This window comes from Nyctereutes procyonoides, unplaced genomic scaffold (genome assembly GCF_905146905.1).
Source record: "Nyctereutes procyonoides isolate TBG_1078 unplaced genomic scaffold, NYPRO_anot_genome, whole genome shotgun sequence".
Taxonomy (NCBI): Eukaryota; Metazoa; Chordata; class Mammalia; order Carnivora; family Canidae; genus Nyctereutes; species Nyctereutes procyonoides.
The window spans coordinates 46,986,302-47,053,449 of record NW_026575043.1 but is presented as its reverse complement, the minus strand read 5'-3'; the positions used below and the strand labels follow the sequence as shown (position 1 = coordinate 47,053,449).

General features: G+C 44.2%; 1 protein-coding gene across 1 annotated transcript; it reads right to left on the bottom strand.

Annotated features, from left to right (window-relative positions):
- Positions 1 to 6,821: 6,821 nt before the first annotated feature.
- On the bottom strand, positions 6,822 to 33,575 carry LOC129508316 (piwi-like protein 1). The gene is made up of 21 exons (XM_055323271.1): positions 33,382 to 33,575; positions 32,214 to 32,349; positions 31,817 to 31,838; positions 24,953 to 25,081; positions 24,143 to 24,357; positions 23,249 to 23,367; positions 22,539 to 22,619; positions 22,031 to 22,228; positions 20,046 to 20,157; positions 17,095 to 17,221; positions 16,765 to 16,882; positions 16,276 to 16,390; positions 15,614 to 15,801; positions 14,998 to 15,070; positions 12,074 to 12,274; positions 11,831 to 11,934; positions 9,669 to 9,739; positions 9,115 to 9,271; positions 8,320 to 8,445; positions 7,093 to 7,240; positions 6,822 to 6,938 (listed from the first exon to the last, which is right to left on the bottom strand). The coding sequence occupies exons 1-21, from the start codon at positions 33,573 to 33,575 to the stop codon at positions 6,822 to 6,824; spliced, it is 2,751 nt and encodes a 916-aa protein (XP_055179246.1).
- Positions 33,576 to 67,148: the final 33,573 nt, after the last annotated feature.

Here is a 67,148-nt window from a genome sequence, read left to right as displayed (position 1 = left end):
ATTCATGTAAGGTCCGTGGAGTGTGTCGCGTTACTGTCCACTAAATTTGCGTGGCGGCCTGCTGGTGGCCTGCCCCACGTAACTGGGTCCTCTGTGCAAACCCTGCTTGCTCAGCAGGCCTGAGCCTCTGAACAGCTCAGAGGTGCCACGCGCATCAGAGCTGCTGCCCCCATGGTCCCAGCCAGCCCCAGCCAACCTCTGCCATGGGCATTCTTTTCTCAGTTCTATGTTGTGTGCCTGCCATTTCTTCTTAAAACATAGATGTCTAGGGGCTGGCTGTCTCTACCAGAATCTAGGGCATGTGGGATATACAGCAGTGTTGCCGTGTCACTGCCCTCCTGGCACACTCATTGTACAGCCTCACAGGTCCTTCCAAAGAACCCCCCACCCTCCACACTCCCCCACGTATCCCAAGCACTTAACCAGCCTTTGTCCATTTGGCCCAAACGTATAAAGTGAGTTTAGTCACCTCTGCATGCAGCTGCCTTCAGAGGGGTTAGGTTACTTGTCCGAAGCCAGGCAGAAAATCATGACTAAGTCCTACAGTCACTGAAGACATGGGATGAGTCATCAAGACAACTTCCCAAGGAATAGAAATCACACGGAACCCTTAGAGGTCACTTCCTGCATCTGTTCAGTGAACAGATCATTCTAAATAGACTCAAAAGTTTTCCATTGAATAGAAGACGGTTGGTTCATTCCACAACTAATTAAAGAGGCAAATATAACCATAATAGTGGAATGAGGTGGGCGCCGAGAACTTCTGGGCATCACAGTTTTGGGGGCAGCTCCAGGGAGCTGTTGATACCAGCCTGGACCTCCTGATCCAAAAGTGCTGACCTGCCCAGTGCAAGGCAGGTACCTCTCTGTCCAGGATACCCCAACCCTGAGATTCCCGAGACAGTACACACTGTGCCGGGCGTCCTGAAATAAAGGGAGAGAGACACAAAAGTGGGGAGTCTGAGTCACTGTCATGTGATGCCCCTCCTATAAGAAGGAAATGGCAAGGCCTCCCCTGATGCCTTGACAGCAGATTACCTGAGCAGAGAGGGAGGAGGTGGGGGAGGGGTCGAGGCTGTGATGGACAAACCCCTGGAGCTCCGCTTCCCACTTGCTCCACTCAGTGGGAGAGTGGGGGAGTCAGCACATCTCTCTTGTCCTGCACTTGAACTCCAAGGTGGGGGGAGGCGGCCGAGAACCAGTAGAAGCTGTGCCCCAGGAGGGTGCTCCCCCTGCTTCCTGAGGGCCAGAGGCTCTTACAGAAAGGGGACCCTGGAGAGAGAGAACTGCACCCCATGCTCCCTTCCGCTGCTCCCTCCTCCCAGACGGGGGTCTCCTTTCTGCCCAGGAGCCTCCCTATCAGGATGCAACCTCTTTTCCACAGTGAAGCCCTGAGCTCAATGAAGTGGCCTCCATAGCCCAGTGATCCCCATAGAGGTCCTCAGAGGGATCCCAAGCTCAGAGAACATTCTGATGCAGATTCAGATTCACAATGTCCCAAGGACAAAGAGCAGGGACAGGTGACAGACCAGCCAAACCTACCAGCTTCCCATTGTGGTGGGGGGCGGGTCTTCACCTCACCCCGTGGTTCCTTCCTCTCTGGGGGGCAGAGAGACAATGCACAGAAGTCCTCTCACCAGGGAGGGAAAGCGGAGGGAGGGGGGGACTCGGCAAGTCCAGTGGATGTTCCACAGGAGCCCTCCTTGGAACAAGCCCATTACTCTCAGCCTAAGATTGGACCCAGGGAACCAGGGAGTGATGAGTCTATAGTTTGGGGAGGGGTGCAAGTATAGAATCCGGAGCCTGGGGATGAGCAAGGGGAGAGGGGGTCCTTTCCATGAGAGAAGCTGGTTTCAGGAACTAACATCATAATCCACACCAATGCTTCCAGGGCTGGAAGGAGGGATCCTCTGAGCAAGAGCCCCAGGCGGTGAGGACCGCTGAGTCAGCAGATCATACTCAGGACCTTAGGAAAGGGGGTGCAGCAACAAACCCCGTGCCAGGGGACCAGAAGGCCAAGCATGACACGCCCCCCCCCAGGACACTTCCCCTGAACTCAGCAGCCACCACTTGCCCACTGAGCGATGGGGATGAGATAGGCTGTGGGCAGTAAGTACGAGCAGCCCACAGGTTTTTTGTCTTTTTCTCCCGTGGGCCTCAAGCAAAACACAGACACCAAGCAGCTGTCCGGACACGAGAGGTAACAACCAACCTCATGGCCAGACTAGAACCCAAAGAGCCCAGGCTGCATGACCTGGAACCCAAGAATCATTCTGAGATCCCTAGGAGTCCGTTGCAATTCTGTGGATCAGCAATTTGGGAACACTGCCCCGGGGGGTGGCTGCAGCCAAGGTGCTCCCTGATTGCCCATGCCGTTGCTGTTTCCAGTGCCAGCGATGGTGGCCATTTGTCCTGGGCTCTTGGACACCGGGGGTGGCTGAGTCAGCCCTTGCCTGGGCCACAGACCCCAGCAGGGGAAGGAACGGCTGGAACAGACACCTGGGTGAGTGAGGGAGTGGGGCAGAGCTGAGGGGTCTCCCACAAAACTTCCACCCTGGGGCAGCTCAGCTGTCACCAGTGCAGAGTGAGGGTGACAAGGCGGGAAGGAGCTCTGGACCCAGTGCAGGCACTTAAGGGTTCTGTCCTCTGAGCCTCCAGCAGGGGGCTCCCCCAAGTCGCTCTTCTCTCCCTAGATCCCTATGGAGGGAGGGGTTCCTACATTCAAATATGTCCTTGCACCCTGACACTCCTGGGCAAGGTCTCAGAGGCAGAATAATGCCTCTGCCCCTCCCCACCTTCCCAAAAAGATGCTCCTGTTCTAATCCTTAGAATCTGCCCAGATGTTGCCTTACATGAGGAAGGATAATTAAAGTTGCAGATTTGGGGGTGGTGGGGGGCACTGGGGTGGCCAACCAGGTGGCTAACCAACTGGTTAGGCTGACTTCGGCTCAGGTCATGATCCCAGGGTCCTGGGACTGAGCCCCACATTGGGCTCCCTGCTTAGCGGGAAGCCTGATTCTTCCTCTGCCTACTTGTGCTCTCTTTGTGTCAAAATCTTTCTAAAAAATAAATAAATAAATAAAGTTGCAGATTGGGCTGTGAGGGCAATCTGGCTGGGACCTCTGTCACCCATTGATCACCAAGGTTGATGATTCCACGGATCTGGCTGGCTAGGCAGGTGCCCCCTTCCAGCCGCACTGCTCCATATGCATCCCTAGGGAAGCTGTGCGCTTGGTGGGAGAGGACGACCTTCCCCCATGGAGGACTGTTCTTTCAGCAAGGCTACAGGAGTAGAAAAAAAAAAAAAAGAGGGTATAGGAGTAGCTGTGCTCCCCCGCTAGAACCTCCAAACAAGATCACAAGGTCCCTCTGCACGAGAACACAGGGTAGTCCTTCCTGTGTTCTTCCGAGACTCCAGACACGTCCAAATGAAGCACTTCGTGTGGCACTCTGCCTTTCTTAGAAAGGAAAACTGCGGACGGACCTAAGGTTGCGCATCACCTAACAAAATAGGGACATGATCCTGGCTTATCCAATGGTCCCACCATCATCACAAGGGTCATTAAAAGAAGTGGGGAAGGGGACACCTGGGTGGCTCACTCGTTAAGTGTCTGCCTTCAGCTCAGGGCGTGATCCCGGAGCCCCGGGATCGAGTCCCACATCGGGCTCCCTGCGTGGAGCCTGCTTCTCCGTCTGCCTGCGTCTCCGCCTTACTCTCTCTCTCGAATAAATAAATAAAATCTTTAAAGAAAAAAAAGAAAAAGTGGGGAAGAAGGGCCAGTGTTAGAAAGGACAGGGGAATTCATCAGCCACTGCCGGCTTTGAAGGTGGAAGGGGTCACGGGGCAAGGAATACAGCCAGCCTCTAGAAGGTGGAAAATGCAAGGAGATGCCTTCTCTCCCGGCACCTCCAGAAAGAAACACACTGCTGACCTGTTTATTTTAGCCCACGCCAGACCTCTAACCTACAAAACTAAGATATTACATTTGTGAGGTCCGCAGGTGCTAGGTTTATGGTAATCAGTTACAGCAGCAAAGAAAACTGATACAGGCATTGCCATAGTGATAGACTTGAATTATCACCATCATTTCAACAGATAGAGAAAAAGCATTTGGCAAAATTCAACATCCATTCATGATAAAGACTCTCAGTAAAATAAAAATTAAGACTGTCAACCCAATGATGGACTCTTAGAATCTGCAGGTAACATGACAGTGATGAAAGCCAACATGATTTCCAACAGCAGTTGGTAAAGATCGTAACAAACAGGGTCATCGCTCTAGATTTCCTTACACTAGATATTGGTGCTATGTTCTTCTGTGCCTCGCCCTATCTTCAAAGCTGTTCAACATCCTTTTCTGGAATTTTGTCCTGGTCTCTGAACTGTGCTCAGTAGGAGGTTTGATACATATATATATATCTGTTCACAACTCTGGCAGTTCATTTTTCTTATATAATCCATTGCTAGTTGGCCAAATCCATTCCTGAAAGATCTTTAATTAGTTCCTCAACAGGGCAGCCCAGGTGGCTGTGGCTCTCTCTCTGTCATGAATAAATTAAAATCTTGAAAAAAATGTTTCTCAACCTACTCAAGCAATGTGAAACTAGGCACTAGGATACATTATAGAAATATAGTTTATAAACCTTTGGGACGATCAGGCTCTCTCCTAGAAATGTTGACTATCAGCCACCTTCCCCTAATTTATAAAGTGCTAGTAAGGGGGGAATAAATTCAGATAGTGCTTTAGTCACAAAAATATTTCCATGTATCTTAGAAAACCAAGTGTTTTTTTTCCTAGTCTGTAGATTAAGGAGACTGAAGACCAGAATAGGTTTTTAAAATAACAAGACCTGATTCAATGATTTTCTTTTTATAATTTTTTTTTATTATTCATGATAGGCACACAGGGAGAGAGAGAGAGGCAGAGACATAGGCAGAGGGAGAAGCAGGCCCCATGCAGGGAGCCCGACGTGGGATTCGATCCCGGGTCTCCAGGATCGCGCCCTGGGCCAAAGGCAGGCGCTAAACCGCTGCACCACCCAGGGATCCCTGATTCAATGATTTTAACATGAAGACCTTCATTAAATCACATCATCATTATAAATGTGTAAATCTAGAAGTTTTTCTATCGTGTTAATGATTTATATTGTACATATGGGAAACATTCAGAAAGTTTTAGTAACCATTTTAATTTGTTCTTTCTTTCTTTCTTTCTTTCTCTTTCTTTCTTTCTTTCTTTCTTTCTCTTTCTTTCTCTTTTCTTTCTTTCTTTCTTTATGACAGAGAGAGAGGCAGAGACATAGGCAGAGGGAGAAGCAGGCTCCATGCAGGGAGCCCGATGTGGGACTCGTTCCCAGGACCCCGGGATTACACCCTGAGCCAACGGCAGACGCTCAACCACTGAGCCACTCAGGTATCCCGAATTTGTTCCTTCCTATATCTTTATAGATCTCTAGGAATATATTATCACAAGTTAAATTCTACCATCAGAAAAGAACATGTTGCCTTATCTTTAATTACGGATCCATCAGTATTCCATTTATCATTATGAGGCCAGTTCTGGTAGTTAAGAAGTTACCTGGATTACATTATGTTTTTAAATGACTTGTTTTTATTTCTCATAAGGCTAGTTCAAATTGCAAACCTAAATTGACTGACTTATCAAAGCAATTATACTGTTTATAAACATACCCTTTTTGGGATCCCTGAAGCTGATCTACTCCCTGCCAGTCACCAAAATACTATTTTATTTGGGAGTGTAAGAAAACAAAGGTTTACATCTTGTTTCCTGAATCTATTTAAAGATAGTTTTAAAAAGCGAGGGGGGGGGGGAAGTATCAGTTTTCAGAAGACATAACAGCTGCATTTTAACAAATTATTCAAGACTCTTCTGATTATGGCACTACTTACAGTAATGTCACATTTGGAACACAGACAAGAGAATGAATGAAACAGAAGTGCTAATAGAACTCTACATTTCCCTTCTTTGTAGAAAAAGTGAAATTTCAGTGTTCCAAGAACTGCCAATTCTTAAACTGCAAGGCTCTCCTTATTACAGCTCCACCAAAGATAACATTCAAATTTCCACCCTACCCTGAAGAATAAACAATACTACATACATAGGTTATTCCTTTCCTACAAAGTTTTAGGTAGCAAATAAATCATTTCATTTTGCCTTTTAGAGCGTTCCTGTCCCTTTAAACATGAAGGTTTCATAAAGATGTCATTTAAAAAAAATGTCATTTTTCCAGTCTACTTGTTCATGAGACTAATGCCCAATCTCAACGATGAGTGGAGTAGCTTGCTTAAAGTACCACATGGTCAAGTGTGGTCAATCATAGTCATGGTAACACATTTCAAAGGTTGAGTTGAAAGACACAGCCCCCGTGGTCCATTTTCCTGCTTGGAAACTAGAAGGGTTATGTTAAGTCAGTGGTAGTAGTGACAAAAGCACACACCACTCTGAATCTCCATGTGCTATCAAGAATGATTAGAATTTAAAACTATGCATCTTGGGGCACCTGGGTGGCTCAGTCAGTTGAGCGTCCAACTCTTGATTTCCGCTCGGGTCATGATCATGGGGTTATAAGATCAAGCCGCATATTGGGCTCCAGGCTAAGAGTGGGAGCCTGCTTGGGATTCTATCTGATCCCCCCTCACTCTCTGCCCCTCCCAGTTTGTTCATTCTCTCTCTCAAAAAAAATTTTATATATACATATATATAACTATGCATCTAGGAAGGCATTTCAGAAGTACAGCTTAAAAAGAAAAAATTTACAAATGCTGGTTTTCAACATGTCATCAGGCTTTCTTCTCTTAGTCACAGGTAAAAGAGACGGCTTGCCAGGGAATGGTGTGGTTCTTGATGAATACTCTGGCCCACAAGGTAAGCCAGTTTGTGGGCATAGTGACAAGGAGCAGGAACTCGAATGACACCCTTCAGCAGAAAGAAGAAGAACAAAGATTTTTTTTAAAACTTTCTATCTAAATTTAATGTTTCAGAGATATCAATTCAGAAGGCTCAAAAAGTATAGATTTAATGTTGAACAATCTTTTGAGATCTAAAGGGAAATCCATATAAAAATACTTACCGGCAAATTATAATACATGTGGCATAGTCTGTAAGTGAGATACTGTATCCTATCTGGGGTGAAGCAAACCGTGTCGTGGATGACATTATAATGAGTGGGAGTGACAGTACCGTCTTTCACAGACTGACTCACGATAAAGAAATCATACCTGGAATCACAGAACACATGAATATAGACTATAGATTATTTTCAGAAGAAAAAGAATATTGCAAACCTACTATCTGATGTGACACAAATGGACAGAAATCCATTGTACAGAGTTTCCTTTATACTTAGAAGCCTGCTTAACTGTGGGGGGAGGATTTGGGAAAGCAAGTCCATAAAGGGCAATGCAACCACTGACCCATGTAATAATGCTCATGAGATTTCTATAGAAGCATCTGCCCTGACGCCTTGATGCAGAAACTTGAAACTGACACATTGGATCTGGCCACAGGGAAACTCAACTCAGAGTTCTAGGGATGGATGCTTTATGCCCCTCCCCGAGGATCAACGGAACCCATTCAAACCCCCTAATAGAATTGGTAAGATCCACCAGGTTCTTGTATATACCGGATTTTTAAAAAATTTTTATTTATTTATGATAGTCACACACACACAGAGAGAGAGAGAGGCAGAGACATAGGCAGAGGGAGAAGCAGGCTCCATGCACCGGGAGCCCGACGTGGGATTCAATCCCGGGTCTCCAGGATCGCACCCTGGGCCAAAGGCAGGCGCTAAACCGCTGCGCCACCCAGGGTTCCCTAGATACCGGATTTCTTATGTGTATTAGGCTATTCTTTATGTTAATCTTACTTTCCCACCTGCTTTTTCCTTTATCCCTTTTCCTGTCTTCTACTAGATTGATCGATGCTTGTCTTTCCTTCCTTGCTCCCTGTCTGCTGGTATGAAGGTCCTGTTTCATTTCCCATCCAGGGTTCTACATTAATTCATTTGCACAATCGACAAATCTTTGCTTGACCAGAAGTTCTACCATTGCTCCTAACAACTGAAGAATCTCAGTATGTTTACAATATAGGCTTAAATTCTAAGAGAAGAAAAAGGATAGAAACCTCTAGAAAAAGATGGAAACCTCTAGAATCCCATGTGTATCTGTTCGTGTAATTTTTAAACCGTCTTTAGGTCAATCTATTCTCCACCAAACCATGCAAACCTTTAAAAAAAGTTTCTATTTCTATTTGAATAAAAGAGAATCTCTAAATAAATAAAGTGGGGGGGGGGGCTTACCATTGCCTCTTGGTCACCTCCACATCAATAACTGTTCCTGGAAGTGGGTTTTGAAGTCTTCCTTGAGACTCCACAAAAAATCTGGTGTTTATTCGTTTCTTCACCACAATGAAAGTTAGTTTGACCCTTAAAAGTAATGACAGGTGTCACCAGATGTACTGTTGTCCTAGAGGCATTCAGAGTATTGAAGCATCACACACACACAGGATTCCTTAAGAAGAATCTGCGGAAGGTATAGTCCCCCCACACACCAACTTTACTGTCCTAGCTCCATGAGCCTGACCTAAGCAGTAAGAGAGGTTTCTATTCACAGCCACTCACATCTTAGGGGGAGGAACTTCCTCACAAGGTTGGGGCTGCTCCTATCTGTGGTGGGAACCAGGCCCCAGTGACAAGCAGAGGAGGCAGAGGAGAGGCATTCCCCAGCCCCAGGACCTACAAAACTCCAGAATAAAGAAGTTTCCTAAACACAAACCATCACCAGGCTGTGTTTATGGATTTTAATAAGTACCTGAGCTTAACAAGCCCTCCTACATCAAGGCTTGCAGGGAGATTAGAAAAAAAGGAACAGGTTCTTAGGGGATTCCATGGGGAGAACACAATCAGGAATGTTCTAGTTCTGCTCTGTCCTCTGACTTGGGTGTGGACCAGAAAGTCAAAGAATGAATTCCCCATCCAGCAACTGATACCCTCTGTGCCATGCTCTCTCTCTTAATTCACAGATCATAACTGTGATATTCCTTTCAGAGACTGAAATGTAGAGTTTACACAATCCGCACTTTACAATTTATATACCCAGAGTCTTTAGGGTACACAGATCTTAAGGAGGACTCAATCTGTGGGACTTCATGATCCATCAGTGCTTGAAGCTGACCATCCCCAACTCCATCCCGATACACAATGATAGCTTGTGGTAGAAACTGATTATGTTTACACCAGAGCTTCAGGGCAGCTGGAAGGAAACCAGAAACACGGGTGAATAAGCCGTAACTCAGAACCAACTGGCCACTGCTATTTGTAACAGCTTCTAGGTTCATGTTCTTTCAATACTGTAGCCTCCAGGACACATTCACTGCTTTTTGGTCTTCACATGAGCTCAGCATTTCTCAACAGCACCACTACAGAAATTCTGAGCCAGATAATTCTTTGTGGGGGCAGAATGGGTGTTGCTGTCCTCTGTAGCATGCCTGGTCTCTACCCGCTAGTTGGAGGCCAGTAGCACCTCCATCCCAGCTGTTACAATAGAGCGCATCTCTAGGCATTGCCAGACATCTCTGGGGGCCAGTGTGTCCGCTGGCAGACAACTACCCAGATGGAGTCAGGCACACCAATCTTGATGGGACACTAACCTTCCAAGCAGGTTTTCAGCCCATTCACAAGCTCCTGCCCCGATTCCTGGAAAATGCACTGAGAGAACCACCTTGTTTGGAGAAAAATAAGCTGTCAGTTTGAGATATGAGTCTTAAAATTCCATTATTTTTCATCCTGAGTTAATCTAGGACCTCTGGTGGGGGGGAAGCGGGAGTCACTATGGGTAGCTGAAGATCCAATCAGGAATCCATTCTTTGATGCCTCTGCAGAGATCGAAGCATTGGTCTCTTCCAGTACCCTAGGCATTCATTAAAATTGTGAATGCACACAAATAGGAATATGGAAGCATTCACTAACATTGGTACAAATTACACGCACTTTCAATGTGCAGGACTACTGCCGTCTCATGGTGGACACCCAAAATAAATAACCAGTGTTCCTGGAGATTGCCACTTTCAGGCTGAGGTCTTAAACAATGGTTCATCCATAATCATGGTTTGAGGGAACCAGCTGCTTTGGAACAGTAGTTTTTACTTGACCACTTCCCAACAGATCAAACAATACTGGTCTCAAGTTTCTATCCCCTGTTTTTTTAATTGCTTCTAAGTATTACAATGACCTGACATGATATAATACATTTGTCTGCTTCTTTTCCAGAATTTACAGTCTACAAGATGAAATCATGGTATGTTCAAATGCTGAGAACAGAGCAGTGGAAATGTTGTGCCAAAAAGCAAGGTTTCGACATTATTCATGAACTGAATGAAATCATTTGGGGAATATAAAAATTAATGAAAGGGAATAAAGGGAAAGGAGAGAAAATGAGTGAAAATCTCAGTGAGGGTGACAAAACATGAGAGACACCTAACTCTGGGAAACAAGGGGTAGTGGAAAGGGAGGTGGGGGGGGTTGGGGTGACTGGGTGATGGGCACTGAGGGGACACTTGGCGGGATGAGCACTGGGTGTTATATGTTGGCAAACTGAACTCCAATTTAAATAATTAAAAATTAAAAAATGAACTGAATGAGAGCTTAATTTCTTCCCATGATTGAAACATTATTTTCCACATGCTCTCCCACCAAAAAAGCAAACCAATATTATATTAAACTAGAACTGGAACTAGACTGGAATAATTGATGCCATTCATGAAAATAAAAATGGACCCCCTTAAAGAATACTCTGTAATTATACCTAGGGGGCCACAATCCTCAGGAAGCATAACAGTGATTGGTGATGGTCATACACATGCTAATGCTCAAGAAACTAAACTGAAGAATGTGCAAACTCCTTTGAAGGTAGGTTCTACTCTAAGCACAGAAAACAAAAGTATCCCTGGAGCAAGGGAGAAACATGAGATATGGAAGCATATCTTCTTCAGCAGATCCATTACATATAGATCTGTGAAGAGCAGATCCTGTACCTATAGGCTTCTGATTGTATTCCTAGGTCTGTCTTCCCCATGTGGGGTCTGAGTCCTTCCCCATGTGTTAATGGGGAGACTCACTGATTGTCAGAGCCCCTAGTGAGCAGAAATCTAATGCTTGGAATCTGTGACTATTGTATCGCCCCTCTGATTATGTCCTATGTCACAGTTGGCTTTAGGGGAGATTTTCCAGATGGACCTTATCTAATTTCATAACCCCCTGAAAAAGCAAGATAGCAGAAGGGGGAAGAGAGATTTGAAGCAGAACAAGGACTGTGTGCTCTGGGGGAGCAGGGCATTTGAGAAGGAATATGGATGAAGTCCCAGGAGCTGAGACAGGCCTTAGCTGGCAGCCAGCACGGAAATGGGGGCCTCTGTCCTTCATCTACCAAAAACAAAAACAAAAACAAAAACAAAACAAAACAAAACAAAACAAAAAGATTCTGCCAAAAGTATGTGCACTTGCAATAGGACCTCAAGCCTCCAGAGGAGAATGTGGCTTGGCCAACATGGCCAACCTGATGGCTGCCTGACAGACCTACGCGCAGACACAGGAGTGTCCTCTTAAGCTGCCATGTTTGTCATCATCTGTTAAGCAGCAACAGAAAAATGATATAGATCCCTCCACATCAAATGTATTTGGAGCATAACTTTGCCAGAAGAGGGAGAGAATACCCTGTCCATGGCCCTTGTCAACAAACATTAGTTAGGCCCACCTCTCCTGTTTGGTCTACAGCTAGTTGCCATCTACACAATGTCTGCCTAAGCCCACTCACTGCGTCAATTCTTGATTGATGCTGGACACGAAGCCTGCAATTGACTTCCGCCGATTTACAATATCATGGAAACAGTCGATACCAATGAACATCGCATTCTGTAACTGAAATTTTTTAAGAAAGGTAAGACATTGAGTTAGAACACAATAGAAGCACAATTAAGCAATTGCGTTTAAGATGGTTGAGTCTTAAATTCCACTGAACACAAGTGAAATAAAGAGAAGGCAATGAAATCCAACGTACTCCTGTCTCCACCTTCCAGAGGGCTCCTCCCATCTTGCAGTTCATCTGCTGGGCAATCTTTGTCGCAATGGTCATCAGCGTCTGGGGTTTGTCTAAGGTCCGTGCCACGACACACTGGCTTGGGGTCGGACAATTGACACACAGGTATTGTTTTATGCCATCATACAGGTCTTTCTTTTCACTGGACAGCACGCAAAGGACCTTGAGAGAAAGCAACAACAAGACTACCTAGGACATGAAACCACAGTAATGGGAGAAGTGGATGTCACGTCAAGCAAACTACCTAGGTGGAGGAACAGAGTCTGTTCATTCAATCCACAGCTGGCCCAGGAGGGTAAAGGGTCTGGAATCCCATTCCATTCAATAATGGCGAAGGTGAGCATATGGAAGAAGAAAGAGCCTAGGAGCCAGGCACCGGCAATATGCATGAATCACTTGCACTTGCAAAGTCTTTACGTCCTGGCTATTCTGTTTCTAGGAGTTCATCATGAAGTTGTCACAGAGGGTTAACAAGCACAGACTGAAATGTACCATCATCAGGAAAGTCCCCACTTACATGATGGATGCTATGTGAGAGCACTTGCCAAGCATTGTACTTGACTCAGTTAATTCTTCAATAACCTACTGAGATCAAGACCAGTATCCCCATTTTACCCCTAAGCAAATAAGCTCAGGAGTTATGGAAACTGTCTGATGTACAGGCAGCAGGGCAAGATTTCTAACACGTGCTCAGACCTCCAACAGGACATGGGATCATAGAAAAGAGCAATTACTGTTTGGCTGCTTTCTAACTATAATGGAAGATCCTCAATGTATTATTTCTAACATGATGATGCTTCTAGGAAGATTTTTTGGGGATAATCCTCAATCAGACTAGGGAAATTCCTTTCTCATTTTAAAATTTTCTTTTCACATGAATGAATGTGGAATTCTATCAAATGCATTTTGTACCTTTTTTTTACATTTCATTTGCAATTATTTTTCCTATAATTCACCACACTGTTTCTTTTTCTAAAGATTGCACTTCAGCTTACTGTCAACCCTAGGCCCATTGTATTCTACTTTTTTTATGATTTTTAATTTACTTATCTGATAGAGAGTGAGAATGAGAGCTATCACAGGAGGAGAGGAAGAGAAAGAGGCAGGTTCCCCACTGAGCAGGGAGCCTGAAGTTGAACTCGATCCCAGGACCTGAGGATCATGACCTGAACTGAAGGCAGACACTTAATTGACTGAGCGAGCCATCCAGGTGCCCCATCTCCTAATATTTCTTTAACCTCTAGCAAATCTGTTAATCATGAACTCTCCTTGTTCTTAATGTTGCTAAGCTTCCCTCAGACTGTTTTCTTCAATCTTGACAACACCAAGTTTTAACATTTTTGCTTTGGATTTGCCATTCTGTTTAGTTTCTGCTTTTTGTTTATTTCATTCTACTTTGTTTTGGTTCACTGTGCTTAGTGCATTAAGATTCAGACCTCATGGGCAGCCCCGGTGGCGCAGTGGTTTGATACCGCCTGCAGCCTGGGGTATGATCCTGGAGACCCGGGATCGAGTCCCATGTCAGGCTCCCTACATGGAGCCTGCTTCTCCCTCTGCCTGTGTCTCTGCCTCTCAGTCTCTCTCTCTGATTAAAATAAATAAATTAAAAAAAAAAAAAAGATTCTCACCTCAGTCCCAATATATTCATCAAGGGCCAGAGGTCCTCTGTTTATTTGCTGTTACACAGGTTTTGATACATACTACCTCTAGGATCTAAGTTCTTTCAATTTCTTTTGATATTATTCTAATATCATTGCTACTTGCAAGTTATTCTTTGGTTTTTGAATGTATATGGTTTAATGATTTCTAATTGTAATAGACTGCAGTCGATGTGTGTGTTTGATAGGACACCAATCCATTATCGGCTTAGGATTTCTCCATGCCTGTTGGGATCACTTAAAGATGAAGGCTAAACTAACTTATAGATATGCTTTTCTTAAAACACATAATCTTTTGGGTACAGATTACACACACACACACACGCACCCACGCACACACGCACACACACCCCTCCACTCATATATAATTTTTTAATAGCTCAATAAGTCAAGCTTTTAAGTACAATTGCAAAATCTAGATTCTAATTTTTTTCTGTGATGATTTCTGAGCATTCAGAGAGTGGTCAGCTAATGTATCCTACAATTTCAGCTTCTGGATAGCAAGCAGTCTCCTCCTAAGAAGAGCTGTTCAAAGTGATGAAAACACAGGGACTGTGCCTGTTTGGGGCTCAGCCAGTCTAACAGGATCATAAAGAGTTATTAGCTTAAGACAGGAAAGAAGTAGGGACCCAGAAAGGTGAGCTCAGCAATTGAGGCCACTTTCTCCCAAGTGTCTGCCCACTTTCCAGTGAACATGGCTGAAAGGTCAGAGACCATGAACAGGCTGACAGACTCAGAGACAGGAAAGGACAGAAATTGAAGACCAGTCCCTGCCAAAGAAAGGGCGCTTGAGATTAATTTTGAGTGGTAGACACTCAAGATCTAACAGGTGAGATTTATAACACTACAAAGTAAGACAGGAAGCTGCTGTCAATGGGACGCCTGGGTGGCTCAGCGGTTTAGCACCTGCCTTTGGCCCAGGGCATGATCCTGGAGTCCCACATTGGTCTCCCTGCATGGAGCCTGCTTCTGTCTCTCCTGTCTCTTTCCTGAATAAATAAAATCTTTGTAAAAAAAAAAGGGGGGGGGGCAGCCCCGGTGGTGTAGCGGTTTAGCACCGCCTACAGCCCAGGGTGTGATCCTGGAGACGCTGGATCGAGTCCCATGTCGTGCTCTCTGCATGGAGCCTGCTTCTCCCTCTGTCTGTGTCTCTGCCTCTATCTGCATCTCTATGAATAAATAAAATCTTAAAAAAAAAAAAGGAAGTGCTATCAAATAGAAACTTACCATCTGTGTTTTGGAGGTAACATGATTTTCTAAGACGGTTGTATAGGACTGGACTGTATCACTTACTTCAAGCCTAGAAAATAAGTATATATCATCTGTATTCAAAAGGTAAATATGTAACAAACGTTTTATGCAGCCAATGGAGCACCACATAAAAACAAGGTACAATGTTTAAAAAATAACAAACTACTTTTAACTAATGGTCATGAAAGATTTACTTATTTGAGGGAGAGCTTGTGCACATGCACACATAAGGAGGATCACTCTGTGTGACTCCCTTAAGTATACTCTCCACTGAGCACCCAGCACGATCTGAGCCAAAACCAAGAGTCAGATGCTTAACTGACTGAGCCACCAGGTACCCTGATAGTTTGTTCTTAAAACAAAAATAAGTTCAATTTTTGGCTTCCTCAGCATGTATCCCAATAGCCACAAACTATATATCCCCAAAGCCTATTTTACAGTTAATTGGAATAGATTAGGCTTTTTTTTTTTGTTTACAAACCTCCAGGGTTTTAATACAGTGGCCAATTCCTATAATTTAATATCGTCTGACTCCACTTTACCTCCGATTTGAAGATCGGTTGTTATAGATCTTAATTTCAGCTCTACTTACATTTTTGCCTCTCTCATAGCTATGCCCATGGTGGGTGTGACTTTCCGTAGACTCTGTACTAAGGATGAGGCTGCTCCATAATTTCTCGTAGGATAGAGTATTAGCCAATGATCTAGTGACTTCACATTGAGTAAGGGTCCACTTCTGGTCTCTCTCGACCAATCTGCAAACTGTGGATGGGAGTCAAACTGGAAGACATAGTATAAGACTTCAGTTTTTAAAGAAATAACATTAAAGAGCCTTTCTATTGCAAATTCTTGCTACTTCCTACCAAAACATTACAATTTTAAACTTTGGTCATAACTGAATTACATATTCTTTCCTTAAGATAGTGGTAAGTAATACTGGGATTCTATCATGGGTTACTCTGGATTGTTTGGATTCTAGCTATTTGACTCTTAAGGATACACTTGGCATATTGTTTTGCCATGAGAGATGTCCACAACACCAACCAAGGTAAACTATAGAGTTTACTATATGCCAAGGATGTTACATGCATTCTAATTGAACACCTGCTCGCTCTCCCCTAGAGAAAGGACAAACAGCCCAAGAAGAGAGAGCAGTGAGTTACTGACCTGACTTAGTTCCTCTGCATTATTATTCATTTGGCCCCAAATGACTGCAAGAGTAACTAGAACATGACCATTTTGAAGCTGTCTTACCGCTCTTCTTCCTTGAAAAATTCTTACTTCTTTCAAGATCCTTCCCGAGAAGGACATGAAGTTGGTATCAAATTTCAAATCCCAGAGTTGAAGTTCCCGTTGTACCTCCCTATTTCTGAAAGTTAAAATATTTCCACAGAATAGAACCAAAGGAAATAAGCAAAAATGATCCATTTGCAAAATTCTCCTTTAATCTAAGATGCCTTGTTGTTTGTCTTCTGTATTGACATGTTGCAGAGAGAGGGTCTCTAGTACTCTGAATTCATGTCCTTACTCTCACATTTGTGCTTAGGGTCTTTCTATTTTGTTCTTCCCCTCCAGACCTCCTCTAACTTTGCATCGATGAAACAAATAGAGTCGTTCCCACAAGAGGCCGTTTTCTTCCAACCTGTTGTTTTTTAGTTGGAGAATCGGAGATATCAAGAGTTCTGCACGGGTCTCAACTTCCGGACACACACACAAACACACAGAGAGAAGAATAGGACTTACGTTTGTATAGTATTCATCAGTTTCCGTAATTCGTGCTGCCTTTTTTCTGGATCCAATCTCATATGAAGAGCCAAGTCTCTCATCACCCTGTAGTCTTTTCGCATTTTATCTGATAGACCTTTAAAAAGTTAAGAAGATATAGCTAAACAAGCAAGAATAGATATATATGTGAAGAAGTCTTGATGGTTTTATCTGGAAGAGGAAGAGCCGATGGAGAGAACACAGCTCTGGGTCATTATGGAGTACTGTGAGAAGCCTATACTTCTACATCATAACATCTGGGGCTTGAAAGGGGTGGTCTTCTATGAGGACTGCATAAATCTGAAGTACCTGTCAGGTAGCATAGCTCAGGAACCAGCATTATAGGCTTATGGGGTGTGTCCTGTTGACTCTTTTTCCATTTGCCTTTGCTGATCAACAGTGGCTGAGTTAGGTCGGTAACCTCTGTATTATACTGCTGCTCAAAAGAGGTGAGAAAGAACACTGGTGTGACTGTCAGCAAAGCCTAGTCAAGTCACCTAAATAGGTACAAAAAAGTCTGGATCACCAACAGAGGCCCAGGGGTGTGCGAGGAAGACTATTTCCCCAAGTTTAAGAACACGTTAAAGATACTCTTAATAGTCTCTTAATTTAGATGTCCCAGGGATGACCTCTTTTTTCCCTGTAAGCACACATGGCCCAGGAGAACAAGACTCTCATAAACATTGTGTTGGGGTCACTGCACCAGCCTTCTTTGACTTGCTATAGGTAAATGCAGGACCAAGCCTTGAATTATGTTATTTCTCACTACAGTACTGCCTTAAAAAATTAAGGATGTAATTAAGAACTTTGAAGAGGATTCCCACATTAATGGGGGACGACAAACCTGGTCACTCCGTGAAGCTGCAATACTACAGCTATTCCAAACATGCCTCCTGCATGATCGAAACTTTTCCGGCAGGAAAAGGCATTTGCCAAGACATCTATCCAGAAGCTCCTATCCCTAGGCTGCAATTCCTGTACAATAAAGTGCCTTTCCTCTCCCACATAAAGTGATGGTCTGTCATAGATCCTTCCATGCTGATCAGTGAGGTCCTCATCAGTCACCAGTTAGCCACATGAATTCTGGTGGGATTGGTTAAGTATCCTGAGAATGTCAAAGGAGTTCCAGAGACAAGACGACTTCAAATCCAGTGTTCATGGCGCTTTACCTCTGGAGCTGAACTACTACTTTTAATTCTCTGTAGTTATTTGAAAGGCAGCTGGGATTCACCTCCATTCCCCTGCTTCTAGAGTCTTAAGGCAGGAGCTTGTGCAAGTATATGTATATACATGTGTGCAGAATCATGGCATCATTTTAGGGCCTCAATCACCACTCCCACTCCTGAGACTAGCACAGCCTTTGTACAAGCTATTCTTTCTGTCGAGAACTTTGAGAAACACACTATTTAATTCTCATGGCTGTCCTGTGATATCCCAGATGGATCTCCTACAACACCAACTTCTGCGTCTCCACAGGAATTTCCTTGTCCCACTTTGCATTACTATGAAAGCTTTTCTGCAAGCCAGGATTGTGCTTTCCTTTTAAGGGCTCATCTATGGATTTCAGGATTTTTCTAGATCTCATGACAACACAACTAGATTGCCATCTGTTATTATCCTGAGTTCCCACCAGGACATCCCAAGACTACCCAAGTCATTTCAAAGGTCGTCTCAACCAATGACCTTTGAAGTAAAATCTGGAGAATGAGCAAGCAAATATCAGCCTGATATCCCTGTCTGCAACTCCATCAGAGGCTATGTCAACCCAACAATCCCCAAGCCAGCTCCTCACACAGAATCTCCCATTGCAATAAGTGATGCCAGCCTCCATTCACTTCCTCAGATAAAGTCAGAGACTCCTCTTACCATTACTCACTACATTTGAGCCATCAAAAGTCCTCCCATCTGCTCCTTCTACTCCCTTTCTAATCCAGGTCACCATTATCACTGATCTAAATGGACTTAAGCACCTCCCTACTGGTGTCCCTGCCTCCCTTTTTACCTGCATACAGTGCATTCCCTGTACATTAGACGCACATCTATAAAAGAAAGTACCCCATTTCATCTATCTGTATAGTGTCACTTAACGGTAAAATCCAATGTGTGTAGGTGGACAGAACTTTATACAATGTGGCTCCCACGTCCTCCTCTGACGTCATATCCTGCAACCCTGTACACGTCCCACCCACAACTGGGTTTATTTCTTGACAGGACACTCTAGCCTTGTTTGGGATCTGGATACATCACGCCCATCCTGAAAGTGGTGTAAGAGACAATTCTTCTCACCAATCTGCACACAGCTTGCTCCTTTCTGACAGTCACATACCAGCTACTCAGAGCTTTCTATGACCAGCAGTCTAAGCCACCAGACATTCTCCATAACACCTCTTGATTATCTGCATAGATTTCCCCCAATACATGCTTTCTTCTTGTCTGCCATCTCTCTTCCTACTACAAGGAGGCAAGTCCCTTAAGAACAGAGAACTCAGTAGTCTTACCAATGTATACCCAAGTTGTATAATGAGCACTCATTACATGCTTTCAGGTTAAACAAGTAAGTACTAAGCGTGGAGCACAAGTGGGGATGATGCCATAATAGCACCATCCCCTTGAATGGCTGTGTACCCTCAGTGCTTCCAAGTAGCTAGATTTTGGATTCCTAATATAATTTAGGAAAAAAACCCAGCTTATACTTTTCTAAGTTCTTTCCGTTTGCTATAAATATCTGTAACTCCTTGAATTCTCTCTTATCTGCCCAAGCTAGAAAACCAACCTCACCACCTAGTGCATCTTTGTTCACGAAGTTTACTTGTTTCTTTGTGAACAAAGATTGAGGAATTCATGAGTTATGAGATTTAGCACATAAGTGACATCATTTCTGATAGTAATTTTTCACCTTTTCATTTTGAACCAAGTCCTAGAGAGCTGAAACTTCTACGTAGGTGAAGTCTTCATATCTGAAATCTTGCCATATTTTATTTTCAACCCAACAATCCATCAACATGTTTAAAACTATCATAGCCACGTCCAAGACTCATGAAAGAGGTCTTATTGGAGCCATTCTAATTATGTAACATATACACAAGGTACCCAAATACATGGACAAATTCATGTAAGTTATAATATCCTCCAAGAGAAACCCTGTAATACATAGATTATGACTTATGATCTAACATATGTGACTATCAGTTATACATAGGAGACATATTTGATTAAATAAGAAAAAATATTTAGATATACTGAAATAAAAGATTGCATACCTCCCTGTAGTAGTCTACAAAGGTGATTTCAGCACCACCTGATTTCTTAAATTTGGTTCTGGGATTATCCTCCCAATTAATAGCATCCACCCTATAGGTTTTGTTGTTATACCTGTGGAATATTCACAATATGTGGTATTATTCCTAATGTATTCATAGCATGGGATCAGGCAAGAATTAATAGGCTTTAAATCCTACAGGTAATTGCAGGATATATCAGCTTTATCATATTTAATATATTCACCAAGTTGTACACTCTTCAACACAACCCAAAGAAACACCACAACCACGAGCAGTCACTCCTCATGTCCACTCAACTTCCCCAGTCCTTAGATAACTGCTAGTTTAAAGTCCATCCTATACGTTTGCCTATCTGTCCTGTTTCATAGGAATTGAGTCATACAATATGTGACCCTTCCTGACTGCCTTCTCCCACTCAGCATAATGTCTTTCGAGATTCATTCCTGCTATAGCATATACTTGTACTTAATTCCTACTTATTGCCAAATAAAAACATAGCATATCTATAATGGGATATATTATCTGTTTCAGCGGATGAACATTCACGTTGTTTACACTCTTGAGCTATTATGAATAATGATGTCAGGTCTACAAAATTGGTACATGAATGGCCATAAGTTTTCATTTTTCTTGGGTACATAACCAGGAATAGAACTGCTGGATCATATGGCCACACTATATTTAGCATGTTGAGGAAGTGCCATACTGTTTTCCAAGGAGATCATACCATTTCACATTTATACCAGCAAAGTTTGAGGGTTGGTTCCGATTTTTCACATCCTTGCCAACATTTAGTATCTGCTTTTTTAATTTTAGCCATCCTAGTGGGTACGAAGTGCTATTTCACTGTGGTTTTACTCTGCATTTCCCTCATGGCTAATAACATTGAATATCTTTTCATGTGATTATGGATCATTTTTATATTTTCTTCAGAGAAATGTCAATTCAGATCCTTACCCATTTTTTAAAAAAGTTATCTTTTGACTTGTACCTGTTCTTTACTTATATAGATGCAAGTTATGAGATTGAGAGAAAATATTTGCAAGTCACCTTTCTATCCATTGTTTTTCACTTTTGACTTTGAAGAACAAACGTGTTTAATTTGATGAAGTACAATTTATACTTTTCTTTTGTCATCCCTTCTCTGTTGGTGTCCTATAAGGGTTTTGCTCACCTAAAGAAGATTTACTCCTATAGTTTCTTCAAAGACTTTTATACTTTTAACACTTCCATGGAGGTCTATTTTGAGTTTATCTTGGAGTGGAATTGGAGTTAATTTTGTATATTGTGTCAGGAAGGGCCAGGTGGATACCCAGTGGTCACAGCAATATTTGCTGAAAGAGTATTCCTTCTCTAAACTGTCTTGACACTCTTGTTGAAAAAAAATAAACTGACTATAAACTGACTTTGGGACTCAATTCTATTCCATCAATCTTTTCATCTGTCCTTTTGCTACTGTCTTGATTACTAGCTTTATATGTTTTGAAATTAGGGAGCAAAAGTCCTCAACTTTACTCTTAAGATGATGTTGCTAAACAACTTTCAGTCCACACTCTTAAAAGTGTCTGGTTTAAAGGGAGAGGAAAAAACTAACTTCAAGTGGAAATTTGCCCATAGGTTCTATCTAATTAAGCCCTGATTTTTTTTAAAACTAGTTAGACACCAAGCAAAAGAAATTTGGAAGGAATATATTCTGTTATGTGCAGGACAGGCTTCCACAAGATGACTGGATCAGCATTAGGAATTAAGAACAGCGAAGTCTCCAAATGACACGTATCCCTCTCTCTTGCAATAGACCTAGATGAGAAAAGCACGAACTGACTTGGCCATTGCCGTGCCAGGTCAGCTTCTGAACTTTAACTACTGAGTGGTTTGAAAACCACTGGGAACATCTTCTCGGGGTGGGGGTGGTGATCAAAGTAATGGGATAGGTTTGTTGTTGTTGTTTTTTTAAGCAGACTTACAGTGTAAAAACAATTGACCCGATTAATTCTTTAGAAACTTGCTCAACATCTTCCTTTTTGGTTTGTGGATCACGAAGACCTGTTATTAAATCATAAGCTGTTTGCATTCGGAGCAGTTTATGGTTCACATCAGCACAGAGGGTAATGCTGGTTTCATACTCAAGAATAGAAGTAACGTATCCAGGCCAGATGACCAGCCTGCAAATAGAACACGTTAGATAGGATTATCAAACTCCAAGCTCTGAGTATAGAGCACGTGTCACAGGGCCCTAAAAAGTCACTTTGGAGTCAAGCCATTTCATCCCTTATTTTTAATAAGAAAGGGTCTTTTGAAGGACCTTTCCAATAGAGATTTACCTGCTGTGCTAGTTATACCTAATTTTTGTTAAACCACTTTTATTATTAACCACAGGCTTACACATATATACCTACATATGTTTGCATGTGAGAATCTATGGGACTTAGATGTATACATTACAAACATTACATGAAACTATTTTATACCAACTTGTGATCGAAGAACTCAGTGGCCTCTTGCTTGTTATAATAGTTGCGACCAACTTGCTTCAAATTCATCTGCTTCAAAATTCTAAAAATTGAAGAATAAGTTTTGTTGAAATAGTATGAATATTAAGCATTTGGTAATACACATGAGGATACATTAGGGGGAAAAATCTGCCAGCAACTTTGTATTACACATAATAAACAGATGTACCTGGTACAAGTAAATTATATTGTGAGGTAGATATTAAGGTCCATTTATCCTCTGTTTTCCCCTCCTTTCCCTTATATACAACAAACTGTCATGGAAAGACCATTAGGATGTCCTCCATTCCCAGAAATGAACCAAAACATCTTTTGCAGATTATGTGCCTCCAATTTGGGATATTTGTCCACCACTGTTACTACAAAATAAAAAACCAGTGCATTTGCTCTAAGGAGAAATATGCATAGGCATGCATACTCGATGTATGCTCCTCCTTCCAGGCAGGTCCAGGCACAGGATGTGGGGGTAGGCAGGGAGAATACTGAGGATAGGCCACAGAACTTAAGAATGTCTAGGTGAGGGTCAAGTCCCATTTCATCCCCAAGGTCCGTTGCCCTCTCAGGATGAGGAGGTGTCAAGAACATGAAATTCTAGGAGCAAATGTCTATGTTCAATGCCACTGACACATGAACACAGTCATATCTCAAGGAAACTAAAGCTTATAAACACACCTTCTAAAGAGAATGTTGTAATAGCGTAAGCAGTCTGGTGAGTTGGGTGAGAGTTCGCTGATGAATTCAATGGTCAGCTTCACAACCTGGTTTTTCAGTAGGCTGACCAATTCTGTTTTCTGAGATAAAGAAAAAACAAGAGGGTCTAGCAGTCCTTCCGAAGACAATAAGCTCATTATTGAACCACAAATCAATAGGTCACCTGGGTATGAAACACACCAGTGTGACACATGCAGGGACAATACAAGATTTATGAGGCTAAAGTGAGGAGTCAGAATTAAACATTTACAACTACTTTTTTAACTTAAACGAGCTCCTGTAGATTATTCTTTTGGTAAATAGATGTTTATTGGAAAAATATTGAGTCCTTCTAATGTTTTTGCTGAAAGATGAGAACAAGAGATAAAAACTATTCAATACTTCATCAGCACTTGACCCATATTTGCCATTGAAAATGTAAAACATGTATATATTTTGCTCTCAGATTCATTTTAAGCACTGACAAAAAAAAAAAAAGCACTGACATGAGGCAGGAGGGAACATCAGTGATAAGCACACATGGCATGTGGGTTTTGTTACAAATCCCATGGGCAAGAGATCTTCAGGTCTCCTCAAATCGTTGTACAAAAATGGTATTTGCTTTAAAACAGTGAAGATGTGAGAGGAAGAGAACAAAGGTCAAGAAAATGTCTAGGGTGCCTGGGTGGTTCAATTTGTTAAGCATCTGCCTTTGGCTCAGGTAGTGATCTCAGGTCCTGGGTTTGAGCCCCGAGTTGTGCTCCCTGCTCAATGGGGAGACTGCTTGTCCCTCTCCCTCTGCCCTCTTGCTCATTCTCTCTTGCTCTATCAAATAAATAAAATTTAAAAAGAAAACATCCAATAACAGTACTTAACCGGCAACAGTAGCTTGTGAGGTAATAATAAAGAGCTCCCATCAAATATATGGCACTCTCCAATAAATGCTTTATGCTGCAAAAGCAATTCTGAACGAACTTTTCCATCCTCGATGTCTGGCATGTAGTCAATGTTGTACTTATATGTGACCTGCTGGGGGCGGGACGTCACTCGGAAATGGTTTGTGAATAGCTTTACAGGTCTACCCAGCGTGCCTGCAAAAATGAATCCACGTGTCAATAATGAAACAAGCAGACTGACTGTACCTAAATAATGTGGACATCCCAATACCGAAAGCCAAAGTTAGGCCAAACAAGGATATTAACCACCAAACACATAAACATTTACATACAGCTGATGTCCAGAGTATGCATCATCCATTTAGAGGAGTCCTCACTCAAGCAGACATTTAGAGAGTTAAAATAGAAGATTAAAATATTTAACAAGAGATCAGAAGAAAAATCTCTAACACAAGGCTTGCAACAGGGGGAGCTGGGTGGGGAGCCAGAATAATGTAAATGTTGTAATTATGCTTAGGTTTCTTTTTTCTAAAGTCTCAGTGCATTCAAAGAGCTGGGTCATTCTGTCTTAGTGGCTACAAAAGGAATAGAAAAATGGAGAGTCCATCTAGGACTCTCTAATAGTCTCTGTTTCTGCAAAATCGGGTGCCATTACAACAACGTAAGCAGTTTGGGAGGTTACCTCCACTCACAGTGATGGGATGAAGCTTTACACACACTCTTAAACACAAACATGCACAGGTTTCACGTGAACAATTCCCTCAGGCTGGGTCGTTAATGGCCAGCATACCTGTCGTGGACTCTCTAACATGTTCCAAGTACTGTCGGGTATCCACCACATGGTCTCGAAAAATACCCCCAAAACGCTTTCTCTCCTTCAGTGAGGTTGCCTGCAGTCTAGTCGCCAGCTGAAGTTCCTCTACATGGAAATGGATATGAAAGCCATGAGTGGTATACAATTAAAAAAAAGGGGGGGGGGGTCGCTGGAGTTAGGAAAGTCAGGACTGTCCAACAATCCAAAGGGTATTTCAGTCATTGGTCAACAGAAAGGGGGAATGGGACCTGGAAACCCCTCTGAACAAGACCCCACCCCACATCAGTGGCCAGCCTGGCCCAGCCCCACATCCATCCCCATGGAATTTGCTTTTGTGCCAGACACTTGTTCGGAGTGCAAGCTTCAAAGCAGAAACTTTGTCCTTAGCCAGCGGCTTTATAGGCCAATCACTTGGCACCTCACTGCCCTCTCAGGAGCACTGGAAAATGCTGACTGAATAAGCGGTTTATAAAAAAAAGTGCATGAAATTGCCTTTGATACAAAATAACTGAGACGTTCTTTTTATTAACAGCTACTGGAAAAGGCTCTATTTTTTAATTACATTGAAATATGCATACAGATTTTACCAGGCACCATTTGGAGGACAAGACAAAGCAGTCTTTCAAATACCCTGGAGGAGGGGATTTATGAAGATGGAGGAGTAGGGTCCTCACCTCACCAGGTCCCCAACTTACCTACAGAACTTCCAAACCATCCTGAACACCTACGAATCTGACCTGAGATTTAAAGACAGAACAGCCGGAACTCTACAGAGGGAAAAGTTTTGACTTCTAACAAGATAAGACAGGAAGGGGGAAAGGTGGGGGGGGGGGGAAGAAGGGTGGAAAAAGAAGGGGTAAGGGGGGGAAGGGAAGGGGGGAAGGGGGGGAGGGAGGGGGGAGGAAGGGGGAGGGAAGGGGGGAAGGAAAGGGGGAAGGAAGGGGGGAAGGGAAAGGGGGGGAAGGGAAAGGGGGGGAAGGGAAAGGGGGGAAGGAAAGGGGAAGGAAAGGGGGGGAAGAAGCCTGGGGGCAGGTGGGGGGGTGGGGAGCTGCGGGCCAGAGGAGATGGCTCCAGCCTGGTGGGTAAGACTGGGAGCCCCTAGAGCCCAGCCCCGGAGAGGAGGAGCATTGGGCTGAACCCCAGGAGGGGCGGCGGAGCCCGCAGGCTCCCGGGGTCACTAGCAGACGAGGCGCGCCCGGGGCAGAGCACCCCACAGCCCGCGGGCCGAGCTCGGGACAGCGCTGGAGCCGCAGACGGCGGGGCGTCGGGGAGAAGCAGGGGGGCAGGCGGGGGCTCCGGGCGGGCGGGCGGGCAGGCGGGGCGGGGCGCTGCGCCTGCTGCCTTCGGGCGCCCGCCACGGACCCAGGAGCGTGATGCCGGCAGCACACGCCCCAGAGCCCAGGGCGCACGGGGGACACGGCCGGGGTCCCGCCTCCCCCCGGGGCAGGCGGGGGCGGCAGGGCCCAGGACGCGAGGGCTCCCCTGCGGCCGGCCCCCGAGCTGTGCAGGTCCGCGCCCCCGCCCCGGAGCACCCAGGCCCACGGGGACTGGGGATGGCGGGAGTTACTGGGGAGCTGACTCCAGGGCTGGAGAGCTGGCCGCCGCCACTGCTGTGTTCCTCCCTGTGTCACCTTGTGCCTGGGACAGGTGGCGTCGCCAGGGGACAGAGGCCTCACAGGACAAGCAGCTCCCCCTAAGCCCGGCACCTGGCGGGGGAGGGGGGGGCAGGTCCCCAGGTGCACACACCTGAGAATCAGCACAGCAGCCCCTCCCCGAAGACCAGCTGGAAGGACAGGGGAAGAGCAAGTTCTGGACCGAGCAGTGCTGGAAAGCCCCAGGGGAAGAAGAGGGACTTAGAGTTAGTAGAACTAGAGATTCCCCTCCTTCCCCCCCCCCCCCCCGCTTTTTCCAGTACAACTCCTTTTTATATCAGACTAAAAATTTCCAGTATTTTTTCCCCTTTTCCCATCTTAACTACAATATTTTACCACTTCATTTTTAACGTTCTTCCTTTTTTGACTTTCTTATTTCTACCATTACAGATCCTAGATATAATTTCTACTTCTAGATTCAACATACTCAATTTAATATTGGGAAATTTATAAGCTATGTTTTTTTGTTATTTTTGTTTGTTTTCTTGGACTCCTTTTGTTCTCCAATGGTGGAAGTTCATACCTTCTAAAACATGACCAGCATGCACCCAGAACCAAGTACTATACCGTGCTGGTTCATTCTATGAGATTACAGTCTCTCTTCATTACCATTCTGCCCCTCTCTTTTACCTTATGTTTTGGTGGTTAACGTTGGGGCTTTCTACAAGTATTGCTGGTTTATATAAATTTGGGACCGAACATCTTCTAACATACAGAACTTCATACACTCAGAACCAAGAGGATCAGCCTCTAGGACCCCAGGTAGACTATATTTTCCTTCCACTACAACTTCATCACCACCATCTCCTATTCCCCTCCGTTTTTTTCTTCTTTTTTCCTTTTCCTCTTCACTTTTGCTTTTTTCTCTTCTCTTTTGCTTTTTCGTTTTTATACTTCTTTGGGATTCTTGGCCTTTTATTTTTTTACCACTTTCTTTTAAAGTTTGTTTTTCACTTCAGTGCTCCTTTGGTTTTATTATGTTCTGATTTGGTTTTCATTTTCTAGTCTCCGACCTCGTCAGAATCATCTACGGTGAAATTTACTTAGGTCGTGTTTCAAATTCTTGCCTTAGCTTGCTCACACCCCCACTCTGCATGGAGCAAAACGACTAGAAGGAAGAACTCACAACAAAAGAGAATCAGAAATAGTACTCTCTGCCACATGACTACAGAATACGGATTACAATTCAGTGTCAGGAAGTCAATTCAGAAGCACAATTACAAAGCTACTGGTGGCTCTAGATAAAAGCATAAAAGATTTGAGAGACTTCATGACTGCAGAATTTAGATCACAATGCCAGATTTCAGGTTGTACTACAAAGCTGTGGCCATCAAGACAGTGTGGTACTGGCACAAAAACAGACCCATAGATCAATGGAACCGAAGAGCGAATCCAGAAGTGGACCCTCAACTTGACGGTCAAGTAATATTCGAGAAAGCAGGAAAGACTATCCCTGGAAAAAAAGACAGTCTCTTCAATAAATGGAGCTGGGAACATTGGACATCCACATGCAGAAGGAGGAACCTAGACCATTCTCTGACACCACACACAAAGATAAACTCAAAATGGATGAAAGATCTAAATGTGAGACAAGAATCCATCCAAATCCTAGAGGCGAACAGAGGCAACACCCTTTTTCAACTTGGCCACAGCAACGTCTCGCAAGATACATCTGCGAGGGCAAGAGAAACAAAAGCAAAAATGAATTATTGGGACTTCATCAAGATAAGAAGCTTCTGCACCACAAAAGAAACAGTCGACAAAGGTTCCTCAAAGAGTTAAAAATAGATCTGCTGGGGATTTACCGCAAAGATACAGATGCAGTGAAACACCAGGACACCTGCACCCTGATGTTTATGGCAGCAATGTCGGCAATAGCCAAACTGTGGAAGGAGCCTTGGGGTCCATCAGAAGATGAACGGATAAAAAAAGATGTGGTCTATGTATACAATGGAATATTACTCAGTCATTAGAAATTACAAATACCCACCATTTGCTTTGACGTGGATGGAACTGGAGGGTATTATGCTGAGTGAAATAAGTCAATCAGAGAAGGACAAACATTATATGGTCTCATTCATTTGGGGAATATAAAAAATAGTGAAAGGGAATAAAGGGGAAAGGAGAAAAAAATGAATGGGAAATATCAGAAAGGGAGACAGAACATGAGAGACTCCTAACTCTGGGAAACGAAAAGGGATGGTGGAAAGGGAGGTGGGCAGGGATGGGAGTGACTGGGTGATGGGCACTGAGGTGGGCACTTGATGGGATGAGCACTGGGTATTATGGTATATGTTGGCAAATTGAACTCCAATAAAAAAATAAATAAAAATAAATAAAAGGATTATACTCTTAAAAAAAAAAAGGAACGGAAAATTCAACTTTGCTTTTCCAGTGCTCATAAATTGTTGCAGTGTGAAACCACGAGGTTGGTCATAAAAGTCAAATAAAAGGCAATGATGATCATAAAAAAAAAAGGAAAAAGAAAAAGAAACAGTCCACCTACAGAATGGGAGAAGATATTTGCAAATGACCTATCAGATAAAGGGCTAGTATCCAAGATCTATAAAGAACTTCAACTCAACAGCAAAGAAACAATCTCATCATGAAATGGGCAAAAGACATGAAAAGAAATTTCCCCAAAGACCACTTAGACATGGCCAACAAGCATATGAGAACATTCTCCACATCACTGGCCATCAGGGAACTACCGATCCAAACCCCCATGATGAGATACCACTTCACACCAGTGGGAAATGGGGAAAAGTCACAAGACAGGAAACCACAAATGTTGGAGAGGATGCGGAGAAGGGGGAACCCTCTTGCACTGTAGGTGGGAATGTGACCTGGTGCAGTCACTCTGGCAAACTGTGTGGATGGAGGTACCTGAAAGAGTTAAAAATAGAGCTACTATATGGCTCAGCAATTGCACTACAGGGAATTTACCCCAAAGATACAAATGCAGTGAAAATCCAAGCCACCTGTTCCCCAGTGTTTATAGCAGCAATGTGCACAATAGCCAAACTGGAAGGAGCCTCGGGGTCCATCAAAAGACGAATAGATAAAGATTATGGTCTATATATACAATGGAATATTAGTCATTAGAAATGACAAATACCCACCATTTGCTTCGACATGGATGGAACTGGAGGATATTATGCTAAGTAAGTCAATTGAAGGACAATTACCATATGGTTTCACTTATACCAAGAATATAAAAAATAGTGAAAGGAATCATAGGGGAAAGGAGAGAAAATTAGTGGGGAAAAAAATCAGAGAGGGTGACAAATCCTTAGAGACTGCTAGCTTTGGGAAATGAACAAGGGGTAGTGGAAAGGAAGGTGGGTGGGGGGATGAGGTGACTGGGTGATGGGCACCAAGGACGGCACTTGCTGGGATGAACAGTAGGTGTTATACTTCATGTTGGCAAATCGAACTCCAATAAAAGAATATACAAAAAATATCGTTAAAATAACCTACATTATTCATAAACCTTGCACCCCTGAATGACTAAGATAGTCCATGCCCTGGGCTACAGAAACTGGTTCTCTTCAAAAGGTTCCTTCTGGAAGCTATTATTCCTAGTTAATGATGATCCTATAAAATACCAGAGTCTGAATTTGTATAATAGAAGAGCTTTCATTTTACAAACAAGTTTTTTTAAATGCTTTTTATCAAATTCACAACTAATTCCAGACACAGCCAGCAGTCAAACTTACCACATTCAAATTTCAGGGAGAGAAAACAGCTGGCATCATTCATTAGTACTTGCTACATACAATATGCTTTATTGAAGTATTAAACATAACTCTTCAGACATGATATAGATGAAAAAACGGGTATTCACTATTGTGTATTCAGATAATTTCATTTCATGGAGTTCATATTATGTATCTGTATTTTATAAAAACATCTATAACATCAGACACCAAAGGCAGAGACAATAGAAGCAAAAACAGACAAGTAGGAATTCTTCAAGCTAAAAAGTTTCTGAACAAATTAATGCATCAACAGAATGAAAGCCACTTATGGAGTGGGAGAAAATATTTGCAAACCATGTATCTTATAAGGGGTTAATTTCCAAAATATATAAGGAACTCCTGAAACTGAAGAGTGGCAGGGTTGGGGGCGACATAATAACCCCCCATTTTTTTAAAGATTTATTTATTCATTCATGATAGAGAGAGAGAGAGAGGCAGAGACACAGGAGGAGGGAGAAGCAGGCTCCATGCTGGGAGCCCGACGTGGGACTCGATCCCAGGACTCCAGGATCACGCCCTGGCCAAAGGCAGGCGCTAAACTGCTGAGCCACCCAGGGATCCCAATAACCCCCCTTTTAATGGAGAAAAGACCTGAATGAACAAACATATAGTTGGCCAACAGGTACATGAAAACATGCTCAAAGTCACCAGGAAATGCAGATCAAAGCACAATGAGCTGTCACTTCCCATCTGTAAGCATGGCAGTGTGTGTGTGTTTGTGTGTGTGTGTGTGTGTGTGAGAGAGAGAGAGAGAGAGGAGAGAGAGAGAGAAAGAGAGAGAGAGAGAAATTTTTTTTTAAAGACCACAAATGCTGGTGAAGATGTGGAGAAATTTCAATCCCTTGATAATGCAAAAATGGTACAGCTGCTACGGAAAACAGTATAGAGATTACTCCAAACACTTAGAAGTAGAACCACCATATAGTCCAGCAGTCCTACTTCTGGGAGATTCTTTCAGAGAAATTGAAATCAGAATCTCAAAGATATATTAGCACTCCCACGTTCACTGCAACAGTATTAAAAATAGCCAAGCCCCGGAAACAACCCAAATACTAACAGATGAATGGGTAAGTTAACATGGTATATCCATACCACAGACTATTATTCAGCCTTTAAAAAAGGAAAAAAGGACAGATCTCATGTTAACTATTCTCACCATAATTAATAATAATTTAAAACTTAACTGACTGAGCCATCCAGGTGTCCCACTCTTGATTTTGGCTCAGGTCATGATCTCAGGGTCCTGAGATCAAGCCCCGCATCGAGCTGCACATTCAGCATGGAGCCTGTTTAAGATTCACTCTGTACCTCTGCCCCTCCCAATGCTCTTTTAAAACACTTTAAGATAGGAGCAAGTCAGAGAATCAGACCTGAGGTTTAATAGTTTTAGCCAAACCCTTGGCTAATATACGAGTCTGAATGCTCACTTGCATAATGATACCCTTCCACCTAGGCGGAGAATACAATGCAGGCAAGGCTGAGGGGCTCAAGCAGCTGCTCAACCTTCTAGTGCATTGATTTCAAACCCACTCATGTTTCTAGAATTCCTAGTTAACTTGTAGTTATATATGAATGCATTGTCTAAACCTGAAAAGACATTATAATTGAACAATTGGTTAGACTGTTATCCATCTCCACTTTTCCATAAGCTTTAAAATATAAGGGGAAGAAAACACTGAGCAATTAATTCGTTGCAGAAAAGAAAAATAGTTGAGGGCTATACACTCTTCCTATCCTGTCAAACTCTATGGGGATCCTGAGGCCCTCGGCTGGGCTGGTATCACTATGGTACACCCTCAGAGATTAAATCTCCCTGCCCCTCACCATAGCCCTCTCTTTCCCCATTGTCACCTGGAGGCCGAGATGCTCTTTTCGGTCTTCTTCGTTGTGCAGGCTTAACCACTTGGCTTTCCGGTTGCAGCGGCCACGGGCTAGGTGGAATTCGGCTGGTTTGCTGAGTCTGCATATTTGAGGGGATAGACATAAAGAGTGCTGTTAATGGAATTTGTCCCTCATCCAAAAATTATTTGCCTGCTATGTGCCCAAGTGCTATCAGGGCATGGAGCACGTTCCCTTGTAATGGCTCACACGCCAGTAACAGAAAATCATAATGTATATAACATTAGTATGTTAATGGCCAGGGAAATGAAGTAAAAGAGAACAAAGTACAGAAAATTTGTGTTATGGGGAAGGTAGGTTTGTGAAGGGGGGCTGGGTGAGTTCATGGGGTATGAAACAGAGCCTCGGGAGGAGGTTGGGACTCCACCAAAGCTTTGGAGGAGAGTTACAAGGTTATGGGAGCCACAGGTAAAGAGCAAGTTTTCTAAGGCAGCAATGTCCAAGGAAGCAGGAGCTGAACAAGGGGAGAGAAGCAGGAGAAGTCACAGGGGTGGTGGGAGGAAGGCCATCTGGAACAATGTGTTCGGACTAAGAAGACAGGAACGTGTACAGGGCATTGGGCAGAGGAGCTGCATGGACTGACTTACTGGTTCTGTGCTGAGTAACCGAAAAAATGACGAGGGCAAATGCAGGAAGACCAGTTAGGAGGCCACTTGTGGTGTTCAGCAAAGGATGCTGGGGGTTGGGGCCAGAGGGGGGAAACAGAGGTGGTAAGACGTTGTCAGATGCTAGGATTTTTTTTTAATTGGGAGAGGACAGTATTTCCTGGTTGTTTACATGAAGGGTTTTAGAGGAGTCTAGGATGGATCTAGAAGGCAGCAAAGGGCAGAATGGGGCTTCTTTAGAGGAGAGGAGTGGGGCATGTCGGGGAGGGCACCTCAGCAGCGCACAGACACCTGTGGGGTGTCAGCTGCTTGTTTTGAATTCATCCTCAAAGAGGAGTCCTTGGCTGGAGCCAAGATATTCAGACACCTTTCCATACTCTCAGGATGAAAGTAAAGCCCTTTGCGAGAGTGAAGGCACGTGAGAGGGAAGCAGCTGAGGAAGATCCAGCATCTTCTGCATAGATGAGACTGAACAGGATTGTGCTCACTGGCGGCGCTGCGGCTCCAGGTGGCGCTGCGGCTCCAGGTGGCGCTGCGGCTCCAGGTGGCGCTGCGGCTCCAGGTGGCGCGGGTTGGGACGGGAACCTACCACGGGCTCTGCCTCGAGCTCGAGTCCTGGCTCGGCCGGACATTGCGGTCCTGAGGGTGAGGACCCCGGAGGGGACAGGCCCTGGAAGAGCATGGTTCTAGGAGACATCTCTGTGTAGTTGCCTGGAACTTTCTACAGACGAGGACTTTAAAGAAAGGGTCAGGTGCTAAGGAGGCAGGGTTTCCCACCACACCCACAAGACTGGGAACTCCAAAGTTGTCAGAGAAGGGTCCTGTAGTGATCCTTTTCCCCATACAAAGTGGCGGGACCCCATGGGTTCCAGCGCTTACCTGTAGGAGTCAGGTGTGCACACAGTTCTCGCCTATAACATCCCCATCGCACAGGGAGGAACCAGGTGTCTCCTGGACGCTCACCCACCACACACACAGGCACACACACTCCAGAGCTCCTGCAGTCGGAACAGGTCCTCCGCTGACACAACTCACCTTCCTTCCTTCCTTCCTTCCTTCCTCAAGAATGAGGCTGCTCTGGGGTGGTTCACCTACACCCTGCGGCCTAGAGTTCCTCTCCTCCAGCCTCACAAAGTCTGATGCTCACATCCATGGGTTCAAAGAGGCTAAAGCTTCTCTCCGAAAGGCCCTGTACCCTACCACGGTCACCAAGTGGATGTAGGACTAGCCTGGCCGCTGTATGGGATGCTCTGGCTATCAGCAAGACTGGGGCCCACTGGCACCCACCCTCATTTCAATTTCAATTTCAACCCTGCTGGCCCAGCCCCTTCCGGCCCTGCCTCCACTGGCCCCTCCCAATGAAGCCAACCTGGCAGGTTCATAGAGGCTCTGAGTTTCAGTTGGATGGGAGTGGGTGTTTCTACCTGCTATCTTGTCCGACCCGACCTCCCCGTCAACCAATCTCCAGATTAACCCACCAGGTGACTTTAGCAAATGACGTGTCCTTGGAGCTCTGGAAACTTAGGCTCTTACCCCTCAATAGTTTAACCAATTCCCTGCTCTTGCCAATACAACTAAAGTATAATTAATGTGATTATCCTTGGATCCAAACCTAGGCTCCTCCCATCATTGTCTCCTGGGTCTACGTCCCTATAAGTGGGTTGCAGTGATGTGTAAGCTTCTAGTTGGGAGTAATTTTTTTAAATGATATTTGTTGTGTCAGTCTTTTTTCTTGATTGCTTCAAAGTTTCTGTCATTCTTTGACATTTTTTAAAATCACCAATTCTTTAGTTTTTATAATTGCATTGTTTTGCATTTAAATGCTTCATGTACACACTGGATACCCATTTCATTTAAAAGTTTTTTTTAATTTTAATTCCAGTTAGTTAGCATACAGTGGTTTTTTTTTTTTTATTTATGATAGTCATACAGAGAGAGAGAGAGAGAGGCAGAGACACAGGCAGAGGGAGAAGCAGGCTCCATGCACCAGGAGCCTGACGTGGGATTCGGTCCTGGGTCTCCAGGATCGCGCCCTGGGCCAAAGGCAGGCGCCAAACTGCTGCGCTACCCAGGGATCCCGAGCATACAGTGTTATAGTAGGTTCCACTGGGCACTCATTTTATTTTATTTTTTTTTTGGGGGGGCACTCATTTTAATTAAGAAACTTTTTCTTGAATAATCCTAACCTTGCCCGCTGCTTTGAAGTCCTATCATAATTCTACAGATACCTATATGCTCCCTTAGCCATAATTCCAAACTCAATTATTCATTGTCTAGGGTGCCAATAATACAATGTTTTATTTGCTCTATCTTGAAACTATTCTAAAGACTAGAGAAGCCAAATGACTAAGCACTTGAAAATCCCTGGCTATTTTTTCAAGTGAATTTTACAGTCATTGCATTAAGCTCCAGAATATAATAGATTCTATTGACCTGTTACTTTGAGGTTGGATTGAATTTAGACAATGATTTACTTCTTCTGAGTTGCAGAGCCCTCACTAAGAGTTTCCTGGAAAATCCTTGTGCTCATAAGTGATTCCAAGGAAGATGTTTATGGGTGTCCAGGTTGCTGTGTAGATAGCACCATAGAAACTAGCCAAGGTGCCTGCTGGATAGTGGCCATAACTAGTGTGTATTCTGGTTTGCTAAGATTTTGGTCTGTCGGGACGCGTGGGTGACTCAGATTTTGAGCACCTGCCTTCGGCCCGGGGGCGTGATCCTGGAGTCCTGGGATCAAGTCCCACATCGGGCTCCCTGTGTGGAGCCAGCTTCTCTCCCTGCCTGTATTTCTGCCTCTGTGTGTGTGTGTGTCTCTCATGGATAGATAGATAAAATCTTTAAAAATAAAAAAATATATTTTGGTTTGTCTGGTGGAAGGCAACCCAGATGAAAGGGTGTAGAGAGAAGAGAAGGAGATCAGAGGAGAAAACTCTGGAATACAGAATTGGATGAGACACTCCCAGACATCACTGTGTACTTGTGGCATGTCCTGTCCTGAGTCTAGCCCAGTCTTCGGATATAGCAGGCTCTTCTTAAAGATTTCCTGAATCTGCATTAAGCACACCTGGGATGCATCTTTTGGTAAGTACTTACCCCTTCATGGCACTTCGGACTCTTTCTGGCAGGTCCTTCATGCCATGCAAAAAAAAAGTACCACTTCTTGCCCACTGGTGTTACAGGTCACACACTGGATTTGTTCCTGAGTGTCATAGAGTCTACATCACTGTTTATGGTTGGTCTTTGACCAGCAGAATGTAAGGGCCTCTAGGGAAGGGACTTGGGTCTGTTCTTCCCTGCTCCTTCTCCAGTAGATATAATAGTGCCGGGCCAAAACTATGTGCTCAATTCACATGTCAAAAGAGAATAGATGGATGCATGAATGGTTCAATATGATGATGAATTATAAATCTGATTTATAACTCTCATAAACAACCCAAAATGCCAGAGTGGATCTGATTATCATGAGGTTCCTGATGACTTGCAGGAATCTGCCAGTGTTCTTTCTGGGCAAAAAAAAGGGAGGGGAGAGGCACCTACGTGGGTCAGTTGGTCTAACATCTGACTCTTGGTTTCAGGTCATGGGACTGAGCCCCGCGTCAGGCTCCACACCCACCGCATGGAGTTGGTTTGAGATTCCCTCTCCCTCTCTCTTTTCCTTTGCCCTCCCCCTGCGCTTGCTCTCTCTGTCTTTAAAATAAATAATTTTTTTTTTTTTTACCAAAGGAGAGGAGGACATGGGAGAGAAGGTGGTAATTTTATTTTTTTTAAAGATTTTATTTATTTATTCATGAAGGAGAACAGAGAGAGAGAGAGGCAGAGACACAGGCAGAGGGAGAAGCAGGCTCCATGCAGGGAGCCCGATGCGGGACTCGATCCCGGGTCTCCAGGATCACGCCCTGGGTGGAAGGCAGGTGTTAAACTGCCAGAGAAGGTGGTAATTTTAAGCTGGAAAATGGGGGATACACAGACAAAAAGCTGGAGATAATTAAATGCAAGTTCGAAAAACATTTTGTAAATATCTTGGATCTAGACATCCATTTATGTAGGTATTTATGTATGTATGCATTTACATTTTCATTGAGAAAACACAATGATACACCAAAATAAGCCTAATGAAAGCCAGCTGATGGAAGAGATCAATGAATCTAGAGGTAAAAATATACAGACTAAATAAAGACGTGGTTCCTTAAGAAACCAAGGTAGTTGTTTTCTTGCCAAACCACCTGCAGCCTAATTAAGACAAAAAGAAAATGCTGAGAATCTTTGAAAAGAGAATGAAGAAACGGCCAGAGAGGGATTGGGGATGATAAGAAAATAATTAGCATGCCTCTGTACATTAATAGAGAAACCTGGGTAAAGGAATGGTATTCGATTTTTTTTCATTTCTTTTTTTGTATATATTTTTATTGGAGTTCGATCTGCCAACATACAGTATAACACCCAGTGCTCATCCCGTCCGGTGCCCCCCTCAGTGCCTGTCACCCAGTCACCCCATCCCCCACCAACCTCCCCCTCCACTACCCCTTGTTCTTTTCCCAGAGTTAGAAGTCTCTCATGTTTTGTCACCCTCTCTGATTTTCTTATGTACAACTTGTATTATCTGTTTATCTGCGTGCTTGTCCACCTCTCTATTCTAATCCCCCTTTGAAACTACAGAAATGTTGCTTTGACATGGATGGAACTGGAGGGCACTATGCCAAGTGAAATAAGTCAATCGGAGGACAACCATCACATGGTCTCACTCATACGTGAAATACAAGAAATAGTAGAAGAGATCATAAGAGAAAGGAGGGGAACTGAGTGGGAAAAGCCAGAGAGGGGGACAAACCATGAGAGACTCCCAACCTTGGGAAACAAAGGGTTGTGGAAGGGAAGGTAGGAGGTGGGATGGGGTGACTGGGTGACAGGCAATGAAGAGGGCACCGGATGGGATGAGCACTGGGTGCTATACTATCTGCCAGCAAATTGAATTTAAATTTAAAAAAATGTAAAAAATAAACTACAGAGATGAGTCTGAAAATTGTTGGCAGCACGTATGCCCTACAGATACTGTTTCTCATGGCATGTCCCTGGCCCAACTGCCACTTTTGTATTGCTTTCAGATTGAGAAACCAGACCTGAGACTAAGGGATCAACTTCCCAGTGGGACATTTTTGAAGAAGATTCATTCTAGGGAACAACCATAGAAAGACTAACAGGAAACAGTACCTGGGACTCTGTTACATGAAATTTGGGGATGTGAGGACCACTTACAGAGACATTCAGGACAAGGAGTCATACTGAAAAAGAACAATTTCAGGGAGATCCCTACCTATAAATGCAGTGCTTTTGTGGGATGCTTCAGTCTATAGTCAGTTCTTGTTTGACAATAGGGAATTCCTACAGGAGAAAAATATCTCCCTACATGTTGTACACATGTAGGGAGCCTGACACCAAATTTCAACCTGATTATTCAGCAGGCTTCTGTGCAGAAGAGAAACTGTGGCAATGTAGTGAATGGGGAAAGTACTTCTGTGACCATCCCACCTTCATTGGGCATCAGGGCATTCACACTGGAAAAAAACTATGTATTTGTAAGGAATATGGAAAAGCCTTCATTCAGAGCTCATCTCTTACAAAGCATCAAAGGTATCACGTAGGAGACAAACCCTGTCAATGTAGTGAATGTGACAAAGCTTTCAGCCAGAGCTCATCATTGACCACCAGAGAATTTGAGAGGAAGGGGGCAAAATGGCAGAGGAATAGGATCCCCAAGTCACCGGTCCCTACCAACTTACCTAGATAACTTTCAAACCATCCTGAACACCTACGAATGCGACCTGAGATTTAAAAAGAGAACAGCTGGAACTCTACAGAGAGAAAAGTTTTGGCTTCTAACAAGACAGGAAGGCGGAAAGAAATAAACAAGAAAAGGAAAGAAAGAAAGAAAAGGAAAGAGAGAAAAGAAAAGAAAAGAAAAGAAAAGAAAAGAAAAGAAAAGAAAAAAAAGAAAAGAAAAGAAAAGGAAAAGAAAAGAAAAGAAAAAAAAAGAAAGAAAGAAAAAAGAAAAGAAAGAAAGAAGAAAGAAAGAAAGAAAAAAGAAAAGAAAAGAAAAGAAAAAAAGAAAAGAAAAGAAAGAAAAGAAAAAAGAAAAGAAAAGAAAAGAAAAGAAAAGAAAAGAAAAGAAAAGAAAAGAAAAAAGAAAAGAAAAGAAGCGAAGCCTGGGGGCAGGTGGGGGGGGGGAGCTGCGGGCCAGAGGAGATGGCTCCAGCCTGGCGGGAAAGCCTGGGCGCCCCTAGAGCCCAGCCCCGGAGAGGAGGGGCGTCGGGCTGAACCCCAGGAGGGGCGGCGGAGCCCCCAGGTTCCCGGGGTCACTAGCAGACGAGGCGCGCCCGGGGCAGAGCGCCCCACAGCCCGCGGGCCGAGCTCGGGACAGCGCTGGAGCCGCAGAGGGCAGGGTCTCGGGGAGAAGCAGGGGGGCAGGCGGGGGCTCCCGGACAGCGAGGACTCCCCGGCGGCCGGCCCCGAGCTGTGCAGGTCCGCGCCCCCGCCCCGGAGCACCCAGGCCCGCGGGGACTGGGGATGGCGGGAGTTACTGGGGAGCCTAGAGGCGAACAGAGGCAACGACCTTTCTCAACTTGGCCACAGCAACGTCTCGCAAGATACATCCGCGAGGGCAAGAGAAACAAAAGCAACAACGAAGTGCTGGGACTTCACCCAGATCGAACGCTCCTGCACAGCAAAAGAAGCAGTCCACAAAAGTAAAAGACAACCGACAGAACGGGAGCAGATACTTGCACACGACCTCTCAGACAAAGGGCTAGTGTCCAAGATCCATAAAGGACGCATTCCACTCAAGAGCAGAGAAACAAACAATCCGATCGTGAAACGGGCAAAAGACACGAACAGAAATCGCACAGGGGAAGACAGAGACACGGCCAACAAGCACATGAGAACATGCCCCGCATCGCTGGCCATCAGGGAACTACCGATCCAAACCCCCATGATGACATACCACCTCACACCAGTGGGAATGCGGGAAAAGTCACAAGACAGGAAACCACAAATGTTGGAGAGGATGCGGACAAGGGGGAACCCTCTTGCACTGTAGGTGGGAATGTGACCTGGTGCAGCCACTCTGGCCAACTGTGTGGATGGAGGTTCCTCAAAGAGTTAAAAACAGATCTTCCCTGCGGCCCAGCAATTGCACTGCTGGGGATTCACCCCAAAGGTGCAGATGCGGTGAAATGCGGGGACACCTGCACCCCGATGTTTATGGCAGCAATGTCCACAATAGCCAAACTGTGGCGGGAGCCTCGGGGTCCATCGAGAGATGAATGGATAAAGACGATGTGGTCCACGGCTACAATGGAATATCACTCAGCCACGAGAAACGACAAATACCCACCATTTGCTCCGACGTGGACGGACCTGGAGGGACTATGCTGAGTGAAATAAGTCCACCGGAAAAGGACAAACTTGATATGGTCTCATTCCTTTGGGGGAATATAAAAACTAGTGAAAGGGAACAAAGGGGATGGAGAAAATGAGGGGAAATATCAGTGAGGGCGACAAAACAGGACACACACCGAACTCTGGGAACTGAACAAGAGGTAGCGCAAGGGGAGGTGGGCGGGCGGCTGGGGCGACCGGGTGATGGGCACTGATGGGGGCACTTGGCGGGATGAGCACTGGGTGTTATGCTATATGCTGGCAAATTGGAACTCCAATACAAAAATGTAAAAACAGAAAACATTTTGCTACTATTTAACACGGACTAGTATGTCCAAATGTTAGCTTCACAACCCCTCCCCTTAAATCTGACCAAATTAGAGTTCTCAATGCGATTTCGCTATTTTGGCCACAAACTAATGACGGACCTTTTAAATTGAGATTTGGACACATGAAACATAAAGAATACGGCTTAGGAGGTTTGCTTAACAATGGCACCACGAGCAAAACTGAATAATGATTCTGTTTTGTGCGTGTGCAGAGAGCAAAAGAGCAAGTGTAAGGAGGAGACGGGCAGAGAGAAAGGAAGAGAGAGTACGAAGCAGGCTCCATGCTGAATATGGGTGAATCTGATGACCCTGAGGTCACGAGCAGAGCTGAAACCAGGAGGCACAAACTTAGCTGACAGAAACACCCAGGTGCCCCTAACAAGATTTCTTGAGGTTATTTAATGAATCAATTTTCATGTTACCCTCTGGGATCTCCGCTGATGGGTCAAGTTCTCTGCTACAGAAGATGGTAAATATTTTCCCCCGCGTTCCAGGGCAGGTGTCCCCGGGTTGTCTGCTCGTTTTTTCTTGTGTTGTTTCCACAGCAGATCCTGGGAAATAAATGGACATAGAAAGAGCTGTTGACTGACAGGTTGTTGTTAGAAGAGCCTCGAAAATTAAGGAGTCAATCCCATTTACAATTGCACCCAAAAGCATAAGATCCCTGGGAAGAAACCTAACCAAAGAGGTAAAGGATCTGTACCCCGAAACACCACAGAACGTTCCTGAAAGAAATTGAGGAAGGCATCAAGAGATGGAAAAATTTGCCGTTCTCATAGACAGGAAGAATTAATATTGTGAAAATGTCATGGTACCCAGGGCAATTTACACATTTCATGCAATCCCTATCGGAATAACATGGACTTTCTTCAGAGAGTCGGAACAAACCATCTTAAGTTTAGTGTGGAACCGGAAAAGACCCCGAATAGACAGGGGACTGACTATTAAAAACGAAGACCACGGCTGGGGGCATCACAATGCCAGATTTCAGGTTGTACTACAAAGCCGTGGCCGTCCAGACAGTGTGGTACTGGCACAAAAACGGACCCAGAGATCCATGGAACTGAACAACGAATCCAGAAGTGGACCCTCAACTTTACGGTCAACTAATATGCGACAAAGCAGGAAAGACTACGCACTGGAGTAAAGACAGTCTCTACAATAAATGGAGCTGGGAACATTGGACATCCACATGCAGAAGAAGGAACCTAGACCATTCTCTGACACCACACACAAAGATAAACTCAAAAAGGATGAAAGATCTAAATGTGAGACAAGAATCCATCCAAATCCTAGAGGCGAACAGAGGCAACGACCTTTCTCAACTTGGCCACAGCAACGTCTCGCAAGATACATCCGCGAGGGCAAGAGAAACAAAAGCAACAACGAAGTGCTGGGACTTCACCCAGATCGAACGCTCCTGCACAGCAAAAGAAGCAGTCCACAAAAGTAAAAGACAACCTACAGAACGGGAGCAGATACTTGCACACGACCTCTCAGACAAAGGGCTAGTGTCCAAGATCCATAAAGGACGCATTCCACTCAAGAGCAGAGAAACAAACAATCCGATCGTGAAACGGGCAAAAGACACGAACAGAAATCGCACAGGGGAAGACAGAGACACGGCCAACAAGCACATGAGAACATGCCCCGCATCGCTGGCCATCAGGGAACTACCGATCCAAACCCCCATGATGACATACCACCTCACACCAGTGGGAATGCGGGAAAAGTCACAAGACAGGAAACCACAAATGTTGGAGAGGATGCGGACAAGGGGGAACCCTCTTGCACTGTAGGTGGGAATGTGACCTGGTGCAGCCACTCTGGCCAACTGTGTGGATGGAGGTTCCTCAAAGAGTTAAAAACAGATCTTCCCTGCGGCCCAGCAATTGCACTGCCGGGGATTCACCCCAAAGGTGCAGATGCGGTGAAATGCGGGGACACCTGCACCCCGATGTTTATGGCAGCAATGTCCACAATAGCCAAACTGTGGCGGGAGCCTCGGGGTCCATCGAGAGATGAATGGATAAAGACGATGTGGTCCACGGCTACAATGGAATATCACTCAGCCACGAGAAACGACAAATACCCACCATTTGCTCCGACGTGGATGGAACTGGAGGGACTATGCTGAGTGAAATAAGTCCACCGGAAAAGGACAAACTTGATATGGTCTCATTCATTTGGGGAATATAAAAAATAGTGAAAGGGAATAAAGGTGAAAGGAGAAAGAATGAGTGGGAAATATCAGAAAGGGAGACAGAACATGAGAGACTCCTTACTCTGGGAAATGAACAAGGGGTGGTGGAAAGGGAGGTGGGCACGGGGTGGGAATGACTGGGTGACAGGCACTGAGGGGGGCACTTGATGGGATGAGCACTGGGTGTTATGCTATATGTCGGCAAATTGAACTCCAATAAAAAAATTTTTTTAAAAAAGAAGTCTTACACTAAAAAGTAAAAAAATAAAAAAAATAAAAATAAAGTGCATTGTGTTTTGGGTCAGGGTGGGATTTGGGAAACTGAGTTAGGATATGCACTTTTCTCTTAGCTCAAGCACCTCCTCCAAGATATGGAATATCTCCCCCAGTGTACTTAATGCAGGAGGATTTGAGAAAGAAACCAAGGGAACTCCAGGGCCAGGGTTGTAGAACATGATCTATGGTGCCTAAGGGAAGTCTCAGGTGTTATGAGATGCTTCTTCCCATGGTACCAACTCCATTCCTGTTCTGGACCCACCACTAATCATTTTCATGCTCTCAATGACTATATTGTTCTGTCTTTCTCTATTGTCTCACCTCATAGAAGAATTTGCACACACACTGTCTGCTAAGGTTTCTCCTCTTCTTTGCCTTTGACACTCAACCTTTTGAACTAATCTCTCACTGATTTTCAAGCATATACTATAATGCTGTTAATCGGAGGCTGATTAACAGTTGCAAGGTAGCTTTCCACAAGGTAGCACCCTATCACCAACATGTCCCCATTTTGTCCCTCCTCCCAACCCCAATTATACTCTCTGCTTCTATGTCTTTTGACTGTTTTGTTCCACATATAAGTGACCTCATGCATTACTTGTATTCCTATGCCTGGCTTATTTCTATTAACCTTATGGCTCCCAGGGCCATTTGTGTTGTCACAAATTTTGAGCTTTCCTTCCTTTTAAGAAGGGTAATATCACATGGTAGGATAGGCTCCATTTTCTTCATCCATTTGCTCATCAGTAGACATGACTTATTTCTGTATTCTTGGCTTCTGTGAAGAGTGCTGCAAAACATGTGCACATATCTCTCTGAAGGTCAGATTTCAAATCTTTGGGACTTATTTGACAAAATCAAATGATATGGACTACATGGTAGTTTTATTTCAAATTTTTTGAGGGACTTCCATATTGTTTGTCATAGTGACTGCATCAGTTGGCATTCTCTGTTGTGTATTTTAAGTATGTAGCAACTCTAAGACCTTTCTAAATCCACTCTGATTCAATTGGTTCTGCTAGCTAAATGCTGAAGAATGGGATCAAAAGTTTGAAGACTGTGGAAGGAGCCTCGGTGTCCATCGAAAGATGAATGGATAAAGATGTGGTCTGTATATGTAATGGAGTATTACTCAGGTATTAGAAACGACAAATACCCACCATTTGCTTCAATGTGGATGGAACTGGAGGGTATTATGCTGAGTGAAGTAAGTCAATCAGAGAAGGACAAACATTATATGGTTTCATCCATTTAGGGAATATAAAAAATAGTGAAAGGGATTAAAGGGGAAAGAAGAGAAAATGAGTGGAAAAAATCAGAGAGGGTGACAGGACATGAAAGACTCCTAACTCTGGGAAATAGACAAGAGATAGTGGAATGGTAGGTAGGTGGGGGGATGGGGTGACTGGGTGATGGGCACTGGACGGGGCACTTGATGGGATGAACACTGAGTGTTATACTATATGCTGGCAAATCAAACTCCAATAAAAAATATACAAAAAATAGAACATAGATATCTAAGTCTGGATGTCAAGACTTTGGGATATATTTCCCAAAATTTGAATTGCTGGATCAAATGTAGTGCTTCTTACAGTCTTTTGAGGATTCCCTATTGTTTTTCATACTAAAGTCAGCAGTTACATTGTTGGGTAGTTTATTTTTTTTAATAAATTTATTTTTTATTAGTGTTCAATTTACCAACATACAGAATAACACCCAGTCCTCATCCCATCAAGTGCCCCCCTCAGTGCCCGTCACCCATTCACCCCCACCCCCCGCCCTCCTCCCCTTCCACCACCCCTAGTTCGTTTCCCAGAGTTAGGAGTCTTCATGTTCTGTCTCCCTTTCTGATATTTCCCACACATTTCTTCTCCCTTCCCTTATATTCCCTTTCACTATTATTTATATTCCCCAAATGAATGAGAACATACAATGTTTGTCCTTCTCCGATTGACTTACTTCACTCAGCATAATACCCTCCAGTTCCATCCACGTCGAAGCAAATGGTGGGTATTTGTCGTTTCTAATGGCTGAGGAATATTCCATTGTAGACATAAACCACATCTTCTTTATCCATTCATCTTTCGATGGGCACCGAGGCTCCTTCCACAGTTTGTTGGGTAGTTTAAATGTGTGTCAACTCCAAGACCTTTCTAATTCACACTCTCCCACAGGTAGCTCTACAAGGTAAATTAGGAGTAATGGGATCAAATATCTGAACTTTGAAAAGATTATAACTCATTTTTGTATGGTTTTGACAGCAAGCTGTCAACAGTTCATTGTATTGTTATGCATTTCCCAGGGTCTTATTCAAGTACATGGGACAACAACATTCCTAACAGTTCAAATTGATCTGCTATCTTCTTGAGGATGTGGGCTAGCAAAACCAGTATCTTGGAGATAACAAAGGACATAGGATACAAATGATTCAATCGAAGGTACCATGGAAATTCATTCACTGAGTTGATTCAAGATTAATTATTCTTGAGGCAGCTGGGTGGCTTTGTCAGTTAAGTCTCTCTTTTTACTCAGGTCATGATCTCTGGGTCCTGAAATTGAGCCCCATGTTGGGCTCCATGTTGGCTATGTAGCCTGCTTACATTTTCTCTTTTTCCCTCTGCCCCTCCTCTCTTCATGCTCTTTCTGTCTTAAAAAATAATAAAATGAAACATTATTCTAGTTCACTCAGTGTGGCGTACTTAAGACAAAATACTAAGGCGTGTTATTTTTGTTTCATGTGTGTACATTTTAATTTTCTGGTGAATCAATAGTTTATAATGACAGTAGAAAAATTTAATTTCCAACTCAAATGTGATCTCATTCCATAGTAGATATTTTGCAGCCAGTGTTTGTTGTTAAACATTAGCAAAATTTGATCTCAGTACTTTTTAATGAATAGACTTTATTATTTAGAATAAGTTGGAATAATTGAACAGTATAAACGATTTCCTATATCCCTGTTCCCTGGCATAGAATTTCCATAATTATTACAACTTGCATCACTTTGGGACATTTCTCATGAAGAAGAAACCAATGGAGTGATATTGTTATTTGGTGAAGTCTACCATTTCTATGAAGGTCAGCTCTGTGCTGTGCCATAGTGTGGGTTTTGACAAATGCATTATATCATGCATGCACTGTGTACACTGTAGGTTCACTGCCTTTAATTCCCATGATTCAACTATTAATACTTTTGCACTTTATATAGAAATATTAGTAATCATTGAGCTTTTGTCATCTGTATAGCTTTCCTTTTTCTCACATTTGGAGCCATAATACATGTCACTGTTTTGGACTTCCTTACTTTTTTCACTCTTAACTGTTCAGGTAACACATATCCATGACTTTTTTGTGGCTTGATAGCTCAATTATTTTTATTATTAATATTTTTTTAGAGATAGTGCAAGTGTAGGTGGGGAGGGGAGAGGAAGAGGGAGAATCTTAAGCAGATTCCAGGCTCAGCACATGGCTGTCATGTGGCTTCATCTCAAGATTCTGAAGTCAAGATCTGTGGCAAAATCAAGAGTCAGAAGCTTAAACGACTGAGTCATACAGGCTCCCCAAAAGCCCTATCACTTTTTATTAGAAGAGTATTTCCTTGTATGGATTGAAGCTTGTTTTGCATTCATTTAAAGAGGGACAGCTTAGTTGTCTGTAGTTGGGGTGATCCTAAATAAAGCTTACTTTACTTGGAAAACAAACTCGAATTTCTTGGGGGAAAGACAGGTTTCATGGACTAACCTCCTGAATCAATTTGGATTAGGCCTGTTAAAAAGCACATTTCAGATGGATAGAAGATGGGAGTAGAGGTCCTCATGTCAGCTGGTCCTAAATTAGCTACATAACTATCAAGCCATCCTGAACACCAGTGAAATCAAGCTGAGATATAAGCAAGAACGGCTGACTCTACAAATAGAAAAGTGAAAATTTTTTGCACAGTGGAGTGTGGAGAAGTAAAACAGAAGGGATATATCAGAGGATAATGGGCGGGGTGGAGGTGGGAGCGTGTGTAAGCCAGCTGCAGGAAAGTGAAGAGCCCTGAAGTTAAAATCTGGACCCTTAGAAATCTGTTCCTCAAGAGACTTCCCTGCCCAAAAGGGCCTAATTGGTGAAAAGATTCAGAACCACAGGTGAGTGGGGTCTCAATATTCCTGGAGGCCAGAGAGTGCCCAGGTGCCTGAGCCAGCAGAGTTCCCAAGTATTGGTTCAGGGAAATGGGTTCTTGTTGGATCCACCTGTGGCCTTAGCTATCCTTTCTGCTCTGCCCCCAAACAACCAGCAGGGCTGGGCTTCTGGGGAGACCAAGTAGGGGTCTCCTAGGCCTGATGAGGCACTTGGGAGGGGTGGGGGAGAGCAATAGTTTTAGGCCTTTACCCTGGGCCTTGTTTTCTCATTAAATCCTAAGAACTCCAAGGGAGTGCTATTGTCCCCATTTAACAGCTGAGGACCATAGGCTCAGAAAGGTGACTGTCACTTACCAAAGCATACAGTGGAGAAGGGAAGTTCATATCCCCAGCCCCAGGAGGCCCTTGACCACAGCCCCAAGTCTGTTTTTTGGAAGAATGTAGTGAGAGGGCACAATACAGGGACATACAGTGAGTCCTGTGACTTTAGGAGATTGATGGGCCTTCCTCAATCTGGAGATGACAAGAGGCCAAAATGCCAGCATCTCTCAGCCTGGGGAGTCCTTACAAGACTCAGAGCTCCAGAGGGGCAAGCCTCATGCCACCCACCCAACCAAACCACCTCTGGTTGACAGAGCCTTCCATGCATTCCCTCAGGAGGAGCACATTGGCTTCAGGAGTTCCAGGGGCAGGTTGTACCTGCACGGCCTTTCTTCCTCCCTCACCACAGGGCAGCACATAGAGGCTCCACCAGGGGCTACCAGGTCGGCTCCACCATCCACACAGGGACCGAGAGCCTTAGCAGCCCATGTGGTCTTGGAGTAGTTTGAGTGCTCAGGGCAGTAATGACATTGGAGTGGCCTTGGGAAAGCAAAGTGGAGAACTGGTGGAAATAAGAACTCAGGGTGCACCCTGCTGCTCTCAGGATTATGTCCCCTGATCTTAGGATGATTCTGTCCTCAGCTCTTTCGTTGACAGGTAAATGCAGCTGCCCTGAGTGATGGGACCACTGGGGCCACTGTAGCATGATAGCAGTGTGTGGGACCTCTATACATTTATGTTTCCCAGTCAGGCACACAGATGCTGGAACTCCCTTGCTCTATGGCTAATGATCCAATGGCTGAGTGATAAGTGCAGGTCAGTGGCCCAGAGCAACAGCATCAAAACCCACACTGTGAGTTCACATTTTGGCTTTTACAACTTAGGTGGTCAAGAGTTTGGGCCATCCCTTTCTGTACCATCTCCACAAGGAAAGAGAAGAGCCAACAAACCCTCAGGTCCAGCTATGGTGAGGGAGCAATGCAGTGCTAGATGTAAAGTGTGCAGTGGTGATGCAGTGGTGATTTGAGGGGGAAATTTGACCCTTGAATTGTGCTGAGTACATGGGAAATACCTCCTGAGGGAACACACACACTCACATTCACAATCATACCACATAGACTCACACATACACACAACACTCACACGCACAATCCCACACCACCTAAGTGACACAGTTGCTTGCAGAACCCACAGAACATGGCCATAGCTCTATGCTGAGCATTGACAGCACCCCTGTCCCTCCTTCCCAGCAGGAACCCAGAGTCAGGGTAGTCTTGCAGGCCAAAGCAAACAGGAAAGCCCCACCTTCATCAGCACTGAGATCCTTCCTCAACAAGTGATTCCAGAATATGTACAATTTTCATTTATTCTTGTATCCACCTATGATTAAAGAAAACAGTATGAAGATCACATCATCTTGTATGCTGTTTACACGTATCTTTGTTCTCTTGATTTTACCAAGTCAGTTGGGACACAGTGCTTGTGTCGGCCTCAAAAGAAAAGGCTTGGGGTTTCCATGGCAGATCTCTCAAGTCCATTTTGATCAGTGAATACAAACTTCTTTTTCAAGGAGGAGAATTTTCTGCTGAGGAAACTGCTCACCACCATACACTGTGAAACTTTTTTTTTTTTTTATGATAGTCACAGAGAGAAAGAGAGAGAGGCAGAGACACAGGCAGAGGGAGGAGCAGGCTCCATGCACCAGGAGCCCGATGTGGGATTCGATCCCGGGTCTCCAGGATCGCGCCCTGGGCCAAAGGCAGGCGCCAAACCGCTGCGCCACCCAGGGATCCCCCACTGTGAAACTTCTTAAATGCCCTTTTGAATCAGGTGTCAGTTGATAATGGGCGATAATTCGACCCAAACAAGGAAATTGTGGATAGCATGTATAATGCACATTGTCATATTTTCTTTTGAAGAAAGAAACAAGGGAAAGTTTCAATCTCAAAGACAGGTCAGCTTACCTTGGGGGTAGATGGGGCCCCTTCCTCTGTTGTGACTCTGGGTAGCTCCTCCGATGGGCCCTCGGAAGGCACTAGGAGGACATAGAGAAGCTGTGAGGACACTGGGGGTGCTACTCAGGAATTACTTGGAGAGCTTTGCTTACTATGGACACAGGGCGAGAATGTATGCATGTCATTGGTTATCCGGCAAGGACTGAGCAGCTGCTGGACTCCCCTTCTCAGTGGCTGAAGGCAGGCATCAAGGAGGAGCAGGATGGAAATGAGAAATGAGGCCTCTGGTTTTCTACCTAAGGGGAACTTAATCCACGTGAAATGGTCAATCTAAAGAAAGGCAAACACTAAAATGTATGTTGTTTCAATGATGGAGTCCTGTGACTCCTGCCCATTTTAAAGCCTAGTAAAATTCCCACTTCTTCAAATGTTACAAGATCATTTTGGCTTCCATGCTTCTTATATGCAGTTACTGTATTCATCACCTATTCCACTAGATTTTTAACTTTTTTTTTTTAATCTACGATAGTCACAGAGAGAGAGAGAGAGAGAGAGAGAGAGAGAGAGGCAGAGACACAGGCAGAGGGAGAAGCAGGCTCCATGCACCGGGAGCCCGACGTGGGATTCGATCCCGGGTCTCCAGGATCGCGCCCCGGACCAAAGGCAGGCGCCAAACCACTGCGCCACCCAGGGATCCCTATTTTTAACTTTTTTTTTATCATGATGATACATTTATCCCTTTTAATCATTCATCAGTATACAATTCAGGGCATTAATTACCTTCACACACTGTACACTCATCACTACTAACTACACTCAAAACTTTTTCATCCTATCCAACATAACCTCCATACCCAGGAAGAAATGACTCCACCTCCCCCACTTCCCACTTCTTCCAGCCCTTGCTAAGCTCTAACAGTTTGCTTATCCTTTTTTTTTTTTTTTTTTTTTTAAATTTTATTTATTTATGATAGTCACACACAGAGAGAGAGAAAGAGAGGCAGAGACACAGGCAGAGGGAGAAGCAGGCTCCATGCACCGGGAGCCCGATATGGGATTTGATCCCGGGTCTCCAGGATCGCGCCCTGGGCCAAAGGCAGGCGCTAAACCGCTGCGCCACCCAGGGATCCCCAGTTTGCTTATCCTAAGAACCTCACATAAGTGGAATCATACAATATTTGTCTTTCTGTGCTTGCTTTACCTCACAGAGCATAATATTTTTTCAAGGTCCATCCATGTTGTGGCATGTTTCATACTATATGTTGGCTAATTGAATTTAAATTTTAAATTAAAAAAAAAATAAAAAGATTCTGATGAAAGTACATGTGAAAAGCAGACTTTTTTTTTTTTTTTTTTGGTAGAGGAGAGAGTTTAGGTTTAGATGAACCCAAAAGAGCTGGTTAGTAGAACATTTGTGCACCTCATGCCTTGAACCCCAAAATGACAGTTGGCCACCTCTGAACACAGACCCAGTGATCTGTACTCCCCAGATGATAGAAAACCGAAAATACTCTCCAGACACAAAATTGTGATAGCAGGGGATCCTCAACTTGTTCTCCCAGTTGATTGGTAACCTTCAGCAAAGTTCCTCAGAGTGGATGCCAGTCCAGCGAGGTCACCAAACTCACTGGCATGTGAGGCTGGCTCAGACAAAATTCACAAGGGCCAATTTGTGGTTCTATGCTCTGATTCTTCTTCTTATGGCAAAAAACAGTTTTACACAGCACAACACAAAATTGTAACAAAAAAGACAGCAGAAGGGGAACAAGAAGGAATGGGCTGACTCCACCAAGGAGGCCAAAACAAATGGGAACCAAAAACAAGACCCAGGTGTCATACCGAGTTTGGTAGCATAGGGACTCACTCAGAGAACAACTTTCAGATCCAGTGCTCATTCACCATGTCATCGTGGACCAAACAACCTGCAAGCAGCAAGGCCCAGGGGGCTTCTATGAGCACTACTTGCTTGAAGGCTAGGGTCGTCTTAAAGCAACAGGGAAATTAGATGGGGTCTCAGTGGGATCTCTGTGATTACCTGTGCAGAAAGCAAAAGTAACCAAGTGAGAACAAGCAGAGAATATTTACTCAGAGCTCCCTACAGCAAGGGAGTCAGCCACCATCATTTGTGTTGGGCAGAGACTCAACATCAGACAGAAGAGTGGGAACTCATTCTGGGGAGGACGGGGGGGAAGAAAGGCTTCAGCTACTCCCTGATGGGAGGCTTTTGGTATGGAGAGGATATAGTGAGCGGTCCAGAAGCAAGGCATCCTATGTGATTGTTGGGAGTGTATTTTGGTTTTGTTTCTGGTTGATCAGTCAGTCCTAGGTTGCAAAGATGGATAAGAAAGACACTCTCAAATATAAATATGGTCATTTGGGGCCAATTGTTATGAAGGTTAAGGTATAGAATATTAAGCCAGTTGCTAGATACAGCAGCCAAACTTCCTGCAAGCCTGACTTATATATAGTAGTCCTGCTTCTTCAGCTGACAAGATGATGGGTTGGTTCCTGGATTGTTTGTGGATCAGAAACCTATCTTTATGTATGGTCTGGCTATGGCCCATTTGTACATTCAGTTTTTTATGCAGACTGGGGACCAGAAACTGGGAAAATGCTAAGGAAATAGTTGATCGGGGCTGAAGAGAAAGATTATAAATTTGAAAATCCAAGGACATCAAGTGACTAGATGAGACCAGGTCAGGATGAGAATCATAAAAAGCAGGAAAGAGGAAATTAGCCAAAACTACAAAAAGGAGTTTATCAATAAGAGAGAGAATAGGGACTCTTGGTGGCTCAGTCACGTAATCATCCAATGTGGGATTTTGGCTCAGGTGGTGATCTTAGGATCCCGAGATACAGCCCAGTGTCAGGCTCTGCACTCAGAGAGTGTGCTTGAGGTTCACTCCCTCCCTTTGCCCCTCCCCCTGCTTAAATGCTCTATCTCAAAATGATTTTTTTAAGATTATTTATTTATTTATTCATGAGAGACACACACAGAGAGGGGCAGAGACACAGGCAGAGGGAGAAGCAGGCTCCAAGCAGGGAGCCCAATGTGGGACTCAATCCTAGGACTTGAGGATCATGCTCTGAGCCGAAGGCAGACACTCAATCGCTGAGCCACTCAGGTGTCCCTCAAAATGATTTTTTTTTTTAAATAAGAAAGTATAAAGAGATGAAAGAGGAAACAAATTACATACAGATTGTTGATCTATAGGTCTAAATCTTCATAATCTGTGAAATTGTCTTCCTTGTGTACAACCACAGGAACGGGGATGGGGTGGCCTGGGGAAAGGAAAGGGGACAGTCAAGGTGAGAGGAAGATATGGGCCACTGCTCCTGAGATTTATATCCTCAACCCCAGAACTCAATTCTGCCCTCATTCTGTAGTCCCCCCACCTGCCCACCCCTGAGACCTTGATCCCTTCACCCTTGTAATAAGGATGGGGCCCAGGGTCTCTGGGCCCTTCTCAGGTCTCAGATTCCATTCCTGGGACCAGAAAGCAAAGCTTGTCATCCCATTGTTCCAAGAGGCAGGCACAGTGCCCATGACTTTGTCCCCATGTTTTCCTACCTCCTTCTACTCCCTCCTCCTTCACTTCCACTTCTTTCTCTTAATCATCAATTTCTCATTTCCCCTCTCTTGTCACCTCCAACATCCAGTTTGTTATCTGATGTGGGGACAATAGAAGAATGATTATAGGTTTACTGCCACTGTCTCTAATCAATCAGTTGATCAAAGAGCCAATCCAGCCAACACTAGGGCAGCTACCATGGGCCTGGAAGCCTGGGGTTGCATGTGGCCATGACACTCCACTGGGCATATAAACTGACTGCCTTGTACCTGGCGTGATCTTATATACTTGAGACACACTTAACCCTTATAGAAGCCTATAAGTGTCCTAGCCCACAGAGGAGATGGTGACAGTAGATGTAAAGTAACTTACCTGATTTCCTTTAGTCTAAAAGTGGGATGATGGACTTTCTAAAACTGATGTGGCCACATATACTCAGGTTGTCTGCCAGCATTTGCCCTGAGCCCTGGAAGGACCAGGCAGGGGAGCCTTGGGCAGGCCTGAGGGAAGTTCCCAGGTGGGGCCGGGATCCTGGTGTGGGGAGCAGGCCCAGCACTGTGTGGCTGGAATAGCAGGTACTGACAGAAGCAGGGACTCTGGCTCTGGTGCTCAAAGCCTCTGTCCTGGGCCTGGTCAGTCCCAGGAGACCAGATCTGCAGGACTTTGAGAGGGACTGAATGTGGCCAGCCCAGCAGCCTTCACAGAGGCCTCTACAATTCCTGCCAGCCAGGGACAGTCTCCAGGAGGCTGCGCATGGGCCTCTCTCACATGGAGACAGGTGCAGATTCTACTCATGTGCCAGACTGGGGGTCTGGGGTAAGAGAGGATAGAAATGTGCTCCAGGATGCCACCCACCTCACTTCTGCAGCAGGACCCGGGAGCAGGTGCAGGAGGCTGAGAGGGAATGTTCTCTGAGTTGCCCACCCCGGGAGCACCTTTCACCCAAGGGCAGACCTGAGGATAGACCCTGCAGGTGCTGCTTCATGACCTGAAGCTGCAGAGGGAGACGGTGCATAGCTTCCCCCAGCACCTGGCTCAGACGGAAGCCTCTGTCTCCAGGGTCAGATGTGTATGGGAGGGCTGTGTCTCCAGAGATTGCCTCCATCAGAGGTAAGTGCAAAAAACCCAAACACAAACCTCTCCTGCTCTATTCCCAAAAGATGCTAATCAAACATAACCAAGGGCTTTCATGCTTGGCAATGACAAAGGGAGCCAGAACTGGTCTTCTGGGAAAGATAATCTTAAATACCAAATAAAAAAATATGATTACAGAGCACACTCAAAGCCCAGAAACAGAATACCTCTTACTATTATATCAAAAGAACCAAATATGGGCACCTGGGTAGCTCAGTCCATTAAGCTTCTGTCTTTGGCTTGGGTCATGATCCCAGTGTCCTGGAATCAGGCCTGTGCATATTCTCTGCTTAGCATGGGGTCGACTTCTCCCTCTCCTTCTGCCCCTCCCACCCATTCGTATACTTGCTCACTCTTTCTCTTTAAAATAAATAAAATCTTTTAAACAGGGGGGAAAAAGAACAAATCAATTCTATACTTTTACTTCCTTTGCCTATTTGATTTCATACCTCCCACTGTCAGTCTACAAAGCAGCAAATGTATCCCGACTGCTCCCAGGAACCATCTCCCATTGATTCCCACCTGATTGTAGTTCCCTATCTGAAGAGTCTTCATCTCCTTAGTACGAGGGATAAATACTCTCCACCACCCAATCTTTAGAGACACAAGCATGGGCATCAGGTTATTAGAGAGCATTTCCCCTGTTGCTGCTACTCTAGCTGAGGCCAGGCTGGCTTACCTGGCAACACCTGCTCTTCCTCCAAGTCCTCAGACCTTCCTGGGCTCCATGGACTAGAGCCCTTCAACAGGACAGTGACCACAGTTGCAAACCTTCAGTGACAGAGGATCCCCCTTCACCTGGCACTTCCCCATCTCCACAGGATCATGACAGCTCTCACCTGCACACGGATCCACCTGAGATCCCAGCTCTGATGGACACACGCTGGGTTAGGTGGGGTCCAGGTGCAGCCCCTGTGCAGGCTCGGAGCAGCTGCCCAGGAGAGCCGTCTGTGGTCACAGAAATGGTCTGGGCTGTAAACATGCTCTACTGGGCACCTGAAATGTGGCTGGTATGATGGGGGATGGAATGTGTAACTTCATTGACTTTAATTAATTTAAGCAAGAGCAGCAAGTCTGGCTAGCTGCTGCCCACCCACCCCCACCTCCCCTGGATAGGCCAGGTCTAGGATCCAAAGATGAGGAAGATGTGACCACCCCCCCACACTTTGGTGGTTCCTGCAGAGGAGTTTGCTGTCCCAATCTGACCATTCATTTATAAGTTGTCCCTAGGCTTCTGCCCACATGACAGCTCTATTAAGTTCCTAGGGACACTCACAGGAATGTCCACACCCAGGTCCCAGAGGAATTCCAGCAGGCGCCACTTGTAAGCAGAGGTGAACAACATGACCCTGGACACATGTACTGGAGGTAATCAGATCAAAGGAGAAGAGAGGGGATACTTCACTGTTCTGAGGAGCCCACCCTTCCCTTCCTGGTCCTGACTAGGGCAGGAACCTAGCTTAGTGTGGGGCCCCACACCCCAGACAAGCAAGGGTTCCTGTCCCCATGAGTTTCGGTCTGAGAATTCTAAGGCCCAACTTAGAACTTCAGAAAACTCTCAAACTGATGTCCTCGGGGCCATGAAAGCAAGCAGCAAGGAGCACCTTGACTCTGGGATCAGCCCCCATCTGCTAAGGTCATCAAGCACTGGAGTCTGCGCCCCTCTCACCTCCTGCAACTAGAATGTTCTACATCCACTGTGGCCACATGGCATGAGATCTCTTCAGTGTAAATGTGTTTGCAAGCCAGAAAACTCTTGACCAACAACATGTAGACAAGGACTGGTTGTCAGGTGACTCCCAAAAGGAGGAAAGTAAAAACTGATCCCTCCTGGCCCTCGGTGGATCAGGCTGGGAACCTCCTTGTGTCTACATGGCCCTGCTTCCATCCCTCTGATATGACCTGGGTGGGAGAACAGGAGACCTGACTCCATTCTCTGCCTGTTTTGTCACTCATATAAGTGAAGAGGATGGAATAGGAAGGAAGCCCCTCTTTTTTATTTTTATTTTATTTATAATTTATTTTTTATTGGTGTTCAATTTGCCAGCATATAGCATAACACCCAGTGCTCATCTCGTCAAGTGCCCCCCTCAGTGCCCGCCACCCAGTCACCCCCACCCTCCGCCCCCCTCCCCTTCCACCACCCTTGTTCGTTTCCCAGAGTTAGGAGTCTCTCATGTTCTGTCTTCCTTTCTGATATTTCCCACACATTCTTTCTCCTTTCACCTTTATTCCCTTTCACTATTTTTTATATTCCCCAAATGAATGAGACCATATAATGTTTGTCCTTCTCCGATTGACTTACTTCACTCAGCATAATACCCTCCAGTTCCATCCACGTTGAAGCAAATGGTGGGTATTTGTTGTTTCTAATGGCTGAATATTCCATCATATACATAGACCACAGCTTCTTTATCCATTCATCTTTCGATGGACCCCGAGGCTCCTTCCACAGTTTGAAGCCCCTCTTTCCATACTTTTAGGAAGATGCCCATACAGCGCTCATATCAGCCACCTGTGCAACCTGCCTCATCCCTGCTCAGAAGGAGCCCAAATGTCGTGGTCAGTGTGGGCAAGTCTGGGCCCAGGTGGTCGTTCAGAGTGCAGTGAATATTTTCCCAGATTTTTTTTTAGATGAAACAAGGTATAGTTCACATTCAATACACAACATACAGATTTCAATCATACAATTCAATAAGCTTTGACATACATACACACCAATGAGGCAAGATGAGGGGATTTTCTTTTTTTCTAAATGGCAAAGCTATCACCAGCAACTGTGCTGTTTAGGGAGACATAAATCTAGGGAAATATACAGAGATAAAGACACACACACACAAGCACACACGCACTCAGAACCATACCCTGTGGGATCCCTGGGTGGCGCAGCGGTTTGGCGCCTGCCTTTGGCCTGGGGCGCGATCCTGGAGACCCGGGATCGAATCCCACGTCGGGCTTCCGGTGCCTGGAGCCTGCTTCTCCCTCTGCCTGTGTCTCTGCCTCTCTCTCTCTCTCTCTGTGACTATCATAAATAAATAAAAAAAAGTTAAAAAAAAAAGAACCATACCCTGTCAATTCACACATAGACACACCCCGTTTCCATGCACACAAACTCACTAGTTGCATGTTACATAGCCGCTTGTGAAAACATGACCATGGGTCTCCACCTGGAAGACTCATTCTTTCACTAAACCTCTGATCCTCATTCCAATGAGAACCCAGAATCAGAATGGTGCTCCTGACTAAAGACAGCAAGAGACGGATTCCAAAATACGTACCGCTTTCACTAGTTTGTGATGCCACCTGCAGGTAGAGAAAAGAACACATCATGAGGCTTAGGTCCTGCTGTACATTGTCTGAACCGATCTTTACTTCTCTCAGTGACTTTAGGAACACAGTGGCTGAGTCAAAGGCACCCAAAGGAATTGAGCAGGATGCCTATAGGATGTTGTGTTTCCTTGGGGATGTGTCTCTCCAGTCCATTCAGGATGGTGACTACGAAATTCTTCATCTCAGCAGGAAAAACTGTTGCTAAGGGAAAGGATCCTACCACAACACTTGTAACCAGTTGGGTGTCACCGATGGTAAATATCCTCTCAAATCCAGTAATGGTGGGAAAGAGACAACCACTCTGCACTCTCCCACCAGGGCAATTTTATAGATATATAAAATTATAAAACCATATTATATATACATATACATAATATATATATATACACACACACACATCATCTTGAATGTACACTGTCAGAGTCTCCTTAAAGTTGATTGTAAAAAAAATAAAAATTAAAAAAAAGTTGATTGTAAAGAAAGCAACACTTGTTCCTTGGGCAAAGACAGTCAAGCTCACCTTGGCAATAGGCATGCCTTGCTCCTCTGCTCTGTTCCTAAGAAGCCATGCCCAGTGCACTTTATCCTCAGGGGCATCTAGAAGGACACAGAGTACCTGTCAGCACATTGGTGGCGATGCTCAAGAATAACATGAACAGGGGCTGGGCTAGGGCATATGGAGGCATTTGGTTACCAAGCATGGGCTGAACTGCCTCATTGGGCCACACACACAGGGCAGCATGGCTATAATGTGTGCAGTGTGGTGAGATTTTTTTTTTTTTTTTGAGAATGTTGACACTGGCCATTTTGCAATGTCAGTAGACTCTATCTCCCGAGGAAACACACAACCTCTCTTGCGCTCTGTCTCTCCATCTCCCATTATGTGTGTCTGTCTGTCTCTGCCTTTCAGTCTCTCTTTCTCTCCTCTCTCTCTGTCTCTCACACACAACACACACATGCATACACACACACAATCACACTGCATGGAATCACACCAGACATCCCCAAGCTACATGCACATCCCCACACCACACAGGGAATATATTGGCTTCCTAGTGTTGTAGAAACATGGGCATAGTTTCTCACCTGGGAAATCTACCTTTGCCACACACAAACAAGCCTCAGTCTACCAGGAACATGGAATCAGGATGGCTATCCAGACTGAGGACAAGATGCCCCACCTGCCTTAACATCTAGAGATTTTTCTCACCAAGAAACTGGTTCCAGAATACATACCATTTTCCCTTGTTTCTGAGGCTACCTGCAGGTACAGAAAAAAGGGACACCATGAGGCTCAGGTCATGCTGTACATTTTCTGTCTTCACTGATCTTTAGCTCTCTCGGTGACTTTAGAAAACCAGATGGAACACAGTGGCTGAGTCAAAGCATCCAAGGAAGTGAACAGGATGCCTGTAGGAAGTTGCTTTTCCTTGGGGATGTGTCTCTCCAGTCCATTCAGGATGGTGACTACAAAATTCTTCATCTCAGCAGGAAAAACTGTTGCTAAGGGAAAGGATCCTACCACAACACTTATAACCAGTTTGGTGTCACCAATGGTAAATATCCTCTCAAATCCAGTAATTATTGACAAGAAACAACCACTCAGCACTCTCCCCACCAGGGAAATTATACATATCATTTCAAAAATACACTCAGCTTTTTATCTGAATTTAATTATAAAGAAACCAGGAAAGCAAAGACAGTCAAGCTCACCTTGGCAATAGACAAGTCTTCTTCATAAACCCTGTCTTGAGGAAGTGTTTCTAGGAGAACCTCAAAGAAATCTAGGACACAGGATAGTTGTTAGCATATTGGTGGTCCTGCTCAAGAATAACTCAGGGAGTGTAGCTAGGTATAGACATGAGGCTAGAGCATATGGAGCCAGTTGGTTAACAAGTGTGGACTGACTGCCTCTCTTGGGCCACCCACAGAAAAAAGACTGTAAAGTGTGCAGTGTAATGAGACTTTTTTCTTTTCTTTTTTTTTATTGGAGTTCAATTTGCCAACATATAACATAACACCCAGTGCTCACCCCATCAAGTGCCCCCCTCAGTGCCCATCACCCAGTCACCCCCACCCGCCCACCTCCCTTTCCACCACCCCTTGTTTGTTTCCCAGAGTTAGGAGTCTCTCATGTTCTGATGAGACTTTTTTCTGAGAAGGTTGACATCATGCACTTATCTGTCAGGTATATATCCAGGAGAAACTTATCTGTCTCTCTCTCTCTCTCTCTCTCTCTCTCTCTCACGCATGCATGCGCACACACACACACAACCTCAAAATCACACTACATACAGTCACACAGACACCCCACCCCACACATACCCACACTACACACATACCCACACTACACACAGTTAATATATTGGCTTCCTAGTATTGTAGAAACATGAATATAGTTTCCCACCTGGAAAATCTGCTTTTCCCCTCACCAAGCCTCAGTTCTACCAGGAACCTGGAATCAGGGTGGCTCTTCAGACTGAGGACAACAATGATGCCCCACCTGCCTTACTATCTAGAATTTTTCCCAACAAGAGACCGATTCCAGAATACGTACCACTTTCACTGGTTTCTGAGATCACCTGAAGTTACAGAAAAGAAGACACCATGAGGGTCAGGTCATGTGTGTACTCTGTCATTGGTTCTCTTGGTGACTATTGAAAACCAAACAAAAAAACAGTAGTAAAGTCAAAGGCCCTCAAAGTAAGCATAATGTACACCATGGAAACCACATGAGCTTTTCCTGAGGGGGTTGGTGGTAGATCTATCAAGTTCACTGAAACAGCAATTACAAAATTCTTAATTTAAGGAGGAAAACTGCTTCTGAAAAAAAGTCCCCTGCCACACAGTTTACAACTTCCCCTTCCAGGCAGCTCGGGTGGCTCAGCGGTTTAGCACCGTCTTCAGCCCAGAGCACGATCCTGGAGACCAAGGACCGAGTTCCACGTCGGGCTCCCTGCATGGAGCCTACTTCTCCCTCTGCCTGTGCCTCTGCCTCTCTCTGTGTGTGTCTCTCATGAATAAATAAATCTTTTTAAAAAAACAACTTCCCCTTCCAACACCCCAAGAAAATATTATCTAACATCTAAAAAGTAAACTGTCATGTTGTCATATCTAAACTCACTTCAAAAAGAGGAAAACCAAGAAGTGAAAATTTCTAAATCAGGCAAAGATAGACAAGATTACCAGAGTAGTAGGTGGAGGCTCTTCCTCTGATGTGTCATCGCAAAGTTCCTGCACCACACGCTTGGCTAGATCTAAGAGAACACAGAGTAACTATCAGTCCATTGGTGGTCCTGCTCAGAAATTATGAAGGATCACCGTTTATATGGATACAGAGCAACACTGTATGGTACTGACTGGTTAATAAACATATACTGAGCTGCTGCTGGGCCATCCTCCTTGGTGGACAAGGAAAAGCAAACAGAGGAATAGGAAATGAAGGATAAACAGAGCCTTTGACTCCTAGCTTAAGGCAACCTAATTGATGCAAGTCAGTTGCTCTGCAAATGAGTAGACTGAATGTAAACTGTGATGTACTGGGGGAGCCCCACCCCTCCCTCTGCCAGTTGTGAAGTCTTTTTTTTTTTTTTTTTTCATTTGTCCTGCCAGAAGGAAGCTCCTCCAACTGGCCATCCAAACAGGTGACAAACTAGAAGGACACAGGGTAACTTCCAGGCTTTCCTTAGTGGCATATATCATGAATTACTCAGAGAGCTCTGCTTGACTTAAATGAGAGAACAGTGTAGATGGATGTGGTTGGTTTAAAAATATGCAGTTACAGAGGGTATTATGCTGAGTGAAATAAGTCAATCGGAGAAGAACAAACATTATATGGTCTCATTCATTTGGGGAATATAAAAAATAGTGAAAGGGAATAAAGGGGAGAGGAGAAAAAATGAGAGGGAAATATCAGAAAAGGAGACAGAACATGAGAGACTCCTAACTCTGGGAAACGAACAAGGGGTGGTAGAAAGGGAGGTGGCCGGGGGTGAGGGTGACTGGGTGACAGGCACTGAGGGGGGCACTTGGCGGGATGAGCACTGAGTATTATGCTATACGTTGGCAAATTGAACACCAATAAAAAATTTAAAAAAACATAAAAAAAGAAAATCCTAGAACTCCAGGATCATGCCCTGAGCTGAAGGGAGATGCTCAACCGCTGAGCCACCCAGGCATCCCAAAATGGGCAGCTCTTGATGCTAACAGTAGACAACCACTAATGGAATGGCTCTTTACAATGAGAGGCCTGGGTTCCTCCCCACATTATCTAACCCAGATCTGTAAGAGAATTGCAAGAAATATAATGGACTCTGGATTAATAGCCAAATGCTACTTTGAGTTCTTATTTATCCTTGTTGCTAGGATGTGTAGTTTCCAGCATTTGAGCCTTTCTAGGGCTCAGGGTGATCATGCCATCAAAGAGCACTAAAATATTTCTTGATTTCTGTGACCCACCACTGAGAGAGATTTATCAGGTTTTTCAATGTAGTGCCTCCCAATCTCAACATCTGTGAGTGGACCAGACAGTTTGGACCTTCTATGTGCATTTCACACTAATGGCTATGCCAAAGTTGACCATCCATGTGACCACTCAGGCCACCTTATACTGATAGACAGTGTTGGAGATCTCTGTAGACTCATGCAGTTCCAGAAATATACACAGACCTTGAGAAGATCTTGTATGATTTCTATTGATCCCATTCCTCAAAGCTACCCTTGTCAGGGTAAGTGTAATTCAATATCTCAGAGTATCAGCATGGGGCCAAACATCTGGGTTCCCATTTTGGCATTTTCAGTTAAGAGCTTGTGTGCTTGGGCACATTCACTTCCATGCCTCAGTTTTTCCATCTGAAGAGTGCCATTAGCAAGCAAACCACCACACTGGTGATGAGGGTTGAATGATTAATGTACACAAAGCTGCTATGAAAATGCTCGAGAAGGTCACTTAAAGGTGAAATGTTTTGTCTGAGATCCCACAACTTAACAAAACTCAGAGATGCATTCAGACCCTGGGGTCCAAGCACCCAGGTCAGTGCTTTTTCCATGACACACAACTGCTTTGTCTAAAAATGACCACTTTATCTCAAGCAAACCTGGTTTTTAAGGAGTCCTATAAAGGTCTCAAAAATACTATTGGTGACTGCCTAAGTACACACAAAGTGGCCATTTTCCAAATTAATGTGCATGATGCTTCCAGAATGTATGGAAGACCCATTATCAACTGATTATCTGTTCAAACGTGATGAACAACAGTTTAGTGGGGAGAGAGGGATTATCTACATAATATATTGGTGTTCTAAAATGTGTGAAACAGTATCATCTTGTGAAATTTATTCCTCCTAAGTGTGAGTACCTCAAGCTAAGACCTGTTGCCAACCCATGCAAACAACCATAGCTTAGCCTTTGAGAAAAGCTCTGGATGAAGACTCAGGGGACTCAAGTTGCACATTACATCAAAAAACATTAATAGAAACTTGTTCTTTTTTAAAGCTGGAACTCTATATGCAAAAGTATGTAATTATCTATGTATACAATTTTTTATTTCTCTTTTCATCTCAACACATTATCTTTTAAGGTTTTTTTTTTCTATGTTACAAACTCCCTGTGTACTTGGTTATCTATCAATCTCTGTCAAGGATTTTTTCGTCTATCATTGTGTGTGAAAGGCTGGATATATGTAAAAATACATATATTCTCTCTCTTTTTTTTTAGATTTGATCTTTTAAAAAATATTTTAGTTAAATTCAATTTGCCAACATATAGAATAAATATATTCTCTATTTTCACCAGGCCTTTCCTCTAGGGAGGGTAACAGTTTGAGTGAAAGCATATTGCTGATATTTACATAAAAGTATAATATGGGATATCAGCCAACATGTAAAAGAAAACTTGTGTTTTGGTAAATAAACTTATATTAGATATATTCTTCTCAGCTGTTTTGGAAAACTAGTTCTACAAATCGAAGCAGCGTGTGCCCAAATATACTGAACTCAAGACACATTTCAGAAGAGGAGAGTGGGAACAAAAGTAGAGAGTTCCACATTCAGGGAGCATAGAAATCATCTCTCCATCCCAACAGCAAGAAAAAGCCCCAACAGACTGAAAAATCAAACTCTTCTGGGGTCCATAATAGAGGAGAGGACACAGGGCAATGCATGGCCCCCAGGAGACAGAAAAGTGAATTCAGGGAAGCAAGTTTTACTGGAGCTAAGATTCTCTAGCAGAATACAATTTTTTTTCCCAAGCTTCTATAGAACATTCACCAAAAAAAACCCCGACATGCAGGGCCATAAGACACAGCTCAACAAATGTGAAAGAGTAGAAATAATACAAGAACTGCTCTCAGACCTCTGTGAAATTAAATTAGAAATCAACAACAGGATTAAATATTGGAAAATCCCAAAATATCTGGAGATTTTAAAATATGCTTCTGGGGGTGCCTGGGTGGCTCAGTAGGTTAAGCATCTGCCTTCGGCTCAGGTCATGATCCTGGAGTCCTGGGATCAAGCCCCACATCAGGCAGCCTGCTCAGTGAGGAGTCTGCTTCTCCCTCTCCCTGTGTGATCTGCTCCTGCTGCTTGTGCTCTCTATGAAAGAAAAGAAAGAAAGAAAGAAAGAAAGAAAGAAAGAAAGAAAGAAAATCTTTTTTTAAAAGAAATATATTTCTTCATAACACAATGGTCTAAGAAGAAATCTCCAGAGAAACTTAAAAATATTTTGAACTAAATGAAATGAAAATATAATTTGACAAAAATTTGTGGTATGGCAGTGCTTGGGGGAATTTATAGTACTAAATGCCACATGTTGGAAAAAAAGGAAGATTTAAAGTGAATAGGTCTCTGCCTTAGGAAAAAAGACAAAGAAAAGTAATGTAATATAAAGCAAGCAAAAGAAAAAATAACTTTATTGCAGATATCAATGAAGTTGAAAACAGAAAAGTCTGAGATAAAGTCAACAAAACCAAGACAAAAACTGGTTCTTCTTAAATATCAGTAAAATGGATAAACAGTCTTGTAGAATAATCCAGCCTTCTCACTCCTGGGTCTGTCCACACACACACACAAAAAAAAAAAACTGCCCAAGTGTGTTTATATCAGCTTTTTTATACAAGAGTAGGAACATTAGACTGGCAGCAGACCTATCAACAAAGACCTGGCAGGCCAGAAAGGGCTAGCATGATATATTCAGGGTACTAAATGAGAAAAACATGCAGCCAATAATACTTTATCCATCAAGGCTGCCATTCAGAATGGAAGGAGTGATAAAAAGCTTCCAGGACACACAAAAAACTAAAAGTATTTGTGATCACTAAACAAGCCCTGCAAGAAATACTAAAGAGGGCTGCACGGCCCTGAAAGCAGCTCTGCGGCAGCAGAGGCAGAGGCTCCACACGGAGGGGGCTGCGCGGCCGGGAGCACGAATCCAGCAGCGCAGGCCCGGGAGCCCAGGGTGCAGGGGCTCAGCCTAGGATCCGGCCTCCCCTGGGGACAGGCAGAAGCCGGGAGGGCACAGGACAGCAGGGACACTCCTGCCCCAAGCTGAGCAGATCAGCGGCCCCCGCCCCGGAGCATCCAGGCCCCTGCAGACTGAGAGCTCTGTAGTTACTGCGGGAGCTGACTCCAGGGCTGGAGTGCTGGCCTACGCCACTGGGGTTGTTCCTCCGGGCGCCTCACAGGGTAAACAACCCCCACTGAGCCTCACAGTGGCCTCACTGGATAAGCAGCTTAAACATCTTTCACTGAGCCCTGCACCAGGCAGGGGGCTGAACAGCTCCCCCAGGTGCTAACACCTGAAAATCAGCACAGCAGGCCCCTCCCCCAGAAGACCAGCTAGACGGACAGGGGAAAAGCAAATTATTGACCAAGCAGCACTGGAAAGTTCCAGGGGAAGTCAAGGGATTTACAGTATACAGAATCAGAGGCTACTCCCCCTTGTTTTTGTTTGTTTGTTTGTTTGTTTTTTTGTTTGTTTTTTTATTTCTCTTTGCTTCCCCTCACCTTTTTTTCTTTTTTCTTTTCTTCTCTTTTTCTTCTTTTTTCTTTTTCTTTTTCTTTCTTCTTCTTTCTCTTCTCTCTTTTTCTCCTTTTCCCAATACAACTTGTTTTTGGCCACTCTGCACCGAGCAAAATGACTAGAAGGAAAACCTCACCTCAGAAGAAAGAATCAGAAACAGTCCTCTTGCCCACAGAGTTACAAAATTTGGATTATAATTCAATGTCAGAAGGCCAATTCAGAAACACTATTATAAAGCTACTGGTGGCTCTAGAAAAAAGCATAAAGGACTCAAGAGACATCATGACTGCAGAATTTAGATCTAATCAGGCAGAAATTAAAAATCAATTAAATGAGATGCAATCCAAACTAGAAGTCCTAACAGCGAGGGTTAATGCGGTGGAAGAACGAGTGAGTGACATAGAAGACAAATTGATGGCAAAGAGGGAAACTGAGGAAAAAAGAGACAAACAATTAAAAGATAATGAGGATAGATTAAGGGAAATAAGCGACAGCCTTCCTCAGGCTGAAGAAAAATCTATGTTTAATTGGGGTTCCCGAGGGCGCCAAAAGGGACAGAGGTCCAGAATATGTATTTGAACAAATCATAGCTGAAAACGTTCCTAATCTGGGAAGGGAAACAGGCATTCAGATCCAGGAAATAGAGAGATCCCCCCCCCCAAAATCAATAAAAACCGTTCAACACCTCGACATTTAATAGTGAAGCTTGCAAATTCCAAAGTTAAAGAGAAGATCCTTAAAGCAGCAAGAGACAAGAGATCCCTAATTTATATGGGGAGAAATATCAGATTAACAGCAGACCTCTCCACAGAGACCTGGCAGACCAGAAAGGGCTGGAAGGATATATTCAGGGTCCTAAAGGAGAAAAACATGCAGCCAAGAATACTTTATCCTGCAAGGCTCTCATTCAGAATAGGAGAGATAAAGAGCTTCCAAGACAGGCAGGAACTGAAAGAATATGTGACCACCAAATCAGCTCTGCAAGAAATTTTAAGGGGGACTCTTAAAATTCCCCTTTAAAAAAGAAATCCAATGGAACAATCCACAAAAACAGGGACTGAATAGATATCATGATGACACTAAACTCCTATCTTTCAATAGTAACTCTGAACGTGAACGGGCTTAATGACCCCATCAAAAGGCGCACGGTTTCAGACTGGATAAAAAAGCAGGACCCATCTATTTTCTGTCTACAAGAGACTCATTTTAGACATAAGGACACCTACAGCCTGAAAATAAAAGGTTGGAGAACCATTTACCATTCAAATGGTCCTCAAGGGGATCCCTGGGTGGCGCAGCGGTTTGGCGCCTGCCTTTGGCCCAGGGCACGATCCCGGGTCGATCCTGGAGAGACCCGGGATCAAATCCCACGTCGGGCTCCCAGTGCATGGGGCCTGCTTCTCCCTCTGCCTATGTCTCTGCCTCTCTCTCTCTCTCTCTCTCTCTCTATCATAAATAAATAAAAATTTAAAAAAAATTTTAAAAAAATGGTCCTCAAAAGAAAGCAGGGGTAGCCATCCTTATATCAGAAAAACTAAAATTTATCCCGAAGACTGTAGTGAGA

What these genes read in the sequence shown, in the direction of transcription:
- LOC129508316 (XM_055323271.1), bottom strand. Translation starts at nt 33,575, where the DNA reads ATGCTCTTCCAGGGCCTGTCCCCTCCGGGGTCCTCACCCTCAGGACCG. An exon ending in ACTGAGTTCTTCGATCACAA is followed by an intron (nt 22,229 to 22,538) that starts GTTGGTATAAAA and finishes TTCTATTTGCAG; the next exon opens with GCTGGTCATCTGGCCTGGAT. An exon ending in GCTGAAAACCTGCTTGGAAG is followed by an intron (nt 9,272 to 9,668) that starts GTTAGTGTCCCA and finishes GTTTCCTTCCAG; the next exon opens with CTGCCCTGAAGCTCTGGTGT.